This window comes from Lactuca serriola, chromosome 5, assembly GCF_051521515.1.
Source record: "Lactuca serriola cultivar US96UC23 chromosome 5, Lser_US96UC23_V15, whole genome shotgun sequence".
NCBI classification, from domain to species: Eukaryota; Viridiplantae; Streptophyta; class Magnoliopsida; order Asterales; family Asteraceae; genus Lactuca; species Lactuca serriola.
The window spans coordinates 311,676,969-311,749,057 of record NC_136412.1 but is presented as its reverse complement, the minus strand read 5'-3'; the positions used below and the strand labels follow the sequence as shown (position 1 = coordinate 311,749,057).

Here is a 72,089-nt window from a genome sequence, read left to right as displayed (position 1 = left end):
AGGTGTCTAAGCCCATACCTATAATTGGTATGTACTTGACCCGAGAGTAGCATGATCCATTTGGGTTGCATATCACCAGGACAATTTAATATGATGGACTTTTGAGAAGAGGTTATTTATGATTTGTTAATATATTATAAGTTGTAATATATTAATAGGAAATCATATTATTTAATTAGTATTGATCAAGAATTAATTTGGAATTAATCTTGTGATCAAGTGAGACTAATTAAATATATGGGGATTAATTTGGTAAATCATTCATTCTTATGGTGTGGGCCAATGATCCATGATTCCTTAGATTGGGCTAAACCCATGGATGATCCATGAAGGTTTAAAACCATGGAGCCTAAGGAATATGGAAGGTCATTCACATTAGGGTTTACATGGTGTAACCCTAATCTTGCCACACTATAGAAGAAGCCCCTTAGCATCAAAATTTGGCACTAGACACACTAGTGTTCTAGGAGTTCATTGAGTCGATTTTGGTGCATGAAATACTCTCTCAAAAGTATCCATTGTCCTAGGTGTGTTGTGATTCCATTTAAGGTGCAACACTTGGGGCACTAAGTTCTTAAAGGCCAAACTCAAGAAGTTCTACAAGCTACAACAAAAAGGTAACTTTATAACTCAATTTTATGTTGTTTACATCAATAATATGTTAGTTGTAGGCTTAAACCTTTGGAAACAATATTGCATGTATAATTAGAGAAAACATATATCCAAAGCTTTTAGGGTTGTATGTGCACCATAAGATGTTGTATTATACCAAAACCCATCAGAATCCCCACAACAGCAAAAGATGTGGTAGCTGCAACAACAACATCACTGAGCTTTGGAATAGAGCTCCAGACAGCAACAACTACCTCGGTAGCAATCAACTTATGAATGTCATCATTCGTCAGTCTCGACTTGTCCTAGCCACTAGCTCCCGAACCAGAACCTCTCGTAATCACCATACTGAAAAATAAATCAAGATATACATCAGAAAGGCCACAATTCATACTGCTATAACCACCATGACAAGACTAACTCTCGGGGTTTGTGACTTCCTTGCTACATGTATGGGTCATGTGCTTTTAGTAGTATGGGCCCATACTACCTTCCACACCTACTCGTATTTGTCTCAATGGATCATCACAAACTACCCAAAAACAAACCCAAAACTAGAATGCTCATGAATCTCCTTACTCTCTCGAGAATGGGAATTCTTAACTCAATTAGCCTGCTATACTCGGATACTCACTTATGACACTTCAACCAACCTTGTAGCCACCCGTGCATGCTAATCATACATAATGATGGATCCTAAAGCTAGCAGAATACTTGATTCTACCCTAATCCCTTAATCAGACAAGAACATGAAATAAGGCTAAATCAAACATTCTTAGGATATAGAATCTTAGTTATGTATAACGATGATGCACACACTAAGCAACTACAGTAATGATGCCAATTTCATCTAACACACAAGAAGTCCTCCTAGGTTATCATGCATTATACATCAGGAAATTTTATCATGCAATCCCCGAAGATCCCTAGCCTATTACTAGCATGCAGTGTATCATAATCATCAATAAACAAATAACAATATAGGTAACTTCGGGTATACTTTCTTATTCTGGCTGATCGTACACATCTCGTCCTTCCTTGGTTATTTTTTAAAATCATTTGAAAGCTTTTACAGATCCTTAGTTTGAGTCTAGATTCGCATGAATGCTCATTAATTACATGACTCAATTGTTTTATAAGTTTCAATTTATAGACTCTTAATACATGATGTGATGATCACATTTGATGGTATTAAAGGAGTTAAGAGAAAGAAAGGCTTGAATAAGGAGAACTAAATCTGATCATGAGAAATGGACATTGGTCACATGGTTCGATGATCAGAATTTGGAGTTACTAATAAAGAGTTTGGATAATTTAATTGATTGCTATTACTCTTCAGAGATATCTAGAAACATGGTTTTTATTTTATGTGTTGTAAGAACAAGTCCAAAATTTGTTTATTTTCAGTAGAGTGAAATTTTGGTTTATTTGGTTGCCTTGTTTATATTTCCTTGCAATGGTAATTATGAAAGTGTTTGTTACATTTCTAATATTAGCAATATTAACTGTGGATTTGATTCTTATGATATCGCTCATGGTATTGTCATAATTGACCGAGTGAAAAGAAATCTTATCTCCCACTAGACAGATACCTGGTGTTGTACAATTCGTATTGTATAGTGTATGCAAATTTTGTTCATTGGAAAATTATGACTAATCCACTAATCACATGTTTATGTGAGTCAAGTAAAGGACTAATGGATCTAGTACATGTTGATATGGACTATTCAGATCCACTGTAAAGGGCGACAACTCTATTCGTCATGATTTACTGATGTTTCAGTAAATATGGTTGTGTTTATAAGATTAAGCATAACTCTGATACATTGAAAAGATTTAAAGAGTAGCAGAACGAATAACAAGAATCAATTAGACAGAAATATAAAAGATTCTCTAATCCGAGAAGAAAGGAGAATACTTTAGTTTCATGTTTTATGATCATCTTAGTGATTGTGGATTTATGTCATAATTGATCCTCAAAGAACATATTGGTGCACTTGTATGACTAAGAAGAGGAATCGGATTTTGTTGAAAAATAGTTCAATCAAGAAATGAGTCATACTTCATTCCAAATTAAGTTGTGGAGCCATGATCTAGTAACTACAAATCGTATCTTGAAAGTATCTTCAAACTAAGAAGGTTAAAAATACCTCGAAATATGCAAAGTAAATTTTTTTCTTACTCTAGCACATATATAATTGGAGTTGTGATGTTTTCCTTAATCGCGAAACAAAGGCTAAACTGAGATCTATTCTGTGAAGTGTTTTCTTTTCGGGAATCCACACAAACTTTTGAATATTAGTTTTAGTTCTTCAATGAGTGTTCCTTGGGAGAAAACTCATATTTCAAGAATTTAGCGGGAGTCATATTGATCTTGAGTCTTTCAAGAGTCAATCGACAATAAACCTTTTAGTTATCACTAACACAGGACTTGAGGTTGATAACATATCGTGTTTAGTTGACACATTCTTATTTTTGTGCACTTTTAGTTTAGTTGGCAATGCTTATAAGTTCTATGTTATTCATTTAACTACAACAGCAAAAAGCGCGTTGGTCAGTGAAAGTACATTGATAAATATGGGTGAGCTCCTAACAACATGGAAGCATTGGTAGGCCCGTGAGCTACTAGAGGGCAAGAAATTTAGAATTGTGAAGTTCAGTCCATGAAGGAAAGCTAAATTCGAATTTGTTTTTTTCCTAAACCTTATCTTATGATTGTAGGTTGCAAATGATAGATTCATATGGATGGGAACGTATGTACCTTGAAATCTATGTGGTAAAGATTTACCCTAATTCATGAAAATGATTATGAGGAATCACTTTTGCTGGTAGATTTTAAAGATCTGATAAAGATCAATATGGATATTAGCTATGTTAATTGCATTCTCAAATTCATAATATGATTATGACATACCTTTTCTTATTTGAAATTGTGAGGAATGGCAAGTAAATGTTTGAACTTTCATGACATACATATATAAGTTATGGAAGGGTTTAAACACACACATATGCTATCCAAATAATATGCATATGCTTAAGAAGTCTGGTTGGAGACTTATCGAAGCATCGCATAACAAAAATCTATACTTCAGTAAGAAAGTCAAGAGTATTGATTTCTTGAAGTGTAGTTAATTTTTGGGTACATATCAAAGCTAGCGGGAGCATAATTGTTATGCTAGTATTGTATGTTGACAACATTGTTCACAGGGAACAAAGTTTTCAATTTACAAATTGCAAAGTTTGGTAATTGTTTCGCTATAGTAGACTTAAAGGAGACGGCACTATTACTTCTTTTTGAATATAAAGGTTTAAACTGTATAGTTTAATAGAATTTAGTCATATACATACATGAATATCGTGTTGAAATGGTTCAAAATAGGATATTTCATATATGGAAATATTATAGCAAGAGACTGAACAGATATTAGATCCTTATATAAGATATAATGAGTCGGGTCCAATATGCTTCGGATATAAGATCAATTACATATGCTATAATATTCACTTATTCTAATTTTTTCAAATGCTCAAAGCAATGTGAGAGAAAAGAACTAGAATTTTGTGTGACAAAAGTTATTAAATAACTGTCAAGAACGTTCTAAGGTTATACCAAAAGACCGGATGCTTGTGAACAGTTAAGAAGTATGATATTAATTTGGACGGACCATAGTGACATAATTTTGGATTGAGATGGTTCTTGATCATAATTGATGGTTTTATGGAAATGTTTCCATAATGGGAGATACTTGGAAAAATCTATATGTGAGTTGGAAACTTAAATGCAAGAGAAGTATTCAAGGAGTCTACCTTAAATTAGAACCTTCATTACCATGGAACTGTTTCTAGTAACAAAGTTCCAATGGTATATTCTGTAATATCAAAGACTCAGTCTTTGAGACTTTGGAATATTGATATCATAGGAGATTAATGCATTTTAAGTCAGAATTCCATCAAATATTGGATAGTGATAAAAATTTGGAATTATGAAATGAACATCATTGGAATAATGTCCAGTTGATATGTTCACAAAGGAAAGGACCATAAAGAGGCATAGTATGCATGTTCATAACATGGCATGACTGATGTTTAATTCAAGTGGTTAGTTGATTACTTGAAAGTTGAAACATTATACAATGAATAAAGTTGTAATTATTATGGTAATTAAATAATAGAGATTATTTATGTTAAATAGTTTTGAGGCCATAATTAATTAGTTTATTATTGTGTTTCACTTTCCATGTTTTACTTCCTGAATAATCGTATTATTCGAAGCTCCATAGTCATTCATATTTTAGGAAGTAAGTAGTGAATGGAGACTGTCATGAATTGGATTGTAGATTGTCTAAGGAGTTTAGACATAACAATCTCTGCTAAGAAATTAGCAGATATCTATGTGCGAGAGGTGGTGGTCAAGCACGGAGTGCCGGTATCCGAGGTCTCGGAATGCGATGTCCGATTAACCTCTGGGTTTTTGGAGGAAGTTTCATGAATAATTGGACACCCAGTTACATTTCAGCATCGGTTACAACCCTCAGACGGATGACCAGAGTGAGCGGACGATCCAGACGCACGAGGATCTGCTACGGGCATGCGTATTGGATTTTGGAGGGAGTTAGGATACATACCTCCCACTAGTAGAGTTTTCATAAAACAATGGTTTCATGCTAGTATCGACCGACCCCCGTTTGAGATGTTGTATGGTCCGAGGTGCAGGACTCCCATATGTTGGGGAGGTTGGGCACCGAGTCATGGGAAGCATCGAGGTGGTGCTCAAAGCTACCGAGTTGATCCAACAGGTGCACGACAGGCTGCAGGTTGCGCAGAGTCGTCAGAAAAGTTATGTTGATCGGCGTCGGTCAGATCTTGAGTTCAGGTGAGAGATTTCGTGTTGCTGAAAGTGTCACCATGGAAGGGTGTCATTAGGTTTCGGAAGAGGGGCAAGCTAGGGCCCCGATTTATTGGCCTGTTCAGGAGTTCTGCCTAGGTGGGCAAAGTAGCCTATCGATTCGATCTACCGGTCGAGCTTAGTTAGATCCAAAACACCTTTCATGTGTCTCAGCTTCGGAAGTGTGTCACTGATGAGGCCACAATCATTTCCTTGGATGATATACAGATTGATGAGAGCCTGAATTACGTGGAGAAACCATTAGCGATTTTAGACCAGAAGACCAAAGCCCTACGAAAAAGGAAGTGAAGCTCGTGAAGGTGCAATGGCAACATCAAAGAGGCTCTGAATGGAATTGGGAGCCAGAGGAGGAGATGAGGAAGCATTATCCAGAATTTTTTGCATCAGCAGACTTTGAGGATGAAGTCTAGTTCAAGTGGGGGAGATTTGTAATGTTTGGTCAAGGTATGAATGAATTCTAATTATTTTTAAATATTGGAAGGAACTCGACGAGTTGGGAGGCTCCAACTCGACGAGTAGAAAGCTTTCCATCCGCGTAGATTGAAGGACCTAATCGACGAGTTGGGAGCCCCAATTCGACGAGTTGACGCTGGAAATAAGAACCCTAATTTTCGAGCATTGCACCCTATATAAAGAACATTAACTCCTAGGGATGGCCTCCTTACCAGCCACCTTTCCCAGAGAAAACCCTAGAATCGCTTTCCTTCTTGTTCATTGAGTTTTGTGAGTGTTTGAGTGATTGTTTGAAATCTTTGAAGGAGGTTTTGAAGAGAGAAGTATCAAGCTTGGAGGAGTGAACTTGGATCCAGAAACTCTACATCAAAGGTTGCATCTTGGAGGTATAAAGTCACAACTTTGACATGCAGCTTATTAGATCTCATCTTTTGTAGTTTAGGGCTTGGTTTTGGGACTTTGGCTTGGATGTCCAAAGAAAAGAGGTTTCTAAAGGTTAAGAGTGTAGATCTGGCCTCTATAAGACCTCTAGAGGATTAAAGATGCAAACTTTAATAGCTTCCATGTCCTATTCATGTAATATGTTTACTATGAAGCCTAAAATAGACCTTGGAGAGTATTTCAAGCATGCATGGACGTAAAGTTAGAAACTTTACGTGATTTGTCCACATTTTGACATCAAATTTGTGTTTTGCGTTGATGTGATGAGAGTTTAAGGGCTTAATGAGTCAAGACCTTCCTTAAAGGAACTAGGGTTTAAGTTTAGAGCTTATTGGATGATCCTTGGGGGTAAAGTTGGAAACTTTACCCTTCTAAACATCTCTAGGGACGGAGATCTGAAGTTTGGAACCTTTGGATTTAAGAAAAAGGGCTTAATGCATTAAGTGGGTTGACAGACTGAAGAACTCGACGAGTTCACAGGGGAACTCGACAAGTTGGGTTGGGGTTACCCCAATTCTGTTAGGACACGTAGAAACTCGATGAGTTATATCGTGATTCTGACTTTGGGGTGAACTTGACGAGTTAGGTCAGCTCAGAGCGTTGACTTTGACTTTGACCTGGACCATGATTGACTTCTAAGGGTTTGAAGGATTGAGTTGTATCTAAGGAGTTGTTTATGATTAGGGAGGTGGCAGAGCTGATACTCGGAGTTTGGACCTACTCAGCTACAATTTGCATTTGAGGTGAGTCTCCTCACCATGCCAATGGGTCGAAGGCACCAAAGCCGGCCCATTTAGTTAATTGTGATGATTATTGTGGAATCATTATGGATATGTCCAGTATGTATGTATGTATGTAAATGTGTTAGTACCTTATTGGTTAGATATACAAAGACTCCGGGGGGAGCCTGTGGCAGCTGGATGTCAGACCATGTGGGGGAGCTCATGACATTCCAGTTAAAGACCATATGGGGGAGCCCATGGAACATAGGTATAAAACCCTAAGGGGAGCCTAGGACATCTTGGAGTAAGACCCCAGAGGGAGTCCACGACATCCTTATATGTTTGTATGCATGGCTTATGTAGTATGTATGCGGTTTATATGGTTATGTGATTATGTGGTTTATGTGAGGTATGTTATGAGGAAATCACTAAGCATTAGCTTATAGTTTGTTGGTTGTTTTAGGTACTTTAGGATCTAAGGGTAAGGGCCCGACATGATGGCGCAGCGTGCGCTTTCTGGCATTTTAGTTGGGACACTCTGATGTTTTGAATAATTTATATGATGTCTTGGATTTTTGAAAACAAATGTGATTGAAATGCTATATTTTATGAGAATGATTTTGTTACTAAAAATGTAAAAGTTTATAGGAAATTTGGGCTGTTAAAAAATGCATGCTAGTTTGATATGCTAGTCTGTTAGATCTGTAGGACTACCTGTGATACTATCAAATTATCTATATGTGTATTTATCTGTTACATGTCGACATGTTGTGTGGGTTGGGTTGAGGTTGTACTACTCCGTGCTGTAGCCAACAAACCCTGGATTATGCCAGATATGAGCCAAAGGCCATGGAGGGCATGCCAGACTCATACTAAGGACTCATGAGCATTCCAGATACGAGCTAAGGGTCGGGCAGAGCATTCCAGACTCGTACTGTGGGCTAATCTTTTGTATTCCAGTCTAAGGACTGAAGGAGTAAGCCAAAAATAAGTTGTGGGCCCAAGAGGCAAGCCAAACTTATGATGTGGGCTCGGGAGCAATCTAGACATGAGCTGTGGGCCCGATAGGCAAGCCAGACTCATGTTGTGGGCTCAGGGGTAATTTAGTTTGTTAAGCTGTGGACCTATTACATGTTATTATTATGTGTACTATTTGTTATGTATCGGTATTTTGGGGGAAATCACTAAGCTTTGGGCTTACAGTTGTGGATTTTGTTTTAGGTACTTCAGATGATCATGGGAAGGTGAAGGCTTGATCGTGCACCTCCTCGTTTTTCATGTTGTGATTTCTGGGAAAACTCTAATACTGGATTATTTTGAAAACAATTTGTAAACAATGAATGGTTTTGGAATGCTTAAAAAGTTTAAATTTTTCATGAATTTTATGTATGTTACAAATTCTGAGACGATAATATCTTATATTCTTGAATGGAGATATATGAGTTGTAATTTACAAGTTGGTTATGCATTGGTGTTACGTAAATGCATCAGTAACATGATGTTATAAAACGTAGTATCATACATGATTTGGTGAATAAAAGATACAAGAATATGAGTTGAAATTTATCTGTTCCTTTTGCCCTAATGGGAAAAGCAAGATCTTTGGGCCCCTCGATGATTTGATTTCGACATCTGAAGTGCTTGGTTGAGTCCGAACTGAATTAATGTGTTTAATTAGCAGTTTGAATTCAGTCCTCATAGATCGGGAAATCGAGAAACTTAATTTTGGACAATAAGATTAATTTCAATCCATGTCTCATGTCCATATTATATCTAGAAGAACAAATGAATATTTGATCACTCATCTAAAGGACAAATATATGAGTGGATCAGAGTTCGACAATTGCTTTGGAAAGCACCCATTGCTGTTCAATTTAGAAGTTATACCTATAATTTAGTATTAGACTTATCCAAGTGGGAGACTATTGGATTAAGTGTCTAAGCTAATAACTAAATTAGTACAATCTTGAATTATTTGCAAAATCTTTTTGGGTTGCCCTCAAACCTAGTAATTGACTGGAATGTTTTTTGGAGAGAGTGAGAGAGACTGATTTATTAATTTATTACATGATTAATAAATTAACTAGAAATAAAAAATAAATGATTTATTAATATATTATGAGAATAATATATTAATTAGAAATTATATATTTTTAATTAAAAATTATTCATAAATTAAGTAGAATCAATTTTGGGATTAATTAGATTAATTAATAGTGGAAGGACTAATGGAGACAATGTTCAAAAGTTAAGCATTAACCAATTCTAGAACCTCCCATAGAAGGGACGTTTTTAGAGGAGTTTTAGAGGGTTTTTAGAGCTTTTCTTGGGCTCTAAGGGAACTTCGATGCCTTGGGGGAAAGCAAAAAGATTATGGTTATCTAAAAGGAAAAAGATTATGCCTTGGGGGGAAAGCAAAAAGATTATGGTTATCTAAAAGGAAACTGTCTTATCCTTAGCCTCTCTATCACCTATATAAACCCCTTTGGGTTATGATTTTAAAAATTCACCTCATTCCAAAGAGAAATTTGAAAATTCCATTCCTTTTCCTCTCTCTTCTTTAGCCTCTAATTTGCCAGGGTTTGAGTGTGAGCCATTAGAGGCACGAGAGTTCTGATGCTTGCTTTCTAAAGACCACGAAGGAAGAATTACTAGTTTATTTGCTATAATAAACTAAGGTATGAATTTTCTAATAACCCTTTACTAATTTCAAAAATAGAAACATACTTTTAGGTTTCTCGATATTCAATAGTTGTTTGCAAATCATAGTGAGAACATAAATCATTTAGAGTGCATGTGAACTTAGAGTTTATGTTTTTCCGCCAAAATAGGTTTTTTGTAAACTATAAAACGCATCATTTTTTATGTATTACGTATTTATATATATTTTTACATATTTATATATATTTTTTAAGTTTTTATATAGATATTTATATATTTTAAATGTGAAAATGTATTTTTTTTACATATTTATATGTGTTTTTAAGTATTTTACATATATTTTAATATACTTTTATGTATTACGTATTCATATGTATTTTTACGTATCTATGTATTTTTTGAAGTTTTTTTATATAGATGTTTATGTATTTTTATGTATTTTAAAGTATAACCATATTGTTTTTACGTATTTATGTATTTTTTTTTATTTCAAGTCGTTTTCACAATTTCATCCAATTTTCACAGCTTCTTCGAGTATGTCTAGATGGTTTTCCTATATATCTACATATTTTAAGCTTTTTCTCATTCATTTATCTTGAAATTAAATGTCAAATTAAAAAACAAAAGAATTATTTATGCACATACGAAAACTTCATCGGATCATATGGTCTCAAGGAACACCAAGTCTCATGTGTAGAAGATGAAGATGTGTGTGGTGGAAATATTTTATTCCTTATGTGATTACGTGACTTTAAATCTAAAAATTAATAGAACAAAACATTTAACAATTTCATATTAACTCATTGTATTATTCAACCTTATTTAAGAACGTTGTTGCATATTTTGTATAAGGAAAAACATTATTGTATATTTATATTATTCGGATTAAACTTATATTTATTATTTTTTGAATAATTTTCGTAATAACTAATGGTCATCGATTAATCTCCTTATTAATCCACGCCTAACCGATTAGTACATTAATCTCAGTCCACCGATGTTTTTTTTTTGGAAAGGGAACTTCCCTAACGAGGGTTTCCGGGCCAGCTTACGCGCACTGACTAATCCCCGCTGCAAACATGAGACTTTGCCTCATGCCCTGGAGTCACTGCAGGCAAACCTCCATGGCCACAAGGGCCGAGTAGTGCCAGGATTTGAACATGGGTCAATAGGTTATCCACCATATCTTCCACATGTCTTACCAAGTCACCACAACCCAAGTGGTTACAACCCTGGTATTAGGTAAAGAACCTTACAAAAACTATTACATACTTAAATTCCTTTCGATAAATTCGGAATTTGTAAGGGATACATCTTTTGTTCATGGTTGATAAAACCATCTATAATTCTAACATCTCTAAGACGGCCGCGTTGTTCCTCCTGAAGGCATAAATTATTATTATGTGTTTTTAATTTGATGTTTAATTTCATGATAAACGAATGAGAAAAGTGTTGGTGATTTTAGTGGCACCACGTCATTTTATGTAATTGGAACTAACATGCGAGCTAATGAACTTCATAAGTTGTACTCTAATATATGCACGAGTTTTGTGCGGAGTGCAGACATGTATAAGATCGAATTAGAAGTCGGTTCGACAATAAGTCGGGGGTCCGGGGGCAACGCCCCTAAGTCTGGGGTTTCCAAAGGGGAAGCATCCCTTTGACGGGGTCTAGGGCAGTACCCCTAGCGGGGTCCAAAGGGCAGATGGGGAAACTACATATGGGAGCATAATGGGAAATTCAGATTCTTGAGGGTGATTATGGTAAAACTAACGAAATTCGTTAGTTTTGGAAACCCTAAATCCTCATTAAAAATATGGATTTCCCTGACTTGTTTCAAAAGCAACCCATGACTACCAACCCTAAGAGAAACCCTAATCTCTTTTATTATATAAACGACTCTTCTCTTTGAGAAGAGATACACGTAAACTATTAGCTCACCTTTTCTTCAAACGAACAATAATCCTTCTAGCAATTTGGCTTACGTTTTTCGTGCCTAGATTCGTAAGTGTCCTCTTGGACTGTCCTAGGCTAAATTTCTTGCAACCCAGACATATGGCAAAAATATCAGTTCGAAAAGTGTTCACTCAATCCATGGGGTATCCAGATCTCCAACGCAATCCCTATTTCCTCTAACAAAAAGCTTAAAATATACGAGTATGTAGGAAAACCATGTAGACATACTCGAAGAAGCTATGAGAGTTGGATGAAATGGTGAAGATGACTTGAAGTAAAAGTACATAAATACATAAAAACAATACGGTTATACATTTAAAATACATAAAATACATAAACATGTATATAAAAAACTTTTCAAAAAAATACATAAATACGTAAAAATACATATAAATATGTAATATATATAAAAAAAAACACAATGTAAAGTACTTAAAATCCATATAAATATGTAAAAATTATGTTTATACATTTAAAATACATAAACATCTATATAAAAAATTAAAAAAAAATACACAAATAAGTAAATATACACATAAATACGTAATATTTAAAGAACACATACAAATACATAAAAACTATGCAAAATACTTAAAAATACATAAACAAATATGTTTATACATTTAAAATACATAAACATCTATATAAAAAACTTAAAAAAATACATAAATATATAAAAATATATATAAATATGTAATACATAAAAAAAATAACACATAAAACTACATAAAAGTATGTAAAATATTTAAAAATACATATAAATATAAAAAAAATATGTTTATACATCTAAAATACATACAAATATTTAAACATATACATATAAAAACTTAAAAAAATACATAAAAATGTAAAAATATATAACTACTTAAAAAATATGTTTATACATTATAAACAAATTTTAACGAAATCTACAGAAAATTCTCATTGTTTTGAAAAAATTAACGATTTAATCCCATAACCTATTGAACATGTAAAATTACTAAAGTAAATAAATTAATCGGTTTTTTGAGCTTTTTTATTAAAAAATTAAATAATCAGTACTTTTTGTTAAAAAAATTAATTTAAAAAGATTAATTTAAAACTTTAACAATTTTTTTTTTCAAAATATTTGAGACTTGTTGAAGATTTAAAAATATATATATATATAAATAAACCTCGTATATTGATATTTTTGTTATATAAATAAAAAATATTGAATAAACCTATCTATCTAATTATTATCCGTTCTTACCACTACACGGCCACTTCGATATCGTACGCCCACCTCCTCCCCCACCCCTGAAGTGCAAAGAGGAGCAAAATCGCTGGCTGGCTGGCTGATTTCTTAGATTAGACTTCATCAAACATTTCTGCCCCAACTCACTCGCTCACACTCTCTCTGTCAACTGAACATAGTGGAGGTAATCTCTCGATTCTTAGATCTTCTTGTCTTCCACCTCAAATCTGGGTTTAAAAAGAACGTCTCCATGTTTTCTTTTCCATTTCCTTTTATGTATTAACACTACAGATCACCTCCTCGCAGTTTATTCCAGATCTTGCTATGTTAGATATTGTGTTTCTAATCTTTACTTTTGCGTTTATATATGTTAATTTGTTAGTTCCTGTCTAGGGTTTTAACCTTTTTTCTAGGGTTTTTTTTTTTTTTTTTTTTTTCTTCATGTATCGTTAGGTTAAATTTCTTTACCTCACCAAAACCTAGATTCTAATTGTTCTCTAAACCCGAATGTCTCCTTGCATGTTTCAGGAGGAGAGTTTGCAACTGAAATTTGTGGTCTGAGTTTGCACCTTTTTGGGATAAAAATGGTGGCGTCGTGGGTGTAAGGGTTTAATTTCGGTCTTTTTCGAATGTCTTCTCTTTTTATGGTTTGATAGCTGTGGTTTTGTTCGGGAGATTTCGAAATTTGAAAAAGGGGCGTCTGTGTGATTGAGATTGATGGAAGACAGTTTAGGTTCAGATTCAGTTCCTTCTGGTCCCATTGACAAAAACAAGGTTTTCTCCATTAAGCCATTAAGATGTCTTGTTCCAATCTTCCCTTCACAAGGGGGTTCTGGTCCATCTTCAACACAACAATCTCCATTTGCATTCGTTTCTCCAACTGGTCCATTTCCCCCTGGAGCTGCACAATTTTTCCCCTTCGTTTCTCCAACTCCAAATGAGTCTCCTATTCAGAGACAAACAGCCAGTGTACCTGATAATGGTAAATCCTACGCAATCCCATCTCCAGTTCCTCTAAATTCCTTCAGGACACCCATCTCAGCACCACCTCCTGACAATGGTGCCAAAGGCACAACAACAACAATGACAACAACAGCACCAACAGCAACAAGAAGAAGCTCCAAGAATGTCATCCCATATGATGAAGGATACACTCAAAGCGATGGATATGAAAACGGGTTCACAATCGATACAGAAGACAGCGGTGATGCCATTAAAAGAAAGCGAAAAATCCGGAAAACCGTGAAAGGATCACAAGCAGTAGCTGTATCTAGCTCTGAAGTCGACATTGATCCATTAGTTAATCATATTTTGAAATCTTTTCGCCTTGTTGAAATCGATACAATTCTTCAAGCTGATAGTAATCATGAATTAGTCCAACGTGTGGTTTTGGTTTACAATCTGCTAAGAAGAAAAATCACACAGCTCGATGATGCAAAAGGGGTAATCCCGGGAATTTCAAGACGGGCAGATTTACGGTCAGGTACAATCTTGATGAACAAAGGTGCCCGGGTGAATACAAAAAGACGGGTCGGACCCGTACCCGGTGTCGATATTGGTGATGTTTTCTTTTTCAGAATGGAGCTCTGTTTGGTGGGATTACATGCTCCAATCATGGCAGGGATAGATTACTTAAGTTTTAAAGTCAGTGGTGATGAAGAACCGATTGCAGTAAGTATCGTTTCAGCAGGAGGATATGAAGATGAAGAAGACGATGGAGAGGTGATAATTTACAGTGGTCAAGGTGGTGTTCAAAGAAGCGATAAATTACTCATGGATCAAAAACTCGAAAGGGGTAATCTTGCTTTAGAAAAGAGCTTACATAGAGGGAATGAAGTAAGAGTTGTTAGAGGTCTTAAAGATGGAACAAGTGCAACTGGAAAAGTATATGTTTATGATGGGTTATACAAAATCCACGAATCTTGGATCGAAAAAGGAAAATCCGGTTGCAATGTTTTCAAGTATAAACTCATTCGGGTTTCCGGGCAGCCCGAGGGGTTTATGTTGTGGAAATCAATTCAACAATGGAGAGACGGGGTGACTGCCCGAGTCGGGGTTATCCTGCCCGATCTTACTTCTGGTGCGGAAAATTTACCCATTTGTTTAGTTAACGATGTGGATAGCGAAAAGGGCCCTGCGTATTTTACGTATTTGCCCTCTTTGAAATACGCGAAACCATACGGAACTTCAAAATCTTTAAGCTGTAGATGCTCAAACGGATGTCAACCCGCGTCTCCTTGCCCTTGTGTGGAAAAAAACAACGGGTATCTTCCGTATTCATCAACGGGTATTTTATTAAGTCATAACTTAATTGTTCATGAATGTGGGCCTTCATGTTTATGTCCTCCAAGTTGTAGAAACCGGGTGTCACAAACGGGGTTGAAACTCCGTTTAGAGGTTTTCAGAACTAAAAATAAAGGTTGGGGACTTAGGTCGTGGGACCCGATAAGGGCTGGAGCTTTTATATGCGAGTATGCGGGTGAAGTGATTACTGAAAGTGGGATTGATAGTGATGATAATTATGTATTTGATGCGGGTCGGGTTTTTGACCCGTTGGAGCTTGTGCCTACTGATGAGCCTGTTAAGATTCCGTTTCCGTTGGTTGTTAGTGCGAAAAATAAGGGGAATGTGGGCCGGTTTATGAACCATAGTTGTTCGCCTAATGTTTATTGGCAACCGATTATGAGGGAAAATGAAGAGGAGTCGTATTTACATGTTGGGTTATATGCGATTAAGCATATTGGACCTTTGCAGGAGTTAACGTTTAATTATGGGGTACCACGGGTTGAGAAAAAAGGGATTGTTAAAAAAAAGTGCTTGTGTGGATCTTCGAATTGCAAAGGCTTTTTTTACTAGTGATGGAGAGGGAGTGAAGATGAAGATGAAGATGAATCATGAATCATGAAATATGAATGTTGTCTCTCTTGTAAAAGGTTAGTTTTGTCTTTTTTTTTTTTTTTTTTTTTTACTGAGTGTAGTGTAGTAAGTTGTTTTAGTGGGGGATGTTTTTGTGTTGTTTATGTTTTTTCGTGTTGTAATTGTAGGTTGGTTTATTTGAATTTGAAACATAATGTGATTGGTAACTAGTTATGGTTCTTTTTCATTTCTAGAGTTGAAATCATCAGATTTGTCTTTAATGCTGAGATTCGTAAAGATCCACATCTGAAGTCTGAATGGACTGGGGCCGTTTTGGATATGTTGTTGGGTTTTATTAACTGAAGAATGACTTGTTTAGTTATGCCTTCTTTTTTATGAGTTGGCATTAAATTGTAGGGTCCTTTGTCCACATTTACTATCGAGTATGGACACAAAATGGCACAGGAGAAGAGAGGCAGCTTGCACCTATTGGCCCTGCCCTTAATTTGCTGAAAAGTAATAATTGTTTATACTTTTGTCATATGTGCAATGTGGATGGATTTCAATTTTAAAAAAGTTACAAAATATTTATAACTTTTTCTCATAGGATCTAATGATGAGATCTATGAAAGCAAGTGCCGATACTGGAGCACGCCGATATATATATATATATATATATATATATATATATATATATATATATACACACACACATATGGATGTTCTTTTCAGACTATGTTAATTTTGTGAGACATAAGGACGTGGCCATAGCCATTCATTTTGGAGATTAAAAGAAATATATTATAAATTGCAAAATAAAACTAAAAATCCAAAAACTCTTTTTTTAAATATTATTATTTTTATTTAATTTATCCAAAAATTAATTTTTTTTTTTCGAAATATGAGTGAAATAATAGAATATTATGCTGTAAATAATCAATCGAATTTTTAAAATATTAGAATATTTTAATATTCTATTAAAATTGATAGATATGTTAAAATCTTTTAATATTCTATTTGAATTTCTAAATTTGTTAGAATATACCAGTGTTGTAGAAATCGGCATTGGCGACCGATTAATCGCTTGGCGGTCTTGAACCGATTACAATTAGGATGCTTGACGGAAATTAGTCAAAGTCGACCTTGGTGGTCCTTGGCGGCCTTGACGGTCTCGGCGGTCATAGACAAGAATTTTTTTAAAAATTCAAAAAAATTTAATTTTCAAATACTACACATAAATTTTAAATTTTCAAAATTTTAAGCTTTCAAATTTTAAAATATTAAACTAAAATTTTCAAAATTTTAAATTTTCAAATACTTAGTTTTCTAGGGAATATTAATTTTTTAAATAATTTTATTAATAATTAAGGGTTCCCGATTAATCATCGCCTAGTCCGATTAATCCCTTATCGTGGACCGCCGAGTTACCGCCGAACGATTTTTACAACATTAGAATATACTAATATTTTCTATTAATTTTTTTTTTTGAATATTTATAGTTTAAGTATTTTAGTAGAATATTTTAATATTCTAAAAATCCGATTTGAATATTTACAGTATAATATTATATTAAAATATTTCACGTATATTTTGAAAAAAAATAGTAATTTTTTTGGATAAATTAAATGATGAAAATAATATTATTATTTTTTTTTTTGAAAATTTTCATTTATTTTGTTTTTAAAAATATATTTTTTTGATCTCCAAAATGAATGACTATGATTATGTCCTATGTCTCACAAAATATGATCTCACATTAATCTAACCCTATATATATATATATATATATATATATATATATATATATATATATATATATATATATATATATTCAAATGATAACCATAGATTTTTTTTTTCTGGATGTAATTTTTCAGAAAAAACCAACACTAACATAAGCATAGGCTAGCGTTTAGAGGATTCGCTTGCATGGGCGGGTGCATGCGCGCCTTCTCAACTTCCAACTAATTCTAGGTTTATTTACCTGTGTGATCGGGGAAGTGTTGTTTCTAATGGTAGAAACAGGGCCGGTCCAGACGGTGGTCAATCCGGGCGACCGCCCAGGGCCCACGAATCCAGGGGGCCCAAATTTTTGGGCTATGTAGTGAATATATATAAAAAAATTATTACCAAAATGATTTTTAGGGCCTAAAGTTAGTTCAAACTCAAAATAGCTCAAAAATAAACAATTTGACTTATTTGTTATTTTTAATTGAACGCGTTTATAGTGAGAATAAATGATAATTTTTTTTAATCTTTATTATATTTGTCTTTAAGGGGCCATTTTTTTCTTTTCGCCCTGGGCCCATATACGTTTGGACCGGCCCTGGGTAGAAAGATTTCAAATGTATATATTAGAGGTGATGGAGTAGTTGTATTAATTTGTTGGTTGTATGTGAAGTTAATGGGACTCTACATTATTTAATAATTTGGGTTTGAATTTGATGTAATGTGATGATTTTTAAGCACAAGTGTAAGATGGGTGAGTTTAGGTAGGTCAAAAACAACATGTTGATATTATGAAAGAGATGTCAAGTTTCAATTTAAAGATAACTAGTATTTAAGTTATTTTGCGCATTGTGGCGGAGAACTCGTTTGAAGTTAATAAAAATGAAAACTATAAAAATAAACTATATAAGGGATTAAAATGTAACTTTAATACGCATGATAGATCCTTTGCAATCAGTATGTACAATTTAATTTAAAAATGTCAAAATCCATATATATAACATGATAACCACTATACCAAATCAAGTGGACCACAAAAGTATTAAAATAAAGTTTCGATTGAAACAACTATTTATAAAGTAGCTGGACGAAAATAATGCTTGAAAATGTCTTCTGAAAATTAGTAAAACGAAAACTATAAAATAAATTATGTAAGGGCCAAAATGTAGCTTTAATGCGCAACAGTAACTCATATGAAATTTATATATAAAATGTGATTTATCGATGTCAACAATTTATATATAGTACATCGAAATTGTATCATATCAAATAGACCGCAAAAATATCAAAATAAAGTTTTGATTCAAATGATTATGTATAGCGGAAGCGGACGAAAATAAAGTTTGAAAATATATCTTAAAAAAATTAAAAGAGGAAAAATTATAAAAAGAAATTATATAAAGGACCAACAATATAATTTTAAAATAAAATAAAAGACTAACATCTGTAACTTAAAAAATAAAAATAATTTAATTTTCAAATTATAAAGGATGAAAACTATTTGACCAAAAGTTTTCAAGATAGAAAAAATATAAATATGAAATTTTGTTATCTCGTAAACATATTCTCTATTTTCAAAAGTATATTTGGAATGTTGTATCATATGCTGTAATAGTTGTAATTTGATATCGGTTTAGTAACTTTCATTTTGGAAATAGTAAACGAAATGAAAAATAATTCTTACTTACAAACTTTATATATATATATATATATATATATATATATATATATATATATATATATATATATATAGATATATAAGGTTATGTTCATGTGAGACGGCCTAATTTTGTGAGACCGTGAGACGCATTTTTTTATTTATTTTTATTTTTTTTAGTTAATTAAAGTTCCGTAAATAATATTTAAAAAAAGAAATTTTGGATTTTTCCATTTATTTTGCATTTTAAAATTATTTTTTAGAATATGTACAGTGTAATATTCTATTAGAATATTTCACGTATTTTTCAAAAAAAATGAGATTTTTTTTTAATTTTTTTTAGTTAATTCAAGTTCCGAAAATAATATTTAAAAAAAGAATTTTTAGATTTTTTCATTTATTCTGTATTTTAAAAATATTTTTTTAGAATATGTCAATGTAATATTCTATTAGAATATTTCACGTATTTTAAAAAAAAACGGGATTTTTTTTATTTATTTATTTTTATTTTTTTAGTTAATTCAAGTTCCGAAAATAATATTCAAAAATAGAATTTTTGGATTTTTCCATTTATTTTGCATTTTAAAATTATTTTTAGATTTTGGTCTCACAAAATTATAATGGTCTCAAATGAAAATGAACCTATATATATATATATATATATATATATATATATATATATATATATATATATATATATATATATATATTTATTTATTTATATATAGATTAATTTTCATTTGAGACCATTATAATTTGGTGAGACCGTGAGACCAAATCTAAAAATAATTTTAAAATGCAAAATAAATGGAAAAATCCAAAAATTCTTTTTTTAAATATTATTTTCGGAACTTGAATTAACTAAAAAAAATAAAAAAATCCCATTTTTTTTTTTGAAAAGTACGTGAAATATTCTAATAGAATATTACACTGTACATATTCTAAAAAATAATTTTAAAATGCAAAATAAATGGAAAAATCTAAAAATTCTTTTTTTAAATATTATTTTCGGAACTTGAATTAACTAAAAAAAATAAAATAAAATCCCTTTTTTTTTGAAAAATACGTGAAATATTCTAATAGAGTATTACACTGTACATATTCTAAAAAATAATTTTAAAATGCAAAATAAATGGAAAAATCCAAAAATTCTTTTTTTAAATATTATTTTCGGAACTTGAATTAAATAAAAAAAATAAAAAAATGCGTCTCACGGTCTCACAAAATTAGGCCGTCTCACATGAACCTAACCCTATATATATATATATATATATATATATATATATATATAGAGAGAGAGAGAGAGAGAGAGAGAGAGGTCAAGTGTTTAAAATATTTATTGTGTTATTGTATTAATAAATGTGAACCAATCAAAATTAAATAAAAAATTAAATAAATAAATAAATAAGGGTAATTTAGTAATTTGTTTAGTAACTTTCAAAAATAATTGCTATAATCATGGGATAATCGCTGGTCTTCCTCACCTTAAAACCTTAATAAATAAACTGGTCTTTCTTTAAGTTTCTTCACTTTTCTTTGATTCTTAAAACATCAACATGTGACCCAGTCACATCATGTATCAAGAATCTCATAATAGAAACTTAGCAGAGTTATATACTGGACTTTACCTGAAGTAGAGTCAAACTTATTGACTTTAACATCCTTAGGTAAAATTTGGCAACTTCGCAACTAATGCCCCTTCCTTTGGCAATATAAACATATGGAGCCTTTGGTAATGGTACCAGTACTATCACAAACTTAGCTTTTTCTCTTTACCATTTGGTCAACCGAGTTGACTATGACCGATCCCTTTCCATTGGGAAGAGAATGCTTTTTTTGGCTTTCCAGTGTCATCATTGTCAATGTCCATAAAGTTTTAGAAAGTTGATCTTAGCAAATAGATAAGATCATTAAGAGTCTTGTCATAGTCTATTTCATAAGGGTCCCAAAGGAACTCACTATGTGACTTAGAAAGTGATTGAACATCCAACTTTCTCAAGACTTTGACACCTAACTCTCCTGGATTGTCAATATGTGACTTCATCTCCAAGATGTGATCACACCTAGACCTTGCCTTGCCAATATGGCTTGAGTGACCTTGAACTTGTGGGTTAGGGAGAATAATTGGAGGAGGTGGAGAAAGTGAAGTTCCAAGAGATTTGGGAAGATCATAGATGTCTGAACTAGACATCTTTTGAGAGATATTCAAGATAGTTGATCTAAAGTCCTTAATATAACACCCAACATGAAATATTAACGCTAGGAACCAACACAATATTTTATAACTCGGAAGAGGGATGCCGTAATCCAAGCTATAAAATATTTGAAGGTAGGTGAATGACGATTCACCAATTTCCACCATGAAAAACGAAATAATTATTAGGTTTTTAATTGGATTTGAAACTCCTAGATTTTTTTGAGATTCATTGAATTGTTCAATGACATGTTTCAATCTCGAGTGTGCCCTTCAGGTATTGTGACTGGGATGCCGAGGATCACAAAACAAGGTGTGAATAACCATGCAAATATACTTGGTACCCTTAATATTTACCCCTCAATCGATGTGCCGGTTAACCACACACGCTCCATCGATACTATGATAAATATTAAGTTACCCTTTGCCTACCTTGTTAAATACGAGTTAGTGTGTCGGTTAACCACACACGCTCCACTAACCGACTTAAACAAAGTGTAATTTCATGGATTAGCACCTTATTCACATTTTCCTAAAGTAACTAAGATTGGGAATTATAAAAAACATTTAGTTACTTTATATTTATCATTATTACTTTTAATGAAGGAGAATTATAGTCCTTGTCCTACCCGTTCGGCTAACGACCCTCCACCGGTCAAGGAAGCGGTGGGTGAGAGTGGACACCCATTAAACTGCCATTTTATAGGCAGTAACCTTATACCCCCTTATAGACTGACTTCGTGAATGAGGCCTACTAACGGTAAAACTGACTTGCTCTTATACATATATAAATATTATTAACTTATAATATTATAATGTATAAGGGTTGAATTTTAACTCTTTAAAGTTGTAAGGGCTTAACTTGGAATTAAAGTATTCATAAAAGAAAACTTTTCAAATTCCAAAACTTGAGGGAAAATTTTGAAACTATTCAAAACTCTTGGATTTTCATAACTTATGAGTTTTAATTAAAGCTTTAAAACTTTTAATGAAGAGACTCTTGGACATCCATAACTTGAGGACAAGTTATGGAGCCATAAAAACTATTTATAAGGAAAGACTCTTCATTTTTTTATAACCTAAGACATTTTTATGAGTTTTTAAGATTCATATATATGACTTTTCATATAACTTGAGGACAAGTTACAAAAACACATTTTATGAACAACTTTTAGATTAATTTGGATTGAAAACTACCAACACATATTTTTCATTAATCTAAAAAATAACTCATAAAACAAGGTAACACAAAAAAAAAACTTTTGGATTCCATAACTTATGGAGTTTAATGTTTCTTTTATGATGAAACTTTTCATGTTCCATAACTTAAGAACAAGTTATGGAATTCCTTAAAACATTAAGACCAAGTTTTGTAACTACATGAAAAACTTTGAATCATTTTTTTTTAAAACATTTTCATATCCATAACTTATGGAGGTTTCAAAAAACTCTTTAGATCAAACTTTTAAAACTAATAAAATAATCATATAATTTTATCTTTTACTAAATTTGACCTAATTCAACTCATATAGCAAATGATTCAAATTTTACAAATAATTAGTTTTTCACAAAAACAAGTAATTATCTTAAAATTTGACAAACGTCATGTTTTTTTTCCTTTTTTTTCAACTTTGAAAATAAAACATTTGCATTAATATAACAGAAAACAACCAATGGCTCTGATACCACTGTTGGATTTTGAGCATTATAACACTCCTAAGTGTACATGCAACCCTAAATACCTTGGATCTATGTTTTCTCTATTATACATGCAAATATGAATATTCCAAGGTATTACCCTAACTAGCATACAATCTTTTGATACTTGAATAATAAACTAGATAGAAATACATACCTTGTTGATGTAGCTTAACTCCATGAAGCTTGAGAGCCTAGTGCCTCAAGTGTGACACCTCAAATGGTTCACACAACATCATCAACACTTGGAATAACCATGAAAAGAAGACACTTCATGCTCAAATTGGCTAGCCCTCATATAAGTATCACTAGTGCCAATTTCTTGAGCTAAAGGGGTCTTTATATAGTGTGGCTATTAGGGTTACACCATGTAACTCATGACTTTACCCATTCCTTATGCTCCATGGGTTTTAACCTCCATGGAGTATCTATGGGTCACCACATGGGTTAAACCCAGCATAAGGAATCTTGGATCATAAGCCCACATATATAAGAATTAACGATTTTCACAATCAATCCCCATATATTTAATTAGTCTCTTTTGATCACTAAATTAAGTCCAAATTAATTCTTGATCAATACTAATTAAATAACATGATTTCATATTAATATATTAGAACTTATAATATATTAATATGTCACAAATGTCCTCTTCTCACAAACGGTCTATCCAAATGTTCCGATGCCATGCAACCCAAATGGACCATGCCGAGTCGGGTCAAGTACATACCAATTATAGTTATGGACTTAGACACTAATGCAACACAAACCCTAATCACGGATGATCCGAAACAGGATGTTACATGGATAGAGGTGGAATTTCAAGGAAGTAGGGGAGAAATATAGAAGGGTGGGCCCCTCATATTTACTTATTAATTTCCTCTAATAATAAAGACATGATTAATAAAAATGATAGAAAAATATTATAAAGGGTAAAATAGTCATTTTACATCTGGTAGGGACCAGGTGTGCAACAAAAACATATACTAAGGACTATTCGACTTAAAAAAGAAGTTAGAGACCAAATGTTCAGATTAATCCAAACCATAGGGACCATCTATGTAATTTACCCTATATATAATGTTTGAGAGATGTGTCAAGTTTCAATTTAAAGCATACAAGTACTGACGCTACCCATCAACCCTGATATATGCAAGTAATATAAATCAATAATACGGATCAACAAACAAACCATACAAGGGGGCGATGCTACCCATCAATCCTGTTGTGTAGCCTTACAAGGGGGCGATGCTACCCATCAATCCTGTTGTGTAGACTTCAACCTTAATACCATCCTATATGAGATAATCTCCTTGGAAAGACAGAGTTCCTCTATTTCTAGCCTTGCAATATATTCTCATTTTTTATATTGATTTTTAAAATTTAAGTTTGTAGTGATTTTTGTGGTTGTTTAACGGTTTAACAAAGAAAAAAAATTAATGATTTATATTAAAACACCTTGAAAATAAAAAGAAAAAAAAGTTTTCAAAAATCATGATTCTAAATTCAAAAGAAATGACCGGTTTGTTGAAATAAGTCTCCAACCACACCTTTGGGGTTAGAAGAGACTGTATTGATTTGACCCACTCGTCTCCAGGGGCGGTGATAGATAATGTGGTTTCATAGTAGCATAAAACTCCATTATTAAAATGTTTTCACATTAATATACTATGAAACCACATCATCTAACATATTGTTTTGAGTAGGAATGGCAATGGGGCGGGTTCGGGGCGGGGCATGGATTCCCAAACCCGCCCCGATAACTTTCGGGTATCTTATCGGGGCGCCCCATTGGGTTTCGGGTTTCCCCGTCGGGTTTCGGGTATCTTATCGGGTTTACAACAATTGATAACGAAATCTTTATTCTCTTTTAGGGTACCCCAATGTCTTATAAAATATACATGTTCTAGCAACTCTTTTAAATTAAAAACATGATGCATCACTTTAATAAAATAAACTGGACGTTATATTAAAAATTATTTGATTTAAGTTTTGTTTAATACGTCAAAACACATAAAAATGATCATTAACACCAGATTGTTAATAACTAAAAAAATTGTCCACAATAAGTATTTTATATTTGAACGCGTACAATTAACAGCAAAAATTTTTCAACATTATATATATATATATATATATATATATATATATATATATATATATATATATATATATAATCGGGGCGGGGCGGGTCGGGGCGAGGATAACCCACTCCCTGCCCCGAACCCGATAAAAAACCCGATAACGACCCGTTACCCGACCCGAAATGATCGGGTTTCGGGTTTCCCCATCGGGTTCGGGCTTTTTTGCCATCCCTATTTTGAGGCGGTTTCTATAAAACCGCATTAAAAGCCATTTATTGGTGCGTTTACTTCAAAAGCGCATTATTAAACATTCACTTACCTATTCCCTCCTAATATTTGGTTCTTGGCAGTGCTTCCCTTTCAATTTTTTCATTCTCGGCGCCATGTGTTTCCTACCAATATTTAATTCTTCATCTCTCACCCAAACGACAGACGACACAATAGATGTCGTCGACTTCCTCCTCCTCTTGCTCCGGTACAAAATCTGAAAACCCTAGCTTTTGATTTTTCTGATTTTCTATTCATAAATTGCTAAATGTTTTGATTTTTCGTGTCTTCACTGATTTCGCTTTGGTTCGTCCTCAGCACGCCTCAAAGACCCTTCCCCTGTACGCTTTCTTCTCCTACCGGTGTATTACCCCGACAATCTCATCGATTTCTACCCACCTACAGTAAGGTAGCCTCCACACCGACACAACAACCCCTTCGAATGGCGTAGCTTCATCTAAGTCTAAAATTTCTGATCTTAAGCGGTTCAAAGAATGGTGAGTAATAAAAAGCCTCTTATTCTTTCTTTTAATTATCTGCATGTAGCGTATGATTGTGTGAATGTGATTGTTTCAATTGATTAGTTTTGGTGGAAACTGAGACATGTATAAATAAGATAGGGTATTAGGAATTTAGGGTTTATCCATTGCACTCGACCTGTTTGTTTAAATGCCTAAGTCATCTCCGAACAATAACAAGCAGTTAAACTTTCTTAGATGTGGCCTTTTACATCCCTTGATGCTTTTTTTTTAATAAAACAACTCCCCTTTTTATATACGGGTACCACAAGATGTTGTGTCAACAGGTGGGCAGATGTTTTGTTTGGGTCATAGGTACGTAGTTATATCTTTATGTTAAGCTTTCATTCTAACATCATTAAGTTGATTTAATATAAGAATTCTCACCTGTGTGTACCATTAAAGGCTCAATTAAACGCCATGAATGAAGAAAAGTCAAAAGAGAAGGAAGTTGTCAAAATAGATAGAGGTTGTACAACTTTGATGCATATGTGAAGAGGATCCATTTCTTGATAGGATGCTAGGGAGAAAGCGATAAAAAACAAAGTATATAAAGCTGTTATTCCTGCCATAGATATGATGTTTTAATCCTTAAGGTTTGCATTTGAGTTACTTTCTTAGGTTTTATTCGTTTATCATTTATAAAGTTAAAATCTAGTTTACAAACACTAGTGAAATCAAAGTTTTGGAAATCTAGCAAATGTTTTTTTTAATGATTTAATGGTGTGTTGTGTAGTCACTATATCCAATTAAATAGATACAGTGATGAACTGGTTAGAAAAGAAGCAATAATAACTCTACAAACTTGTATTCAAGAAAATCGTTTGACTGTAGATTTACTTTTGATGAGGATGAGGAGGGCAATTTGTGTCTTTTAACCAGACAAGGGATTAGGAGAATATTTTGTATCCAAGCTCTTTACCTTCGGTTTGTGTCTAATCTCTTTACTATTGTTCTTATGAAAGAGAATAATTTTTCCCTATATGTTTCACATAGGGATGTAAACCGTTCCGAAACCAAAAACCAAAAATGATGGATTGAGAGATTTGGGAACCCGACCGAATACCACTAATCGGTTCCAGTTTTGTTCCGTTTCACGAATGTTTGTTATACCATATGATAATATAAACTAATTCCATGAATTTTCATGCATGGTTTTGTGTTCTATTTATAGGCTATGCTCAGCTAGAATCAAGTTGAATTAAATTTACCAAATTGGAACAAGACTACAAGAGTTGCAAGGAGATAGGGCTCAAATGATTATATATTTCTCTGTTTTCTACAATTAAATGCAACTTATTTGTTAAATAATTTGAATGTCCTCACTGCATGTATTATGCCATTATATCTTATAAAATTTATGGGTTGATTTTTGTTATTTTGTTTCAGAATTATAAAATTTATGGGTTTTGTCTATGTTGGAAAAAACTTTTTAGATGCTGCTATTGTTTATCTTGGAAATGCTGCAATACTTTTTTGGTGCGATTCTATTTTTATTTAAAAGGGCGGTTGTATCATTTAATGAGGCGGTTCTAATCTTCATGTATGGAAAACCCCATTGGTTTTTTAGTGCGGTTTCGTCATTTTTTTGGTGCGGTTTTAGAACCGCCTTATTCAATAGGAGTATTTTTTGATGCTATATTTTTTGGTGTGGTTTAGTACCCGCATCAATTAATTATTTTAACCCCATCAAAAAAAGTTTTATGTACAAGTGGCCCATGATACACCTCAATTTTTCCCGTCAAAATGTAAATTTAATGAGTTTTTCGAAAATCCATAACAAATTCGTTGGAAATCCATCACAAAGTCTGATAATTATGAATTTAAATTCATCCGATTAGTGACGATTTTTTGACAGAAACTTCCTTTGGGTACAAGGTTTTTTTTTCCTAGCAGTACAACCAATCCTAAAAATTTTTGTACAACCCATGATTTTTTCTTTTTGAATCCGTCACTAGTCGTAGGGGTGTAAACGAGCCAAGCTATTCGCGAGCTACTCGAGATCGGATCGTTAAAAGCTCGAATCGAAATCGATTTTAAACGAGCCTGAGTCGAGCTCGAACTTAATATTAAACTCGTTTATTAAACGAGCTCGAGCTTTAGCCTATGTCAGTAAGCTCGATTAGGCTCGCGAGCCTAAACGAGTCTAAACGAGCCTTTATATAATATACTTTATTGTTATTTATATATATTAAAATAAAAACATATTAGGAGAATTATGGATTTAGGGTATTAGTAAACGAGCTTCTTAACGAGCTTGAGCTGAGCTTAAGCTTATTTAGGCACGTCAGATAAAAAACGAGTCGAGCCCGAGCCCGAACCGAACTTGTATAATTATTTACGAGCTCGAGCTGAGCTCAGTACAAGAAAACTCGAATCGAGCCGAGCTCGAGCTCGAGCCTCATATAACTTAAAAGAGCCCGAGCTGAGCCTGGCTAGGCTCGGGCTCAGCTCGGCTCGTTTGCATTTCTCTCGCAAAATGTATTCAGCTCATTTAGTTGCTAAGTTTTGACTCAAGGCATTAATATAACTATTATATATATATATATATATATATATATATATATATATATATATATATATATATATATATATATATATATATTAAAGTTGGACAATTCTTAAGAACAGTAAAATTCATAAGGTTTTGTCATATTTGATCCCTTATTTTTTCTGTTTTAGACATTGGCCACAATAATTTTTGGGCTTGACATTTTAGCTCTTATAATTTCATTTTTTTTTATTCTTCATCCCTCCACCGCCTGATCCCAGCCTGATCCCTCTTTATATATTTTCAATTGTTGACTGATACATGTCTCGCATTTAATTTGTTTCTTCTGGACACCGCTATTATCTTCCATTCAGTTTCTTACACATAGCGCTATGTCTCCCACCGCCTTTCTCTCATCTATACCTCATCCTATCCATTATACCTCCTCCTATCCATTGCCGACTCCTTCTTCCCTGTCTTCTACTCGACGTGTTCTCTTTAGAAATTGATTCACCAAATCTCGTGCTTGCTTTCATTCACCAAACTCCATCTCAGATATCATTACTAAAAACCGTGAAATCACTTCCAACCCTAGAAACTCCAGCCGGTTATGAAGTAATCGGTTCTAGGGTGTTATTCGATTCGTCGTTTTTACGTCTTCCCTAAAAGGGTTCCACCTCTATACCACCGCCGGTTTCAGTTGATATCGTCTGCCTCGCCGAACACAACTCCTAGCTATTCAATATATACTGTTTTAGATGGCGTCTTGATCGACAACTTTGTCCCTGCTCTCACCGATAAACCTTCCTGATCCTTCCATCATCACTAACCATCCCACCCCCATTGATGTAAGGAGCTTTATCCACTAATCTTTCTTTCACTTTCTTCTTTGATTATTTTTCGTCTTCCTCCTCTATATGAACCCACACACTGGCGAAATTGTTCCAGGTATGCATTTATAAGGGTATCATCAAATTTTCTTTGTCTGATTTCTTGCGTTTCTTATACACTTAGGGTTTCTCAAATTAGTTACAGTAGATTAAGCATTTCAGCATATCTTTTTATGTCAAGTAAAAAGAATTCCTTTACTTTGTAAAGTATATAATCTATACATTTTCCTTACTGTAACAGCTTTTGAAGAATTGCATGCTTAATCGGACTTTCACCTTGATACATGTTGTCTAAGTTACTGTTTTTGGATTCTATATCTTCATCTACATTTATATAATTGACATAATCATTAAAATCTGGAAGGCAGGAGATTGGTTTGGAAGAAATACTCAGTTATTTGAGAAGCTTCGTGTTGGATTTCAGAATGAGGACCTAGAAAATGTAGACTAGCCATTGACTTTTCTGAAAGTCTAATGTGAAGTACTTATGCGTTTTCACCTCCTTACTATAACAGCAAGCCGGCAGTCACTAATTAGTAAATTATAAGTAAAGAACTTTATTTTATGATTGTAAGCATACTATAATAAAGAAGTATGGTTTCTATTGTTTGTTTATATAAATTATTTTTGCATAATGTCATACTATTGACATCTTTTGCATTCAGAGTTGCATATGATGTTAGCCTCTCTGATGATGGCTGGTCTCCTGAGATATTCAGCATTATCTCAAGGAACACTTCAACCTCTTGGGAAAAGCTTGATGTGTATGTATCATATTCTAATAATTTGATTTGATAATCTCCTCCTCTTGAATTCAACAATCTCGTATAATACATGTTATATTGTCAGTGGTTCTCCTCTATGACACTCATTTGAGATAGAATCCAGAACAAATTCTGCCTTTTACAGCACACCTACTATTATTACATTCTATGTCCCCACAAAGGCTCCACTACAGGTTAGAGTCACAGAAATATGAAGTTATTTAGTGTTATAAGAATAGTATTGTTTTTAGTTTTACAATCTTTTTTACTGTTGCAGGAGGCGTATTCAATCCCACTTCTGCCCCTTGAAATCCTATCAGATAAGCCACGCAAAATTACACTTTGTCTTCTGTTACAACTATCTTCGTGTATGTTCAACCGGTATTGATTTTGCATTTGCAAATCCCTTACTTAATATTCACTTGAAGTGTTTCTCTTTCCCCTCTACATCAATATCAAATGTGTTTTCGTATCTCCATTTTCTCTGTTTTTTTCCTATGTATGGATTTGATTTTTTTTTCTGACTGGGGTTTGTAGAAAAAACAACAAAATGCTTATGATATATATGAGTTTTTCCGTATATATAGCAACAACAACGGTCCTTACCGTAAAAGAAGGTAACAAACTAAATGCATCTCCTCTCTTGAATCTTTTTTTTTCGTTTTGAACCAAGACATCTTTCACTTACATGGTTGTAAGTTGGCTTACCAAATGGTAAGGTATTTTTTTTTCAAAAAAGTATGATGTAAAGAAATGGTGGTTATAGGGATATTGGTCATCTCCTATGATGTACGCCATGAATGAAATTGTTGTGAATTAGTTTCTTGGGAATCAACGGAAATGAGTAAGTCAAGCAATGTCTAATGTGTGATGAGGTTTATTTTTATAATTGTTTTTTGTGTTATAGCCATTGAATGCTGCCACATTCATCTTTGACTTTTTTAGTTTTTGATTTAAAGATTATTATTTAAAATGATTCTTTTGTAACATTTAAAATGCCACTGACCAAAAACATTTGAAACAAGCATTGAAGCAACCCAAAAGGAGATTCAAAGTCCGACTGATGTGGAGGTTGAACTCAAGCGGAGACTCGGCCAGCTCGCCGACCATTTGATTCCGAAACAAGCACAGATCAGTGCAAAGTGCTTTTAGTTGTTGTTTTTTTATTAAAAAATGACTAGTGGTTTACCACAGGATCACCCATTAAAAATGTTAAATGCTGAATAAAATGATGTTCACGTTACTATTTGAATCGTTATGGTGAAATTGTTAGTTGTATTTATTTATTTACAGGAATAACTATCTTTTCAACTGTTTTCACTTTCTTTTTTTCATCACTCATTCTCAGTTGTGTACATATGTAGGATCTCGATCTTACAAAACCAGGCATTAATATGCCATCAACAAGATTAGAGTTTGAAGTATCAACACAAGAAGTTCTAAAAAAAGATGACTTCCGGGTAACCATTTTTTTCAGCTTTAAAAATTATTCATTTTCACTTAATGATTTTTTCATATGGTTGATGCAGAATGTGAGGTTTCTTGCTTACTTTATAACCAAGGCTGGAGTGGGTGGTCAATTGGTACCCACAATATGAATTCTACTATCCACACGACCACCCGCTTATGGAAGGCGGTGCTATTAAAATTGCTAATATGAATTACGGTGGAAAAGTGATATCGTCACGGATTAATTAAAGAATATGTAAAGTCAAGATATAGCAATATACTTTTTCTGTTAACTCTGTTGAAATTTACTGTGTGTTGTATACTATTTTGGAGAACTTCACATAGCAATATACTTTTTCTATCAATAACGAACACGAAGTGGCAAAAATGATTGGAGTTGTCTAAGTCTATCCCCGCAACGCGGGGCTTCTCATCTAGTTTAAAATAAAGATATGCAGGCGCTAAAATCGGATAAAACGCTACAAAAAAGTGCATAAAGAAGTTCACAAGATGACAAAAAACGAAAGTGACATAAAAAAGCCAAAGAGCTGAAGACAAATTTACGAACCTAATAATTGAAGTAAGGAAAAGATATTTATTTAAATAAATGGAAAGTAGTTTTATTAATTATTTCTGAAACAGCTAATGTTAATTAAATAATGAAATTAATTTACATAAAATTAAGAAAAGGAGGAGATCTATACATAAATATCACTCTCTTACTAAGACTCTGGTTATAATTCAGGACTTTAGTGTGTACTCTGGTAGGTACGATGAAGGCATGTCTCACAAATTTGTATTAACCGGTTTACTTCTAGTGTAATGAAAACGCCTTTTTTTGTAAATGAAAATATTATTCTTCCATAATGGTTACATAGTGTAAAAATAATTATACCTTTAAATAATTATATGTTTCATCCGAAATTATAAAGTAGTGTTTGTGACTCTCAAACTATACCAATTATAGTTTAATATGATTGTTTTGTTAAGCATATTTATATAATTATTTATATAAATACGTAATAGTTATCTTGTCTAGATGTTTTTTTAAAAGATTATGTCATATAAACTTACATCTAACACAAATATGAGAAATTGGTATGAAAAAGTCTATTTCTAGCTTTTGCCCATTTTTAATGATATTTACCGGTGCCAAAACAAATATAACATGATAAAACTTACTTTTACCCTTCTTAGGGTTTTTACTCAAGTCAATTTTATATGTTTTTAAAACCATATTTTTCTAGTTAAAATCCACAAATTGATGTCATCAACTTGTTATGACCATTTTTGTTTAAAAATCCATTTTTTTTACTTGAAATATTAGATTTTTGAGTTTTCTTTTTGTGTAGCTAACTGTAACGCCCTCGTTTTCTACTTGACATAATTATAAAATATGTATTTACGACGGCCAGTGATTGTAACATTTTATGAATAAGTGAAAGGAATTATTCAAGTATATGTGACGAAATTGGACAAATATTATGTGTATATAATATTCGTGTAAAAAAATTATTTTAAAAACTTAATAAATATGGCTAAATAAACGTTTTAAAAAACAAAGAATTTTTAGGATAAATAACATAAACGAAGTCGTAGAAACCATAATTACGAGTCTGTCGATATAAAGAAGAGAAATAAATATATATTTTATATATTTTCGAGATATAACTCCCGAAAATAATTGTCTAAATATATTTTACGACGTTTGATTTGCATAGGACGCAAAGTGACGTTTGTTACGTATTTGATAATACGTTGAATTCATTGGGAATTCTATTGACATATGTCTTATAAGTTATATAGAATTTATTATTTTGATGACTTCTTTACTCCCTACAAAAATAAATAAATAAATAAATAAATAAATAAATAAATAAATAAAGTATATATGTACATATAGGTATTATATATAAAGTGAAATATAAAACAAACTAAAGGTTGGATTGAAAGGGAAGAACAATCAATCGATTTGGTCTTAAATTTATTAATAGAATTAAATTGTCCATATACATATGATAAAAGAAATTAGATGAGGTTTCTTATAAACGAAGTCTTTTGACCATAAATGAACTTATCCATTAACTTTGACTTCATAATTACAAAATGTACTGACATTCTATTGTTTTAAGGTGTATATATTTTAAGTAATACAAATTCGTGAATGACTTTGTTAAAAGACACGTTGCACTACAACCTAAGATATTTTGAATGTTAAGGATGATACCTCCACTATAAATAGCAATATAAGCCATGAATTAAACATAATTTTAGAAAGAAGGAATATCTAGTAAGGGAAAAATCTCAGTTAATAAGAAATCTAGGAGTTGCTGCGATTTGAAGCTTACATCCGTCATATCAGGTGAGTGTGTAGTCACTTTCTTCTTACACATAAATATGAAGTATTTTCTATAAAATACGTGCTATGTGTAATTATATTGTTAGTTTTATTTGAGATGATGTTGAATAGATGTTTTATACAAGTTTTAAACTGTATATATATATATATATATATATATATATATATATATATATATATATATATATATATATATATATATATATATATATTTTTTTTTTTTTCTACAAATATGTTGGGTAAAACATGAGTAGATGAAATAGTTGATGTGTGTTAAAATGATGAAAGGCCTCGATGTCGATATTGTTGTTGTTGTTGTTGTCATCTAACGGAGTATAGATGACGACCACAAATCTTTCTAGACAGTCCAGTGGAATGCTAGCAAGCTCGCAACCTGTAGGTGTTTGTGAACTTAGTGTTCAATACTATAATCCATCCCCCACATGGTTGCCTTATTTGACATAAATTGCTGAGGAATCCCCTAAAGCAGTTTCGTCACCCCGTTGAAAATCCTTAGGTTAGGTCCCTTATGAAAGGTGTTTAGGGACGTCAAGTGAGGATAACGGGAACGGATAATCAGGGTTATTGATGTTTGATGAAATTAATAAATTTATTATTGGTTGATGAAATTAATAAATTTATTATTATTTGTGGGTTGAAAACCCTATATGCTTACCTGGCTCCCAAGCCTGACCCATTCAACTTTTTATATTACAGGTAGTGGACCCAGAGCATAATTTGAAGGTTAAAGAGGGATTTTTGGATTATAGGCCAGTAGATGTAAATATCTATTGTAAGGCTTATAATGTACTATTTATGCTTTTGGTCTGTATCGGAACATGACATCTCGAGGTTTTGATGTATAATGAAAACAAATATTTCTTTAAGAAATGTTTTGATAAATTTTCATCACGTTTTGTTTTGAGGACAAATTCCGCAACATCTTTTAAAAAGATTACTCTGATTTTATTTTAAAAGCATAAACTAAATCGGTCTTTTCTAGCCGAGAAAAATTGGGGATGTCACAGTTGGTATCAGAGCATTAGTTTAAGCGAACTGGGAATTTATAGGATTTCTAGACTTAAACTTAGAATGCTAAGTGATGATCGTGAGATGAGTGTCTACCGTATTTTAGACACGAGCACTAGTATATTTTAGGAGAGATGCCTAAAATGCTTTTATGTGCTAAATGCTATATGCTATATGTTTACCATATATGCCTTTATTTGTTCGAATCTATGGTCTGTTGCCGACCGGATCTGGAAACCTTATGTTTTAGGATTCTAAGCGTACGGCTACGATATTAGAACTAGCATATAAACGTTTCGGAGTAATAAAGAGAATTTAAATGTCTATCGTGAATAAAGATCTAAATTCGCCTAATTTGGTGTATAAGATAAAATGGCGAGAACCCGAAGTGGAGCTGGAAATGCAAATAGAAACCAACAACCTCAACCCAAGTGGTGGAACAGGTGCCGATAGCAGGAGCTGCACCAGAACCCATCACCATGGATAGAGTACAAGCCATGATTCACGCAATGATGGCTGAACAAAGGGAGGAAATGAGGCAAATATTGCTGAGCAACAAGAGTGAACCTTCAATGCCTGTTGAGCAACCTGAATTAAATGACGATCAGTCGGAGGAAGGAAACTACAGTAGATCTGTTGGTCAAGATGAACCACTTGTGGTTAGGAGAAACAATCAAGAGGATGGAGTTGAGAAAAATGGATGCAAGTATAAAGACTTTATGACTTGCAAGCCATCAACTTTTAATGGAAAAGAAGATCCTGTCGGAGTAATGGATTGGATCTCGGAAATAGAATTGGCCTTCATGACATGTGGTTGTCAAGGCAAGTTACAAACCATATTTGCAGTGCGTCAGGCACTAACTGTGGAGGCAGCTATCTGGGCTGCCAAGTCTGTTGAAGATATGATTAAGGGGAGAGCCGTCAACAAGGTGGAAGTTGGCGAAAAGAGAAAGTTTGAAGGAACTTCAGGTTCGAACAAGAAAAGTAAGTTCTCGAAGTCTAGTTCGAGAAAATTCGGAGGAGGAGTCGAAGCAAAATGGTGTGATAAATGTAAGAAGAAACATGTTGGGAAATGCGACGTAGAGGTCACTTGTTTTAAATGTGGAAATGGAAACCAAACATCAACATATCTTGAAAGAACATTAAGACCAAAACTAATAATCGGCTGAGAGAAAAATAGAAAAACAATGACCAAACAACAAAATTATCATCACAAGTAGAAGAAAAAAAAGATAAAGTTTAATCATCAAAAAGAAAAAATTAAAAATAAAGATCAAAAAATAATGTTATAAACTTTAATGTTTTTTATTTTTTATTTTACAAGTAGCAAAATAATAAGTTACAATAAACAAATTAGTAGAGTAACAATTTTCAATAAACCAAATACGAATAATGCTTAATATATACATTATTTTGAAAAAAATATTATATATATATATATATATATATATATATATATATATATATATACATAGAGAGAGAGAGCGCTAGGTTCAAATATTTCTAGCAAATATTGTGTGCCTAAATGCACCAATCAGAATTTAGGAAAAAAGAAATCATTAATTAAATAATAAAGGGTAATTTAGTCATTATGTATGTACAATTAATTATATTCCAGAATTATAATCCCTAAAATAATGGGTCAATTTCCCTTTAATAGCATTTAATCAAGATAATTAGTTTATAAACCCTTAAAAAATCATCGTTCGTTTCATCATCGTCACCATAAAATGCCGACTTCCACCCAAGCAAAAAATCCTTCATCCTAGGGTATTGTGTTCTTCCCTTTTCGATCCTGGTAAACACCCTCTTCACCGACGACCCTCCACCTGCAGCCACCAATCCCTTCGTTTTTCCGGTGTTGGTCCCTTGCACTGGCGATGATGGTGTCGCAACATATGAGGTGAAATCGAATATGTAAACTCGATCTCTACAATCGGCGGTAAATTTCCTCCTGCTAATTTCTGATTTTACAATCGACCATCTTCCATCTCCTTCTTCGATTAAAACAGTTCCTTTTTGAAATCAGAATTGACGGTAAAATAGTTTCCATGGGGCTTCATTCTTGCTCTATGGGCTTTTTATCCATCGCCACTGAAGACCCTCACTTCCGATGCACCGTTTCCACAGAGAAAGATCGAGTGGGAGAGAGGTAAAAAGTCAACACTGCCACCACCCTGCTATGTACATCCAATTACCTTTACTACACTGGTCGATCATTGAAGCCTCGATAGCCTCTATTTCCCATTTGTTTATCCCATCTTTATGTTGTTTATGCAAATCTTAATTTACATGTTGTTTCAGTGGCTTACAAGTTGTCCAAGTGTGATAATAAAACATGCCTTCCAAGTGTTTGATATAATGTCAAAAAGAAATTTTTTTTGTGTAAAAGAGGCAAGTTTGATATGTTTTTTCATATCGATTATTCTGTTAGAATATTCAAAAAAGAATGTTAAGAATATTATGCAACAAGTATATTATCCTGTTAGAATATTCAACAAAGAATATTTATATATCTTTATGTTGTTTATGGAAATCTCAATTTTCATGTTGTTTCAGTGGCTTACAAGCTGTCCAAGAGGAAAGTTGATGAGAACTTGCATTTACTGCATACCATCCTTTTAGGAAAACGAACAAAGGTATAAATCAACAAATTAAGCAATCTTTTTATCTTTTTTATATATGAAAGCTAAACTTTTGTGGCTTCTGAATATTATGCAACAAGTATATTATTCTGTTAGAATATTCAACAAATAATGTTAAAAATATTATGCAACAAGTATATTATTCTGTTAGAATATTCAATAAATAATGTTATTTTTTTAGTCACATTTTGTGTTAACATGATCTTTTCATGTATTTATATTTCAAATGTTTTGTTCGTTGGATATATTCTTGATAATACAAATTCTTTAAGAATATTCAAAACCATTTTGCAAGAATAGTTTATTCTGTAAAGAATATTATTGATGTATTTTGATAAAATTGTAGTTAATTATTTATATGTTTAATGTGCAGTTGTTACAAGTGTATCACTACAAAATTTTTGACAATGAATTTGTGATAGAAATGGCTTGAAGACTTGATGGGAAAGGCTTGAAGAATGAATTAAAGAATGATCACACTCATTGTTTAAGAATGTTGTTATTTTTTAAGAATTACTTGTTATTCTTTCAGAATGATGTTATTATCAAGAAAATGTTTATTCTTGATAATATGTTGTATAATTCTTTAAGTATGTTTAATATAAAAAGTATATTGAATGAAATAATATTCTACAAGAATAAAACCGTAAATATATTTACTAGTTTACTGTTGACTTTTTGTCATTCTGACAGAATAAAAATCGGTTATTATTAAAAATAATATAAAAAATTGATTTTTAAAAAATAAGGGAATTAATGATTCCTTAAAATCCGAAAATTTCATTTTTTAAAATAGGTTAATTGACCAACATACCATTTTGCTGAAACTTGTGTGATTATATGATACATGCTACCCTATGATAATATCATAGACTCTCAGATCATGACTGTTGATTCTATTCATCCAGTGGTCCAGATCTGTGCATTCTGGCACACAATAGTTAGTAGAAACAATATAACCTAACCATATATATATATATATATATATATATATATATATATATATATATATAATATTAAGCATATTGAATATTTCTTTACAAATTTAAGAGGTACAATCTTTACAACAACAAGTACCATAATCTAATTCAAATACCACTAATCTTTATTTGGAGAAAATTAAACTATTAATCCTTACCAGATACAACAGACACCATGAATAGAGGAGATGATTATGGAAATCAATTCTAAAAAATAAATATTAAGCTTTGTATACAACTCAACTACACATAAATAGACCACTAATTAGTCCTTACTAAAAACCGGATATCATGAATTGGAGGTAATTATGGAGATTAATTATGAAATTTTGAATCTATTTTTTAGATCCCAAATTTCCCCTGCATTCTCATATAAATCATAGGCTCCATCTGTGACCTAATCAAAATCAAGCAATTAAGCAATACATCAATGAAACTTTGTTTCAGGTTTATCATCTCCTCTACCATTAACTACGTTCTCCTTCGTATATCTAGCTCGTATATAATCAAGCACTACAATGTCACAAGACTACAACATCATTGCAAACAACAAGTAGAAACAAAAAATGAGGTGGTATACACATTCGAAATTTAATTATCATTACTAACCAACTGTTTTATTCTAAATATTTCAATACTCTTTCCTATATGAAGCTCAGGTAGAGTTCAAAATTTCATCTTTCAATGTTTCGATGGAATAAAAAAATTGTTTTACAAAATCCAAAATCGCATTGGTGGTTCTAAAGAGTTCTTGTTTTTCACCTTTATTTAATAATGTTTGTATATTAATCATAGCCATGTCCTTGTGTTAACAAGAGTATTTTGCTTTTAATAAAAATATTTGGTAACTAAAAAAGGAAAAAAAAATATTTGTTAATTATTAATTGTAATTTTTTACAAAAGAAAATGTATACCTTTTCTCATTTGAAATTCAATATTTTGTTGTACATTAGGTTGCATATGTTCTAATTATAATTCCAGCTTATGTTTTTTATTCCACAAAAATTTGCTTGTTTACATATAGTTACAAAGTATGAATAAATGGTCAAAGGAGACTGGTTTATAAAGTAGAGGTTGTTGTGATGAATAAAACTTTGTATTGTTGGTTATAAAATCAAAATCTTTTGTGGTTAGTGGTTTGATTATAATTTATTGAATGACATTTTGCATTTGTAAGTGAAAGTAAACATATATTTAGATTGTCAGATTAAAAAAACAATTTGTAAGATTAAATAAAAAACAAACTGCAACAAAAAAATTGAAAAATTAAAACCAAAACAAAAAAACCAGTATAAATATTAACTATTTAATTGTTTTTTATTGCTTTTGTAAGACGATGCAAAAATCACACCATCTAATTATTTTATTATTTTTATATAATAAAACTTTTGCACAAAATTTGTAATTATTTTGCAAAAATAATTTGTGATTGTGGTAGAATTTATAAAACACAAATACCGAGTACTTTTGTATGTAACTAATTAAGTTGATTCACATATAAACTTCATATGTATGTGTTCTTGTGTGTTGTATTTTGGTTGCATATTATCTATCTTTGTACATATAGATGAGTATGAGTTTATATATTTATTGTCGTTGCCACATTGAAACATTAATATTAATATATTTTTATCACTTTTTTTAATTCTCAGATTGATGTTTTGTCACACTAAAGAATAAATGTGAGAATAACAACAATGTTTAACTTAAATGACAAAGGTGGACAAAACATATTTTCTTTAATTCTCGGCTTGATTACTCCGTCACTAATTGCTACAAATTGTTATCATAATTAAGTTCACATTTTATTTGGTGATGGAATTCGTTATATATACATAAATATGAATAATATATATTATTTTATTGATCAAATGTGGAGACAGAAGAAAATGAAAACACATGCTCATGACTACGTCTATATTTTTAAGTTTTTTGGTTTTAAAAATGATCCAAACAAAAAACCTAATCTAACTATTTTGTTTTTAACTCGAACCAAAATGAAAAAAACTATATAGAAAAATAAAAAACAAATCATAGTGAAGAACCAACTTTAAAAACAAAACAAAAACCAAGCTCTACATTTCGTTTTGAACAAAAACGAAACTTAAACGTTGTAAGTTCATTCTTAACAATTTGTGTCCCGCTACATTGTGCGGGTACACAACTAGTATATATATAACATAATATTTTATTTATAGAGATTATCATATTTTAACATGTTATATTACTTGGTATAAAGAATTTATATATCCTAATAAACAAAACCTAAATTTGTGACATCTTTTTCTAGCATTCCTTTTTCACATGTGACATTGTTATATGATTTATACAATTTCCTGCTTTTTTTTGGTACCAAATCAACTTGACAGGGAGTGGGGAGTTTCGATGGGCCATAGGAGTGATAGATTCAAATCTCTTGATCCGGGTGTGGCTAATTCTTTAGATTCAATTTTTTCCAGTGAATAGATCAAGAGTGCGGTCTGAGATTGTGGGTGGGATTGTGGGCTGGACCGGGCATCGGGTCCGGATGGATTTTCTTTTCGGTTTCTCATACACTTTTAGGAAATATTGGGTGATGATGTTGTGGCTTTTGTCCAGGAATTTTGTGTCAATCCTAGGTTTCCTGATGGGTGTAATTCTTCTTTTATCACATTGATTCCGAAGATTGACAATCCTATTCGTATTAATGATTATCGTCTTATTAGCCTCATTGGCATGAAATTTAAGATTATTGCTAAACTGTTGGCTAATAGGTTAGCACCGGTTCTGCATGATGTTATTAGCTTGGAGCAATCTGCTTTTCTTAAATCTAGGCAAATTCTAGATGGCCCTCTTTTAGTGAATGACATGGTTCGGTGGTTCAAGCAGAGGAAGAAGAAACTGATGATTTTTAAAGTTGACTTTGAGAAAGCGTATGATTCGATTAGTTGGGGTTATCAGGACAGGATTATGATGTTTCTCGGTTTTGGTGAGAGATGGAGAGCTTGGATTAGGGGGATGTTTTCTAATGCTAGATCTTCGGTGCTTTTGAATGGATGCCCTACGGATGAGTTTCAGTTGCTTAGGGGTTGAGACAAGGAGACCCTTTGTCTCCTTTTCTCTTCATTCTTACCATGGAGGGCCTTCATATTGCTATGGATGATGCGGTGTCGGAAGGTGTGTTTAGGGAGGCCCAGTTAGAGTCGGATGATTTAGCTATTTCTCACTTGTTTTATGCAGATGATGCTATTTTTCTGGGCTGCTCGACCGACTCTTTTCTGTTTGTGTGTCTCGGTATTCCAGTTGGCGAGTCTATGGTGCGTGTTAAAGGATGACAAATTATTATATATCGGTTCAAGAAGAGGTTGGCGTCTTGGAAAACTAGATTGTTATCTATTGGTGGCCGTTTGACTCTTGTTAAGTCAGTCCTAGGTAGTCTTGGTATTTATTATCTCTCTATTTTTCGGACTTCTGTTGCTGTTTTGCAGGTTTTGGAGAATATGAGGGCTTGATTTTTTTGAGGTATGGAGGAGGGGAAAAAACGTATCCATCAGGTTTAGTGGAACTTGGCTCTAAACTCTCTTGATCAGGGTGTCTTGGGTATCGGTAGTTTAGTTTAATTTGGGTCTCCTCTATAAATGGAAATGGAGAGTTTTTAATGAGCCGGAGGTTCTATGGGTGAAAGTGTTAAAGTTTTTTCATAGAGATGGGGGAGGTTTTTTAGGGGGGTCCAGAATTCTAAGTGGTGGAGGTGTTTGAAAAAAAATTGTTGGGTCTATTAATCACCTCCATGCGAGTGGCTTGGTGTTTCCAAATGCTATGTCTAGAGTGATCAGGAATGGAGCTACTATTCGGTTTTGGCATGATGTTTGGTGCTTGGATGTTCCTATTATGGTGTAATTTGGTAGATTGTTTGCTCTAGCTTCTAATCAGAACTCTTTGGTTAGGAGTATTGGTCTTCGTCGGGTTGGGATTTTGCTTGGTGTCGGGATATTAGAGGAGGGGTTGAGCAGGAAGAACTTGCGGGTTTGGTGATTTTGTTGGAAGGCGTTCGACTTGGCATGGAGTCAGATGGGTGTGGGCCCTTGATAATTCGGGGTGCTTTTCGTTTAAATCGACTAGGAATTGGATTGATGATTCGAGACTTCCGTTGGGTAACTTTCCCAATCGATGGAACCGTCTAGTTCCTATTAAAATTAATGTGTTTCTTTGGCGTGTATGTAGGCTCTCTGTTAGGTCGAAGCTGGTGGAGAGAGGGGTGGAGGTTGAGTCGGTGTTGTGTCCTTTGTGTCACAATGCTCTATAAGACGTGTTGCGTTTGTTTATTCAATGCACAATTACAACTCAAGTTTGGAGGCGGGTTAGTCTTTGGCTTGATTTGGATATCCCTGTTTTCCCTTCTATGAGAGACATGATGGACTGGAATGATGCGAGGCCGAATGTTTAGACAACAACGGACAATTGTAGACTCGGTGATTTCTATGGTGATTTGGATGCTTTGGACGTCCCGTAACGATGTTTTGTTTAGTAGCAATAAGCCTAGGAAAGATAGGATCTTTGATTCTATTGTCGATATTTCTTTTCGTTGGTTTTCGTCTCGTAATTCTAAGGCTAGGACTAATTGGAGTTTGGCTTTTTAAATATGTTTTGCTGCCGTTCAAAAAAAATATCAACTTGAATTCAAGTTTTGAAAATACAAAATCCTATCTTAATAATATTTTTCGAAATATATAGTATTTATCTTTTAAAATCATATTAAATCTCTTAGATTTTAATGTATCCCAAACAAATCATGGATACATTATCCTAATTTTCCTTTTTGCCTAAGCCTCTATTTAAAGTTCATATGAAATACACAACAAACCCTTGCTTTCAATTCATAATATCTTTTTTGTCTATATAATAATTTTTAACAACTTGTCTGTGGTTTTCACGGGCTATAACCTAATACCAGAATAATGTTATCTTTAATGAGGCTCAAAGGAAACATTATTAAACTCTATTGCTGCTAACTCATATATTCAATTTTGAATATGTGTAAAACGTTTACTTCCGGTCTATATGAGTGACTTAAAAACCCTCATGTTATATGATGTAACTTAAAAATCCTCACATGATATAGTGTAATTGTAAAAACCCTCACATGATATAATGTAACTGTAAAATATATGTGGAGTCACTTACTAACTAAAAAAAGCCATTGTGAAGAGAAATGAGACTCCAACATATATATATATATATATATATATATATATATATATATATATATATATATATATAGACATAAATGACTACTTCACCAGGCCCGACCCTAAAGGGGGTGCGGGGTGTGTAGCCGCACAGGGCCCCGAAAAAAATAGGGCCTAATTTTTCTCAAATTATATAGTTAATATTTAATATATATAATATTTTACGTAAAATAGTTCCATAACCACTAGCAGTTCGGTTGGCCAAAAGACGCTATTGTATCCCGGCAACTAAGGGACAAAGGTTCGAGTCTTTATTCACTCTTTTTTTCTTCTTTTTTCTATTCATCAGTTTGATATTAATATATAAAACTATACTTATGCAAATTCAAATATGTTTGTTAGTTCAACCGGCTAAAGTCTCCGTATTATATATACATACTAATTTACAAGTGTATGATGAACAGGACTTGCTTCCTATTGGACTCTTTCTTATTTATTTAACTTTTTATCCCACCACCTCCAAATTTGCTGGCTAGGGTTTAAGAGAATGGGCTTACGTAATGTCTTCTGTTTTCCACCGCTTCCGCTTATTTACTTTAATTTTCAATGGTTTCAATTCTTGGCTCCCCATTAACTTATTTTTTAATTAATAAGTTTTTACAATCTTTTTTTATTTATTAATCATGTTTTCTTAATTAATCGTTTTCTTAATTAAATATGTTTTTTTTTCATCCTCACCCACCTTAATTGATTTACATAACCCACAAGTAGTATTAATGAATTTTGCATATATCTAAAAAAATTATACTTAGGGCCCAAATATTATTTGTGGAACAGGGCCCTCAAAATCAACGGACTGGCCAACACTTCACACAATATTAAATACACTAACACTCATTTTAAGAGACAGTGGCTTGATAAGGTCAAAGAAGGATGTATAAGCCACAACATACAAAATCCTATCTTAATAATATTTTTTGAAATATATAGTATTTATCTTTTAAAATCATATTAAATCTCTCAGATTTTAATGTATCCCAAACAAATCATAGATACATTATCCTAATTTTCCTTTTTCCACGAGCCTCTATTTAAAGTTCATATGAAATACACAACAAACCCTTGCTTTCAATTCATAATATCTTTTTTGTCTGTATAATAATTTTTAATAATTTGTCTGTGGTTTTTATGAGTTATAATCTAGTACCAGAATAATGTTATCTTTAATGAGGCTCAAAGGAAACATTATTAAACTCTATTGCTGCTAACTCATATCTTCGATTTTGAATATGCGTAAAACGTTTACTTCCGGTTTGTATGAGTGGCTTAAAAACCCTCATGTTGTATGACGTAACTTAAAAACCCTCACATGATATAATGTAATTGTAAAATATATGTGGAGCCACTTATTAACTAAAATAAAAAGCTATTGTGAAAAGAAATGAGACTCCAACATATATAAATCTCGACATAAAGACCGCTTCACACAATATTAAATACACTATCACTCATTTTTTAGAGACGGTGGCTCGATAAGGTCAAAGAAGGATGTATAAGCCACAACGTTCTCACACCATGTAAAATACATATGAAATCACATATTAACAGTTATGGAAAGAAAAAAAAAACTCAAACATTATGGAAAGAAAAAAAACTCAAACATATATAAAAACGCGACCACTTCGCACCATCTGATACACTAACAATAATTGTTTCATTTTGTCGGACTAGCTCTTTCTAGTCTCAGTAAAACTCGGTTGTTCAACAAAAATAAAAATGCTCTTTTCCACATAAATCTCATATTTAGCCCTCAGTTTCTACATAACTACCTGATTTACTCTCATTCTCTCTAAATCCTTTGTACATATTTACAACTTACGAATGCTAATAGTAGAAAAAGTTGGAATTATTGAGTTCTTAAAACAAATTTGTTCCAACCTTAACCGGCAACCCAACATTTTGATAAACCTTGATCTCACCACCCACTCCCGCAGTCACAATCACCAACCCCCACGCTGTAGACTGTGCAGTATTGTTATTACCACCATCTAACCGCGACGACGTATCACCGGAATCGCTAACCCCGATACTTGACTCATTACGAGAAGGTTGTTCTGAGTTGTCTACAGTGGAATTTGAGCCTTTTTCTGTACTGTTTTTAGGAACTGGTGGCAACTGTGATGATTTCTTAGCTTGTACGTTATCCTCTGACTTTTGAGGATCTGGAGCTGATCTTTTGGAGTGTCGAGTGGATTGTGGTTCATTGTCTAACCTTTGAAGTTTGCTGCTTCCAGACCATGGTACTACGACAGTAACTTCTGTACATGGGAAGTGTTCATAAGAAGTAGTGGTCACGTATTTGGATTTAGCACCACCACTACTTTTTGGTTTTTCATGCTTCCAAATGAATACTTGTGAGTCTTCACTAGCACAAATTATGTACTTCCCATCTGAACTATATTGAGCTAAAAACTGGCTACTAGTATTTCTGTAACCTGTAAATGAAACAATGCCTTTTTATGGATTTCGAAAGGAGGGTTTTTGTGAAAAATTTGAAAAGGAGGGAAAGGGATACCTATGAGTTTATTCACGACATGTGACCCTTCTAGAATTCTAATACGGGAGTCCGCAGAAGTAACCAATATTTCAGATGGGTTTGATGGAGAAAACTGGATGTCACAAGATTAATTAATTAGATGGCTTAAAGCATGTATATAACAAAAAAATGTTTTACTTATGTTAAGAACAAAGTTATTGTCACCTGAAAACCGGTTATCTTCTTTGGGTCGGCTTTTGCTTTGGTATGCAACTCAATTTGATCCTTTTGCTCGAGTTTGCAATCTAAAACACAATATTAGGGTAAACTTGTGTAGAACAAAAAATTGAATTTTTTTGGTATTTTATATGAAGAAATGAATATTATCCATACCAGCTGTACAATATGCCTTGCAATCCCCATTGTGTAATCCAACAACGGCTCCCTTTAATCGAACATAACAAGATTCATTACATGTAAGTTATAAAGATTTAACCATGACGAATTGTACGAGATCTTAGGGATCAATATCAATACCATATTAACTAGTAACTACTATTTTATAAACCAATTAGCATATAGGTTGTACCTGCCCATCAGGATAATAGCATACAGCAGTTATCATGTCATGAACATCACTCCAATCTACGACTTTTCGACTGGGTATGCTCCACATTCTAACCTTTGTATCTAATGAACCACTTATGAAGTAATTGTCATCTGCTGGATTGAAGTGTATGCAAGTCACTACAACAAAAAAGCTCCTTCATGAGATTCAAGAGACACTTTCTTGAAAATGCAATCATAAACTAAAAATTGTTTTGAATTTATTTGGGTACCATAATCGCTATGGGTAAATTGTTTCAGACACTTCTTGGTTGCCATATCCCAAAGTCTTACAGTTTTGTCCATGGAAGATGAAAGCAACAACTGCCAATTAATGATCACAGAAATCTTGATTTTATATTGACAATAATATACATAGCCATAGGAACATTAACAGAAATGGAAAACTGATCATCACCTGAGATTTTGACCAAGATAGATCCAAGACATCATCTTTGTGGCCTTCTAACGTACAAATGGGTATATCTGATAGCCCAAACATAGTTTCGGGGACCTTTGCGTAATCAGGAACCCCTTTCTTTTTACTGTTCTTGGATTTCTTTTTCTTATCTGCGGGCATGGGTGAACTATCTGGTAATGGTGGCCTATTATCAGGAGTAATTGAACCCTTGTCGACGTCTTCTAATCGCATTGACATAACATCGCATTCTTGCACTTCCCAAATATTGATAACTGTATCTTCCCCAGCGGTGGCTAGATATTGACCATCAGAACTGAATCTCATCGTCCAAATCGATCCATCATGAGCCAGCTGGATTTCTTGACATAGATGCAATGCTGAGAATTCCTTCACGGGTTTACCATGAGCTCTAGCTTTCACCCATTCTGAATTGGAATTCTTGTCAGTTGACGCTTTCTGTTCTACACAAGTACACTTCTTCTGTCCTCCCCCGGTTTTCTGTTCTCCGCTAGGTTTCGGCTGTCCTCCGCCTGTTTTCTCATGTTCTACGGTGGTTTTCTGCTGTTGATCTCCGCTTGTTTTCTGCAGCTCTCCACTGGTTTTCTGTTGTTCTCTGCTGGTTTTTAGTTCTCCACTGGTTTTCTGTTGTTCTCCGCTGGTTTTCTGTTGTTCTCCACTGGTTTTTGGCTGGCCACTGGTTTTTTGTTCTCCGCTTGTCTTAGAGGAAGATGAAGAAGTGTTATTTGTGGTGGTGGTGGTTGTCTTACTTGCTACGTTATCATCCTTTTCTTTCTCTACCTTCGATCCTTTCACCGAACTTTTTATGGTCTTCAATATTGCAGCCCCTTTCTTCTTGCTATTTCTAAAGCTCTTGCTAATTAAAGAATTGGTGGAGGCCAATTTTCCGGTGACGTTGCCGTTTTTCTTGCGGCTTGTTCTCCGCATTAATTCCTTCACCATAGGTGAATGCCCGACGGTTTTCTCAAACTCGTCCATTGTTAGTTGCTTCCCCGTTTGAAGATCACTCACCTTATTCCAGCCCTCCTCATTGGTTTCTTTAACTACAAATTCTTTCCCTGTATCCAGATTCTTGATCAAGAAGAAAGAATCCAATTGTGTGTTAGTGGTAGCACTGTTAGTGTTGTCCTTGTTCTTGGCTTTAGCAACCGAAGACTTTTTTGTTCGTCCTGGTGTGAAAACTCTAACAACGTTGGCATATTGACATGGTAATCCGACAGATGGTGTTACCAATTCAGATGATGTTCTTGTAAGGCGTTGCTTAGAAATTGATCCAATCAGTTCCTCTTTCCGTTGTTTCGTGTTGAAGGAACTTGTATCTATGTCACCATCTGATCTAGAACGGATTAACAGTACAGGCAAAGAGGAAGCTTGAGCTTGGGTCTGAACATGAGCCTGAGGCGCCGGCCGAGGTTGTGGTGGTTGTGGTTCAGGTTGAGGTTGGGAATGGTGCGCCTGTGAATGAAGTTTAGCCGGAGCTTGAGACTGAGGTGGAGGTTGAGGTTGAGTCACAGCCGATGGGAGAGACTCATGCTGCTTTTGTTCAACATGTTTCGATTCCTCTAAAGGCGGTGAAGATTTTTTTACATTTGAAACAACATTTGGTTTTTCGTCTGCTATTTTTGTGTCTAGCGAAGTGATAACAGGTTTTGTCGAAACCAATCTTTTCGTATATGCTTTGTTGAATTTGTTGGTGGTTAACCGAGTAAAATCTTTGTCGTTGTTCAACCCCATATCCTCAAGAAGCCGCCTTCGTCGGTCGGTGATTGACCCAGGTGCAACCATCCACATGTCATATTGAGAATTAACCATAAAGTTTTGATTTTCCTTGACTGAGTTGATCGATGAAAGTTTGTTGGATAAAGAAACGTTACTACCATCAAAATCTTGGTCGTTTTCATCATAATCGAATTCTGATAAAGGCATGTCAAGAGGGACAACCGCCGAGAGACGATTCGTGCTTTCAAAGAATTCATCGTCTTCATCAATGAAGTCATCTAACTGATCCCACTTAATCGTCACCGTTCTCCGCTGCATTTTCACACATTTCTTGAAGAACAACACAACAGGGTTTCGTCTCGTACCGATTTGAATTTCCAAAGTTGTTTTTCTTTTGTTTTCAGGGAAAAAAATTATGTTTTGTTCTTGAGAAATGAGAGGTTACGAGAGAGGGGCGAAGAGAAGTGGAAGAGAGAAAAGTAAGGGGGAGGGTCCGAGGGGGTGACTATCGTGATTGTATTTTAATGGATAACATACCCATATTTGGGAGTTATGGGGAAAACTAGTATATATGACAATATTCATGGTAATTTTTTTTTCCAATGTATCATGCAAAATGCAAACATAATACTGAATTTTATACTATTTATAATAGATTGATACATCAATTAAATTAAATAGCTATTCAATTTTATTTTTAGCACTATCAATCTATGAAATATCTATTCGATCATAATCATCATTTTTTTTTCTACCAATCCTATAAACTAAGGTGAATGGTGCTCACTTAACTAGTTGTGGGAAGAGAGGTAGAAGAGAAGGGATAGACTTTCAATGTTGAAGAGTTAATGATCATTCAATTCTTTCATCCTTTAAATTTTATTAAATTTTACCAACTAAGTTAATTATTTTTCTATATGTCAATAGTGCCTTTGAAAAAAAAATAGGCTATCCCTAAAAAAAATTGAGTTTTTCCTAACTTATAAACCCAACACAAAGTAGCCCAAAGTTTTTAGGTAGTCTAAATTTATTAACCCAAATTTAATGAAATAAAAAGCTAGAAGCTCATTCTATTTTGATGCTCAAAATAGGAAACAAGATCTTCTTTTGCAATTATGAAGGAAAGATTTATTGGAGTTGTCCCCATGATTGATACATATTCTTTAACTCTTCAAGCCGCCATCCATTTTGTATTTACAGACAACAACTTGAGTGTGACTAAGGTGAGAAATCATAAACTCTTTATTTCTTTATTACGATATTGAATCCTTTTTTTTATGTCTTAATCTTTTGTCAATTATTTGAAAAAAATAGGTGAGGGGGCAAGGTTACGATGGAGTAGGAGTGACAATTGGTGACATGACACGATAAAAATACACGACATGAAACAAAATTAGGATGAAACTGAAATTTGAATTTGTGTTTGTGTCGTGTTCGTATCAAGTGTAAAAAACTCAATGTCGTGTTCGTGTTTAAAATTCGACACGATTTAACATTTATTTGTCGTATTTGTCGTGTTTTTCGGTTATGTATGATTAAAAATTAAATAAATAAACTAACTGGTTATTTTATGTTATCTTTGGCGTGTCATGTCATTTCTGTTGTTTTTTAATTGGTTCGTTTTCATGTTAGTTAAAAAAAATGACATCTTGTTGTGTCGTGTCGTGTTGTGGCAGACTAAAACACATCACGATAACATGATTTTCCACCCCTACGATGGAGCAAGTAATATGAGTGGTACATTTCCTCTAGGTATCTTTGGAAGACAGGGAGTGTGACAAAGTACATGCTTCCCGTTACTCCATACCATATGGCGTTTTCATCAGTTTTAGGGTTTGGTGGCCTGAAATTGGCTTGGTTTCGCTAGAAGGCCTCATCTCTAAAAGCCTAGCTCACAAGTTGTCCTTTTCATAGTAAAGTTCCAAAGCTCATTGGTTTGAAATCTTTGATATTAAGAGATAATAGTTCCGTACATTATGTACATTGTTTACCACACCAAATTCAGTTAGTGGTTGTGACGCTAGCAAATAATCATGATGGTGCTCATGAATTCTTTAAGCAACTAGATTTGGTGGTTAATGTGGTTTGTGGTTCTTGTAAAAGAAAATTTATAATAAGAGAGATGTAGAAAGAAAGTGTTGAAGCCAAAATTGCTATTAATGTGTAACACTTGTATCTGCAGGCTTAATTCTTAAAGTTTAATTTTGCCATTTATGCATTTTGGGTGTCATACGTTGGGTGTAGGTAAAAGATTCCATGCGTAGGTTTAATGCCCTACGTTGGGCATAGAGAAATTAACGTTGATCATATGAGCACATCATCTAAACCCTAATTGAGGGGTTGTGACCCATATCTAAAGGCCCTAACTCCTTGCAGGCATTCCCATGCTCAACCTCCACCTTATATTTAGTGACCTCAAAACTATAGCCATCTTGTGAGAGTTTTGAAGCCTTGGTGTGGCTTTGTGTGTATTTTTGAAGAAGGAGTCCATCGAAGAAGCATTTTTGAGCTACAAGCTTTATAGATCTAGACTTTTCACTTCATCATCCAACTCTAAGAGGTATAAAGCTTGCATCTTGATGTTATTTTATGATAGATCTAGTTAGCATATGAGTGTTTATGCTTTTTGTCCCATAACCCTGGTCTTAATTTGTTTGATCTACCCATACCTTATGAGTATCATTTCTAGACGTTTCTGAGCTTGGAGAGTCATAAAAATGGGAGCTTAGTCGCTCCCATCAATCCATGTATGAGCTCTTGAGCATTAGAATGTTTTATAGACTTAGGGTTTGGCCTTGTGTTCTTTTTAGCCATGCAAAGGCATAAAATCAAATACTTTACCACTTAGGACTTTCATTAGATCCAGATATGAGGACTGGATGGTTGGTCTTTGTGTATTAAGAGCTTATTAGAAAGTCGGTAAATCAACATGTTATGTTGGGTGTAATCCGAGCTACGCTTAGCTTACCCTGGAAGTTCACCATTTTCCATTAGAGGTTCTACGCTGAGCGTAGAGCATGGTGTTATGTTGGGTGTAGCACCAGAAGGTTGACTTTTGGACAAAATGGAAATTAGGTTAAGTGGAGTGGGTTATAGTATTGGAAGGGTAAAATGGTCTTTTTGTAGGGTTTTGAGCATTCTAACACTCCTATGGTGTACATGCAACCCTAGAAACCTTGGATCTATGTTTTACTAAGATAAATGCAAATTTTCTTTTCTAAGGTTCTTAACCTAACTAGCATGGCATGGGGAGCTTTGAAACATAATAAGCTAGTAGAGTTACATACCTTTTAGTAGTGGTTGATTGCTTGGAGTTTGAGAGCATAGAACCAATAATGTGGATGCCTCAAATGGAAGTCACAAATCACCACAAACCTTGGAAACTTGAGAGAATAGAGAAAACTTCTTGAAATCGGCCCTCCTTAGTTCTCACACAAAAACTAGTGCCATTTCAAGTGCCAATGACTCATTTATATAGTGTGGTGGATTAGGGTTACATCCATGTAAACCCTAATACCCATGACCTTTTATTTCCATGAGATCCATGAGTTAAAGCTCCATGGAATATCCATGCAAGCCTAGCCCATTCTAAATAAGCATTAGCCCACACTATATAAATACAAGAGTCCATATTTAATTAGTCACACTTTTGATCACTAAATTAATTCTAAATTAATTTTAGATCAATACTAATTAAATAATATGATTTCATATTAATATATTAGAACTTATAGTATATTAATAAATCATAACTTATACTATTCTCAAAAGACTATCCATATAAATTGTTCGGGTGAAGTGCAACCCAAATGGACCATGCCGGGTCGGGTCAAGTACATCTCAAATATAGTTATGGACTTAGACACCTTATCCAACACTTTTACCCCAAGTAGAGCAACTAAGAACCAAGACCCTTGAGTATGGATTATTACCTTAATTTCTAATTCGAATCTTATTGTGTATATGATTAGTATGATGAGTTCCAGTATCAGCAGCTCAAGTGTGATATTTGTATGTCTTCAAATTAAGGTGAGTTTTCTCACTATACTGTGTATGATGCTAGTTGTATTTGAGACTCTTGTATTGATATGTTGGGCTGGGACCATTTCTTATGTTGGGCTAGGCCCATTTTATATGTTGGGTTGGGCCCGTTTTGTATGCTGGGCGGGGCCCGTTTGTAAGTTGGGCGGGGCTCGATATGATGGGTAGGGCTCAATATGATGGATGGGCCCCGATATGATGGATGGGGCTTGATATGAATGGAAGGGCCCAATATTATGTATGTTATGTGGTATTATGGAGAACTCACTAAGCTTTGTGCTTACGGTTTCGTGGTCTAACACTTTTAGGTACTTTCAGTTCTAAAGGGAAGGGCTCGACCTGATTGCACATCGTATCCCCTATGATTTTCCGCATTGACGAATTTTTTTATACTCTTATATTTGAGGTACATTTATATCTTGTTTGATTTTGGAACAAATGATGGATTAAAAATAAAAAAAAATTATCGATATTTTGGGATGTTACAAGTTGTTATCAGAGCCTTGATTTGAGGGATTCGGGCACACTCTCTGGTATGTCTGGAATCAAATTGAGGAATTGATAATATTTTAAAAAGAAAATAAGTTTTCTAAAAAGGATTTTACAAATAAAGGGGTGTGACGCGTGCAATCAGCTAAGCTCATGTAAGTTGTTCCCAAAATACCCATACATAAGTATTATGTTAGTATGCTAATATGTGAATTGCATGCTAGAGTAGGGCTAAGGATACCTTCAGGAATCGAATGCTAGAATTGCTTGATTTTGTGATGCCTTGTAGCCTAGGGGGATTGGATGCTATGTGTTACATGGGATTTATATTGACATGGTTAATTGATAAGTGTATGCTTTAAAACTATATACGATTAAAATCATATAACCACAGAATGACTGGTTTAGCCTTATTTCCTGTTCCTTGTCTGGCTATGGGCTTAGGGTAGAACCATTTATTCGACAGTATTTGTGATCCCGTTTTGTGTATAATTTGCATGCATAAGGCAACCGATAGTGTTGGTAGATGTTCCTTGTAGTGTAGGAGTAGGTGAGATGAGGATTTCTAGTAAAGCCTAGGGAGTGTGGTAGCAAGTTATTTATGATGTTTAATATAAGGGTTATGAGCATTACCATGGTTAACTTAAAGGATTCGAGATGGTTCTTGAGGAAAGTATATTGTGACATCCCCAAAATCACGGCCAGAAAAGACCGGTTTGTTTATGCTTTGTTTAAAAATCAGAGTTACATTTTAAATGAAAGTGTTGCGGAATTTGTCCCAAAACAAGATATGATAAAGATTTATCAAAAGCATTTCCATAGAAATGTATTTCATTAAAAGACTTGGGATGTCATGTTCGTACAGATCAAAAGCATAAACAGTACAATATAAGCCTTACTACATTATTTCATATCTACAGGCCTATATCCGTAATCCCTCGTCCAAAACATCACATTTATGCTCATGCGCCACTACCTGTAATACATAAAACTGAGTGGGTCAGGCTTGGGAGCCTGGTGAGCACATAGGGTTTTCAACCCACAATAAATAAGTTTATTAATTTCATCAATCAACAATAACCCGATTACCCGTTCCCGTTATCCTCACTTTACGTCCCTAAACACCTATCATAAGGGACCTAGCCTAAGGATCATCATCGGGACGGACACTACTACTAAGGGGATTCCTCAGCAATAAATGTCCTAAAGGCAACCATGTGGGGGATGGAGTACACCGGTGAACACATCGTTCACAAACACCTACAGGTTGCGAGCCTGCTAGTGTTCCACTGGACTGTCTAGAAGAGTCCGTGGTCGTCATCCATACTCCGCTAGATGACATAAACAACAACATCAACATCGAGGCCCCTCATCATTTTATCACACATCACCTATTACATCTACCCATGTTTTACCCCAACATTTTCGTAGATATAAAATACATATACAGTTTAAATCATTGAAAACATATATAACAACGTTCATCCAGCATAGATAGCAAGTAATCAGATAATATGCACACATAGCACGTAATTTATAAAATACTTCATATCTATGTGTAAGCTGAAAGTAACTATGCACTCACCTGAAAGGTGGTGACTCAGCACTCGGACAGCGCTTCGATACTCTCAAAACGATATTCCTTCGATAAAACCTAGTACCAACACCACTAGGGTTTAGTCTAACGATAACCGCGATTAATTAATAGTCTAGCTATTATTATTATTATATAAGCGTTAAACGATACTTATGTAACCCATAATAATAGCCCAAGTACTTATTATAAGGTCCTAATAACATTACTATATTAAAACGTAAGCTAAACTAAAGATAGGTTAGGCGTAGCTCACTTACAGCGAGTTTTCTCGAAAACGGGGCTTCGCTGGAGCAGCGTTCCCGAGCCGAAAGGCTCTTTTCTCGGGACTCCGGGAGCCTCGAGGCTTCCTTCGGGTGCTAGGGGGTTTACCTAGGCTTTAGGGGGCTTAAGGAGGCTTAGAGAGAGAGTGTAGAGAGAGAAAGAAGTGGGGAAAGGTGTGAGAAATGAGAGAACCCGGCACTTCTATTTATAGGGTGAAATCCTGACGGACTCGCCGAGTCGGTTCACTGACTCGCCGAGTCAGTGCCACGTGTCATCATCTGATGGCTTTCCTTGGGGAGAAAGCCTTGGCCCATATTCAGCCACGTCACCTGTTTTGCAGCAGCACTCTGCCAACTTCTAAACCCCGTAACTTTCGCATACGAGCTCCGTTTTCGACGTTCTTTTTTTCCACGCGTAGGTAAAAACAAGATCTACAACTTTCATTTAGACTCCGTTGGCTAATTCTCGACCGATCTCAAATTTAACAGTAAGAGGCGTTTAGACTGTTAAATGACCGCGAAGAATTCATAACTCCTTCATACGAACTCCGTTTTCGTCCATCTTTTTACCGTTGAGTTCCTATTAATGAGATCTTCAACTCTCATTTAGGTCGCGTAAGCCAAAAACCGCTCGAACAAAAATTCGAGTTTCGGGCCGTGCACTGCTAAGCCGAATCTTAGAAAAATCATAACTTCCTCATACGAAGTCAGATTTGGGCGTTCTTTTTATCGACGTTCTTAGTTTAACATATTCTACAACTTTCGTTTAGATTGATAAGGCTAAATCTCACTCTATCGTAAATTCACTATTTACGCTTCCCGGTGCCGTGCCGGTTTTACCGAAAAACTTCGACGGGTCATAACTTCTTCGTTATAACTCGGATTTCGGCATTCTTTATATGTACGGAAACCTTGAGACATATTCTACAACTTTATGTAGAGATATCGGGATTATCTTATACTTTAATTTTGACGCTTATTTTTATTCTTTATTAATTATACACTTATAATTAAATAATAAACACATAAACACACATAATTCACATAATACTCAAATATTTCATCTTTATTTATTCAAAAAGAGTTACAAGAGTTGACCTAGACTATTACATTGACAAAAATGCTTAACCCTGAAACCCGGGCGTTACATATATATATATGTTTGGAAGGTAGTATTAGGCCCGTACTACTAAAAGTACATGATCAGTACTCGAATCAAGAAAAATCACAGAGAATCTATTAATCTTGTAGTGTGATAGTTACCTCGAGTATATTCTGAACATTTATATGTTTGTATTTCAGTATGGTTGTGACTACTTGAGGTGGAGGTTCTAGTTCAGGTTGTGGCTTTGGTGCATAACCGATTGATGAGAGGATGCGTGAGTTCATCACTTTTGAGATCACTCGAGATATTATGGAGGTCACCCCTATGATGTTCAGTACCATCAAGGAGGGGATCATAAAGCTTTTGGATGAGAATCTCGGTCATTTTCGGGCTGAGATTACGACGGGACAGTTGGGGGTTCCATCTCTATCTTTTTGGGAGTTTAAGGCTTGTAGAGTCCCATAGTTCTTTGGGGGGAAGGACCCTATTGCTAGTCGAAGGTGGATCGCCAACATGGAGATGCTCAGCAAATGATTTTTTGCCCCCAGGGGTCGAAGGTGGGATTCACATCTTGCCTTCTGAGGGGCTGAGCTCGTGACTAGTGGGAGGAGATTGGTCATGCTTTGGGATCTCCGACTGTAGCAACCATGACTTGGGATGATTTCATGAGGAGGTTCTGAGCTGAGTTTGCACTGAATATCGTTGTGCAGCAGCTAGAGAGGGAGTTTCAAGACCTTCACCAGACTATAGAGACTGTGGCGAAGATCAACGCTAAGTTCCAAGAGAGAGCTCTACTGGTTCCACAGTATGCAGCGGATGAAGAGATGAAGAAGACGAGGTACGATGATATGTTGAGGGATGATATTCGAGAGTTTGTGATTTTTTCGGGTTGTAAGACCCTCAAGTCTGTGAGGGCTAGGAGAAGTGGCCCAAGACTGCTGGTTCGCGATCGAGAGGCCAACAGGGCCGAGGCCGTTGTGCCAAGTATGGGAGGTCTCACTAGGGGAGCTGTTGTGAGAAGGGAGGGAGCTGATTTAATTGCAGCCGGTCGGGCCATTTCACCAAGGATTGCACTCATGCAAAATTTATATGTTTCCACTGCAATCAGACCGACCACAAGAAGGCTAATTTCCTGAGATTGACAGTAGGAAAAGTGGCGGCACCTGAACCAACCACTTTGAGGATTACCGATGGCCACTACGGTATTGCGGCCAGTCGGGCCATTTCACCAGGGATTGCACTCATGGAGCATTTATATGTTTACACTGCAATCAGACGGGCCATAAGAAGGTTTATTTCCTAAGGTTGACATGAGGAAAAGTGGGGTCACCTGAACCAACCACTTTGAGGATTACCGATGGCCGCTACGACAAGAAGGCGAATCCTGTGGTGAAGAGCAGGGGATTCGAGTTGACAGCTTAGGAGGCATTAAAATCACCTGATATGGTTATCAATATGTATCTTTATCATATCTTTTACAATTTTCCTTGTTTATGCTTATGTTTTAATAGATTATGTATAGGGACGTTTTTAGCCAATAGTATGACTGCTCATGTTCAGTTCGATTTGGGTGCTACCTAATCTTTTGTGTCTCTTGTCCTTAGTAAGAAGTTTAGCAATGCTCTAGGGACTTTGGATTATTTGTTGGAAGTGGATATTGCCGATGATCTTTCAGTTAGTGATTCGAGGTTTCGTCGGGGTTGTGTTCTGAATATGTTCAGCAAGAGATATTCAATTGATTTGGTTTGGATTCCTATGCGAGGGTCGAAGGTTATTGTAAGTATGGAATGGTTAGGCCCTAATGGGGATATGATTGATTGTTAGCACCAACTGGTGAGAGTTCGAACCCCAAGTAGGGGAGAAATGATTATTTGCAACGAGGGTGCTCAGTATGGACCAACATTCATTCAGCTACGAGAGTTAGGAGGTATATTTAGCAGGGATGCTCTAGATTCCTATCCTATGTGGTGGATACACAAGAGAAGGGTAAGAAGACTATAGATGCCATACCCATTGTTCGGGAATTCCACAATGTTTTCTCGACGATCTATCGGGAGTGCCTCTTGAGAGATAGGTTGAGTTTCGAATTGATCTGATTCCGGGCGCAGTGCCGATTTCCATGGCACCCTACTATGTAGCTCCTCCGGGGATGCATGAGTTTTCTACACATGTTAGGGTGCAAATTTCTCCTTGGATGTGTCTTACCCTCTTGTATGTGTAAATGGGTTGAATCTTTTCCTATAATTAGGAAATGAGTGACTCCCATTATGTAATGTTCATTTGGAGAGATTAGTTTTTGAGAGAGAATTATTGCAAACCCAATTGTACTCTTTCTAACCAAACTAATAAGAGCTTAAAAGATTTATTTACTCCATGTGTTCATGTTTTTTAGGATGATTCACTAGATCTTTCATTTTCCGCACATGCCATCATAATCAACAACACTACAATTGATATCAGAGTGGGTGTTCTTGATTTGATAAGGAATTGATGCATGATGACATTCTAGATTTGGTGATTCTTCATTTTTGATCTTTGATTTTAGTTTTATATAGAGGTTGGATTCTAGAAATCGAATTCCTCATTGATTCTACTCATAATTCGATTTTCTTTACTAGAATTCAAGTGATTTTTTCTTTCTCTTTCTAGAAAATCCATTTCAAAATCACTTTCTCTCTCTACAAAAAACTCAAGATCTTATTGATTGATCAAATATGGTGTTCTTGGATTATGATTCTTGGGTTGTAATCATTGAAGGAGTGAAATACAAAGTCAACGAATATCAATTCTATGGATTATTGTTGAAAGGAGGTTTGATTTCATGGGATTCTATGGTTTCTTATGGAGGTTTGAAAGATGATCATGGAAGACTGATAATTCAACCCCTTTCGAAGATTGAATGCTTTTATGAACTTTCCATGCTCATGTTAGCTTATAGTGAAAATCGATAGGAAGGAGAAGAAAGAGATTTGCTTAATAAGAGATACACTTCTCTTAACCCAAGTGATCTTCATGCTCTTAAGTTTGTTGAAGATGTTCTTAATGTTCTTGAAGTTCATGATAAGAAGATTCAAGTTGATTCTCATGACGATGCAAAAGTTTTTTGCTCGATTGGAGTTCAAACCAATGATATTTTGTGTTCTTGTGATTCGTTTGAAGAAATGATTCCTTATTGAAAGCCGATAATTCAAGAAATTCACAAGCATCAAACTCCAAAAGATTTGATTCAAACTTGCAAAGTTGAAGTTGTCAAGAATGAAGGTGTTCTTGAAATCAAATCTTCAAGATGCAAAAAGATGAGAAAGAAAAAGAAGAAGAAGATTAAACGGAAGGACAAGCGGGTTTATTCACAAAAATCGTCAAATGTTATTGTGAAGCCGAAATTCGTAAAGCAAATTTGGGTTCCAAAGCAACAATCTCAAAGTGTTGCATTGAATTTGAAGTCAAAGCCCAAAAGTGCTGGTGGTTCTTATGAAGATGTTCTTGGATCATTGATGAACACGAAGAACACGAAGAACGAGTTGTACAACACGCATCGTGGGTCTACAATGTTCAAATTGGAGATTTTCTCGTTCCAAAAAAAGAACCAAGATCTTCTAAATTTGATTCGTTCGTTGAAAATGGAACTCGGATTGTCAAAAACATATCACAAATTCTCAAATGGATTCCAAAACGTCTATGATTTCGATTCAAATTTTGCGTTTTTCGTTTTTCATCGATTTGCGTCATTGGATCTAATCCGCTTCAACTAAATTGTTGATCCAATTATTTTTTATAGATCAAGCCCAAACTAAAACCAAAATCATATTTTTACAATTTTTTTTTTCCAAATCCGTTACTATTGATAAAATATATGTTTGTTTCAATATAAAAAGTTTCTAGTCCATTATTGTTCATGGACTTATTCGAAATTTGAGCCCAAACTTCTAATTCAATACTGTTCATCACATTTTACTCGAGCCCAATGTATATTTCTAAAATTGAATTTCTCATTTTCTTTTTTTATACTTCCGACGTTTTGATCAAACACAAAATCAATTTTGAGTATCAAAGGCTTATTTCTGTCAATTGATTTGTTCATTTATGCTTTTTCTTCAACTTAATCCTTGAGCGACTTCTCTTTTTGCTCAATATGTGTATATCGATTAATATATGTTCTTGAACTGATTTGAATTCGGCGTTGTTGGTGATGAACACTCAAGCACAAATCAAGAACATTATGAACATCGATGAAGAGCAATTCGAATATTGTGTTTGATCTGAAATTGTTCTGAAAAGATATCAATTTGTTTTTGTTGACTGATGAATTTCAGAGTCAAACAAAAAAAAATCAAAATTCGATTTCTTGGAAATCACGGGACTGAAGATGATGGTTTATCTGCTTATCGACTTGGTTGATTTAGTTGTATTTGGTTCGTTTTCGATCGATTGCTTAGTTTCCTTAGCAAGCGATTGATGATTTTGATTTCGAATGGGTTAATGATCGGAAGCTAATTTCAAAGGACTGAAGGTTTGGGAAGTGACTGGGAAATTGATAATCGCTATTTCGATGGTTTGGAATCAATGCCATAATTACGATTTCAAAATTGGTGGATTCAATTGGGAAGATGGTTTGACTGACTTACGAATGATTGAAATGTTGATGTCGATGAATTGGGAAGGTGCATGTTTCGAAGGCTATGAAATCAAAGGGATTATCAATTGATGTTTCGAAGCCTTGGTTGTATGGTCAATAGGAATCAATTTTGAAGGGTTGTGGTTGTGTTGCGAAGGGTTGATAACGAGTTGGGAGGGATTGATTGATTCGTTGTTTCATAAAGGTTGCGAAGGTTTGTCTGTGTAGACTTCGTTACTTGTCTAACGAATTGAAGTAAAAACCAAGCAAGTTTCGAATTGGACCCCTAATCTTTTCATGAATTGATACAATCAGTCCAAATTCGAAATGGTGACAAAAACTATGAAGAATGCAGAGGTTTCGAAGTAAGTCCCTGATGTTTCGAAATGTTGGAAAAAATAACCCAACTTCGAAATTGGGGTAAATATTCTGAGAAATGGTGGAATTTACATTTTAGGCCCCTATAGTTTGTGCGAATTTACACTTTCTACCTAGTTTCGCAATTGGGGGAATGTTTTGCATTTTAAGCTGTTTTTGGTGCAATGGGTCCCTGCAGAATTCAGAAAGTGACAGTTTTACCCGGATTTTAGAAAATTTTGCAACTCTCACCCAAGAGTCGAAAATTTTCACAAATTGGAAAATTTTCAAGGCTTTTTCGTGATTGTCTTTCCATGCAAGTTATTCGGTGTTTCATTTTTGGCACACATCAAGGGGGAGTTATGTGAAGATTAATCCTCGGGTGCTTCTCACCCTTAATGGGTTTTATAATCATTTTTTGATTATAAAAAGGGGGAGAATGAAGAGTGGTTATTCGAAGCTTCAGGTATTCATTTGCGGATTTGAAGACATGAGTTATTTCGAGGGGGAGTTTGGTCTTGATCGCGCGAGCTCGTTGGATATTGAACCCGGGACATCCAATCCTATCTTTGTGAGGGAGAATGTTAGTGTGCAAAGTTCTCCTTAGATGCGGCCTACCGTCTTGTATGTGTAAATGGGTTGAGTCATTTCCTATAATGTGTAAATGGGTTGAGTCATTTCCTTAGATGTGGCCTACCGTCTTGTATGTGTAAATGGGTTGAGTCATTTCCTATAATTAGGAAGTGAGTGACTCCTATTATGTAATGATTATTTGGAGAGATTAGTTTTAGAGAAAGAATTATTGCAAACCCATTTGTAATCTTTCTAACCAAATTAAGGAGAGTTTAAAAGATTTATTTACTCCATGTGTTCATGATTTGTATGATAATTCACTAGATCTTTCATATTCCGCACATGCCATCATAATCAACAACACTACAACACAACTGCAGGAACTGTTAGACATGGGATTCATTCGACTGAGTAGTTCAACGTGGGGCGCACCAATTCTACTTTTGAAAAAGAAGGATTCTTCACACCGAATGTATATTTATTACCGAGAGTTGAACAAGATGACGGTGAAGAACAGTTATCTACTCTCGAGGATAGATGACTTATTTGACCAACTTCAGGGTGCATCTTGGTTCTTCAAGATTGATTTGTGATCGGGCTATCACCAGATGAGGGTTAAAGATGAGGATGTGTAGAAGACAACTTTCAAGACTCGTTATGGACGTTATAAGTTTGTGGTGATGCCATTCGGGATCACTAACGCACAAGAAGCATTCATGGATCTCATGAACTAGGTATGTAGATCGATGCTGGATCGATCAGTGATTATGTTTATTGATGATATTTTGGTCTACTTTAAGACCAATGAGCAACACAAGGGGCACCAACGAAAGGTTTTGGAGACCTTGACGAAAGAGTGGATTTATGCAAAATTCTCCAAATGCGAGTTCTGGTCGTGGGAGGTGCAGTTTTTGGGGACATCGTCAACTATAAGGGCATATTGGTCTATCCAGCCAAATTTAAGTCAGTGATGTGGTAGGAAAATCAAAGGGCACCATATGAGATCCGAAGTTTCCTTGTTCTAGCGGGTTATTATCAGATATTTATTTAGGATTTGTCCAAGATTGTTGTACCTTTGACCTGCTTGGCGAAGAATAATGTTATTTTCTGGTGGGGGCCTGATCAATTGGAAGTTTTCGAGACTTTGGGGAAGAGGTTGTGCGAGGCTCCGACTCTCACTCTTCCTGAGGGTATGGATGTTTTGTATTTTATTGTGATGCATCAATTTCAGGATTAGGAGTAGTACTTATGTAGAGGAGTCAGGTGATTGCATATGCTTTGAGACAATTGAAGCCTCACGAGGCAAATTACCCGACATATGATTTGGAGTTGGGGTCTGTGGTTTTTACCCTCAAGATATGGAGGCATTATTTATATGGGGTCAGGTGCACTATTTATAATAATTACAAGAGTCTGAGGTATCTGATGGATCAGTCGAACTTGAATATGAGACACCGCAGATGGTTAGATGTGGCGAAGGACTATAATTGCGAGATTTTGTATCACCCGAAGAGGACCAATGTTGTGGTCGATGCCTTCACTCACAAGGAAGCAAGTACACCCATTAGGAATATGTGTTTGAGGTTGGTTATTGTTTCACCATTTTTGGATTTGATAAGAAATCTCAAGTGGAAGATCTGTGTAACACCCTGTTCTAGGTCATTCTGTGATTCAGGGTCATGGGTTGGAAGTTGATTTTGTAAAGGATATGGGTGTTAGGAGGAAAAGTTTATTCCTATAGGAAGGAGGTAATGATGGTTGAGAGATCTAACCTTTGAATTGTGTTTTAGGACGAATAGTTAAAAATAGAAAGTCATAGGCTGGGGCCTTGCATGAAATATGGATTTTTGTTCGAGAATTTTTTAGTTTAAGATATCAAGAGAATATTGTGGGGCTCTTCTATACCTTTCTGTGGATAGAAAGAACGCCAAAGTTGGAGTTGAAACGAAGAAGTTATAACAGTTTGAATCTGGTGTTGGAGGTAATAGTATGTTGGGTGTACTCAATGTACGGTGGGCATACTAAATGATCAGGTCATGTATTCAAGAGCATACATGATCAGATGCCAAACCCTAATTTGAGGTTTTTGATCCCTATTTAAGCTAATTAACTCCCTAAACCCTTGCCATTCTCAGCCTCCACCCCTTCAACATCCTCCTTTGAAACCCTAATCCTAGTTTGAACCTTGTGAGCCAAAAAAGGTGTTTTTGAGTGTTTTGGAGTGTGCTTGGTGCATCTTGGAGAAGAAGGAACTCATTGGAGAAGCGTTGATTGCATTGGAGCTTGTAGATCCATACTTTGTTCACCTTATTCTTTCTTTTGGAGGTATAAAAATTGAATCTTGATAATGCATTTGTTAGATCTAGCTAGCTTTGAGTATTATGAGCTTTTGGTCACTTTAGTGGATAAAGGTTAGATCTTGAAAGTTTGTGACCTTGTAATGGATAAAGTGGAAACTTTATCCATCTAAACATCATATTGATTTAGATTTAAAGGTTGGAGACTTGGACTTAATGGATTAAGTTGATAGAGATGCTCTTTTGGTCCCTTTGAGACTTAAAAACTCGATCTTGGTGGTTTGGTCCATTCTAATAAATAAATTTTGCAACTTTATCCATTTTGAGCTATTAGGCTCCATAAAAATGTGATATTTGTCCTTCTATTCCTTCCATTCAAGTGTTATGATGTCTTAACATATTAATAAGTTAAGGTTTCGGCTTTTGGACCTTTCCTAGACATGGAAAGTCATAAAGGTGGAAACTTTATGATTTGGAATGATGTTATGGGACTAGATCTGAGTGTTGGGTGAAAGGACTTAAGAGAATAAGCACTTAATGGAAAAGTGCCATATGACCGACTATGCTAGTAATACCTTTGAGTATGTTGCGTGTACTCATATGGGATCCTGACTTTGGATGGTGAGTTTGCCATGCGTACGAGCTGAGTGCGCTGAGCGTACTTTGCCTGAAGTTTGACCTTTGTTGACCGTTTACTTTTGACCAAGTTTGACCGTGGGTCAAACTTGAGGATTTTGGGCTATTAATTAAGATTTTATATGGTTCTGGTATTAGTGGATTTGTGGGTGCAAACAATGCATAAAAAGGATCGTATCGTAGTGTTTCAGAGTTATTTGATTCAGGTGAGTTTTCTCATTGTACTTGTGGGTCAAAGGCACCAATTCCGGCCCACTAACTTGTGTATTTAGGAGGCTTGTTATCTTTATGACTCTTGCGTGAGTGTCTGTATATATACGTGTTGACTAGTTGGGTCTTATTTTCTGTAATTATTATATGTGATATTGTGTATACTAAGACCTTGAGTAGTCTCCGGGGTTGGTGATAACCCACAGGGCGTACTGTTTGTCCACAAAGATTTCGGGTAGTCTCCAGGGTTGCTGATAACCCACAGGGCGTGTTGTTTTCCCATTGAGACTTCGTGTAGTCTCCAGGGTTGCTGATAACCCATACATGTTTATTTGTGAGGTGTTGTGTGTAGTATTTTGGGGAACTCACTAGGCTTTGTGCTTACTATTTGTGGTTTAAATGTTTTCAGGTTTTCTTATAATAATGGAGGTGCATGACTTGATTGCATCACATCAATGGGAGACTTGTGCACATGATAAGTTTTGACGATACTCTGATAAATGTTTTAAGATTAACCAATCCTATTTAAGATTTTTAGTTGTGATTTGAATAAACACTTCAATTTTAAATTGAACATTTTGGGTTGAAATTTGGGGTGTTACAAGTTGGTATTTGAGCCTTGGTTTGAGGGATTCAGGCATACTCTCGAGTGTGCCTGAACTCAAATTAAGGAATTGGTAAAATTTTCTAAAAGAGAATGATTTTTGAAAAAGGATTTTAAAATAAAAGGGGGTGCAATGCGTGCAATCAGCCAAGCTCAAGTAAGTATTTCCTAAAATACCCATATATGTTTTATGATTAATGTTTAATATGAATATATGAAAATTTCATGCAAGATTAGGGCTAAGGATCTGTTCAGTGTTGCATGGTAGGATGTCTGATTAGGAAAGATGCCTTATGCCTATTGTGTGAGCTGGTAGTGATGCATGCTAGTGACTAGAGATCTTCAGGAGCTTCTGAGGTAGGACTGCCTCTTCATGTAATGCTTTTAGTTCTAGATGCTCGAATGCTGCTTGATCTGTGCTTTATAGGACTCATATCGATGTAAGTTAGCTATCACATGAATATGTTAATTTACATGCAGTAAAGGTTAAATAATCTTAGAGTGGTTGACTTGGCCTTATTGCAGAACTCTCATTTGAGTCTAACCTTTGTACGCTTGGGTCTTTTAGTCGAAGGATTATCTAAGCTTTGTTTCATGTAATTATATTCGTAAAGTAGTTAGCTGACATTAGTAGAGGTCCTTCAGCAGCTGATGGCAGGGTGAGGTGGGAATCCTAGGAGAGCCTAGGAAGCACTTTAGTATGAATGGTGCGTTGTTTGTCATATTTTGGAGGGTATCATTATGAGGAAGTGACTTAGAGGATTCAGGATGATTATGAGGAAAGTACGGATAGGTGTGGAAGGTAGTATTGGGCACATACTACTAAAAGCACAGGATCCATACTAGAATCAAGGAAAGTCCTAGAAATTTTAAGGAGTTCGTGGAGGGCAGGAACATGGTTTTACTCCATGAATCCGTTGCAACATTTTGGTATTTATCAGCTTTTCAGTTATGGTTGTCCAGGAACAAGACAAATCTGGTGATTGTGGCTATTTCAGTTTGGGTGAATGGTTTAAACTTAATTGAGTAGTTGATTTCGAGGTCTTAGGGGCCTTGCTTGTGGTAGTGCCAGTCTGAGTCTTGGGACTCAAGGAAGGAGCGGTTGGGATGAGCGGCTTGAGGATTTCAACCTTGAGGTCAAGTGATCGGCCGATGGCTTATGATGTCATTTTCGATGTTGAGGATTCTGTCCTTCCGGTTTTTTGTATTGAGGGGAAGAGAGAGGGAGCATATGATTTCAGAAATTAGAAGGGTAACCAGTAGGGGAAACTAGATGGTTACGATATCTACGAAATGGAGGGAAATGCCCAAGAGGATTCTTGTGGTTTGATTTACTCGATATATTTCATATGTGGAAAGAGAGTCATTTTTGTAGATACTGTACAAGATGGGGACAAGGGTATGCCTTATGTTGGTTTAGTTAGAGCATGTTCTGGAAGGTTGTTCCAAATGACCAAGAGAAGTGAATCGGGAATGAAAACTTCCATTGTCTATGTTGTACCTTGATTTTGAAGATGATGCCTATTTTTTATGAGTGATTTCCCGTGATGATGCGATGGTTAAGGATTCAAAGGGGAAATGTGTGGTAACCTATTTGTTTTTGTATAGAGAATTTATGCTATGAATGGACTATCAAAGTTATTGCTTGTGCATCTGCCTGGGTTTCTTGATGAAAGAGGTGGTTATGACTGGGATGTTTCCATGGTCTCCATTTGTGATTCGGAATGTCTCTGAGTTGTTGGGGACCTTATATGGGATATTATGTTGTGTTGTGTTATACATTCCAAGAGTCAGGGATGGTATGTATCTGAATGAGTCTGTTTGAAGTGTGGTTTGTTTGCAACGTTAGTTAGTGATAGTTAGAACCCAAGCGGGGGAAATCTTAGCATGCTACTTGAAAGATCATCGATATGTTTGAGTTCATGGATCTAGAGGAATGGGTTTCATGGATTGGCAGTTCGGGTATGCGGGACTTTGGTTTGAGTCGAGGGTACAAAGCAAGTTGCCGCTGATTTATGTGCTCGGGAATACATGAGTTGTCTTTGCGACAGGAAGATATTGGTCAAGGAGTTCGTTGTAGCCAATGGTCCCTTTCGGGGATGCAGATGAACTGGTCAAGAGGTGGTTAAGTTTCTTGGGTTGAGTGTCAGTATTTAATGGATTCGTCATCTAAGGTATAGATTGCTACTATCGTTGGTCTATCAATCAACTTCAGAATTCGGTATGTGTAGTTCTACATGGGTTAGTTTATTATAAGATTGGATTATTCGATGGTTACTAGTGCATCCTCGATTGTTGAATGTTCTTGTTCATCGTCAATGGGTGGGGATACTTCGAACGTTTTGAGTTCTATAATTGGAGGTTAATGATTGTGACAACCTATCGGTAGGTTCTGTTATGGAAAATCTTTGCTTGTGGGTATGCTTGCCCTTAATTGTTGGACTGTAGGATTATTGCTTATGGTAGACTTGGGTTTGATTAGGTAGTAGGTAAAAAATTGAAGTGATTGTCTATATGTTCCAATTGTGGGTATTTAGAGTTCCTTGTTATCAGTTAAGATTGTAGAAGAATGTGGAATTGTATCATGGGGGGGGGGGGTACTTTAGATATGAAAATCTTTGTCGAGAGTAGTAAAGTGATTCATCTGGTTTGGGTGTGAGCACCCAATATCATTTGAACATGGGATCTTATTCCAATAAGCTCAGTGTGGTGGTGATTGGGTAGGAAGATTGTTGATGGACAATTAATCCAATGATTATGAGGTTATTAGAATGTAGATGAATCCAATTGAGGTATGGTCACTTGGAACCACTTGGGATAGTTCCAAGTGCGATCCATTTTAGAATTTGTACCCATGTCAGGGATTTGGATCAGTATATCTAGAGGGAGCGCCAGGGTTCCTTGAGGTTGGGAATAAACCAAGATAGGTCAGGATTGTGAGTGTGGAGCAGACTACCGTTGGTCAGTGGGGCCTTGAACGGGTAATCGGGTGGTGCAAATAAGATATTATTTGATTAGGGATTAACCGGTAAGGCCGGTTAGCATGGTAGCATCCTAAGACAACTAGAGATCCAGTTCTAGTTGCAAGGGGGTTCAGGGTTAATAAATGAATAGTGTTCTTTGGTTAGTGGTGAGCATTGGAGCAAATGATATGGACTCATGGCTAGGTTCAGGCCAAGGGTTGTGTTAGGACATCTATTCCTGTTCTTGTATGATGAAGGATTTGGGGTATGAAGCATGACCCAAACACCTGATAGAGTTCGGTAGGTGAGGTTTTGACTCGTTGTGTTTTTGGTTAGTGTGTAGTTGTGGGAGTGATTTAAGACTGCAGAGTAGCCGTAGCATTCACTAGGTTAGTGTGTGGTTGTGGAAGTGATATAAGACTGCAAAGCAGCCGTATCATGCACTAGGATAAGATGCGGTTGTGGAAGTGTTATAAGATTGGGGAGCATCCATAGCACTCACTAGGTTGGTAGGCGATGGTAATAGTGATGGAAGTCTATGACTTGGCTCGTAGCATTCTCTAGGATGATTTAGATCATCACAGGGTTGGGTGAAGGATTGTGAGTGGGCATCAACATCTGTAATACTTGCAAAATTGTAGGCTGGGTTGGGGCCAAATGTGATGTGAGAACTCGGTTCGGTTTGTTGTCATCACTAGGGTTAAGCGGACATGGTGATCGTTCGTGAATTGGTTGGTTGAGTTTTCCTTGATTGGGAGTGAATGGTTGATGGATTCGTGTTATTGGATAAACCAGGACCACCCGTACTTGTTCAGTTTTTGACTCTGGAGCTGATTTTGTTTTTGATGAGGATTTTTTTGGTACTGTTAAGCGGTTGGGGTGTATACGTTTCGGGTATCCGTAAAGTTGTTCAGGACGGATAGGTTTATGCATTTTAGGTTACGAAGTTGAGTCATTGTGGGAATGATTTGGGATGGTTATGTCTTCCTAGGAGTCATCAATCAGGGTATTTAGTTTCAGGTATAACGGTTGAACACTCGTGGGCATAGGGCAAAGTTGAGGTTCATTCTTTCTTAGGGCATGTGATTTCCGCTTTTTTGGGATCGACAATAATAAGGGTGGGTGGTTATTGGAGTGAGGTGACTTTCCCAGTCGTCTTTGGGATTCATGGAGTTCAGTCAGGATCGTTTGGTTCAGCAGAGGTGATAGTAAGGAATGATTTCGAGGACGAAATCTAATTTAAGTGGGGGAGAGTTGTGACATCCTGTTCTGGGTCATTATGTGATTCGGGGCCATAGCCCGAAAGTTGATTTTGTAAAGGCTTTGGGCCTTAGGAGGAAAATTTTAGTCCTCAAGGAATGAGGTAATGATGGTTGAGAGATCTAACCTTTGAATTGTGTTTTGGGCCGAAGAGTTGAAAAAGGAAAGTCAAAGGTCGGGGCCTTGCATGGAATATGGATTTTTTTGGAGAAGTTTTTAGTCCAATATATCTAGATAATATTATGGGGCTCGTCAATACCTTTCCGTGGATATAAAGAATGCCAAAATCGGAGTTGAAGCGAAGAAGTTATAGTAGTTTGAATATGGTGCTGGAGGTAGTAGTATGTTGGGCGTACTAACTGATCAGGTCGCGTATGCATGAGTGTACAATAGGCATACCATTTGGTATGCTGAACGTACACGATCAAATACTAAACCCTAATCTAAGGAGTTTGATCCCAATTTAAGCTCCTTAACCCCCCAAACCCATTCCATTCTTAGCCTTTACCCCTTTAACGTCCTCCCATGAAACCCTAACCCTAGTTTGGGCCTTGTAAGCTAAAGAAGATGTTTTTGAGTGCTTTGGAGTGTGCTTGGTGCATATTGGAGAAGAAGGAACTCATTGGAGAGGTGTTGGTTGCATTGGACCTTGTAGATCCAGACTTTGTTCACCTTGATTTTTCTTTTGGAGGTATAAAATTGTAATCTTGATAATGCATTTGTTAGATCTAGCTAGTTTTGAGTATTATTAGCTTGTGGTCACTTTAGTGGATACAAGTTAGATCTTGAAAGTTTGTGACCTTGTAATGGACAAAGTTGGAAACTTTCTCCATCTAAACATCATATTAATTTTGATCTAAAGGTTGGAGACTTGGACTTAATGGATTAAGTTGATATTGATGCTCTTTTGGTCCCTTTGAGACTTAAAAACTAGATCTTGGTGATTTGGGCCATTCTAATGGATAAAGTTGGAAACTTTATCCATTATGGATCTATTAGGATCCATAAAAATGTGATCTTGGTCCTTCTATTCCTTCCATACAAGTGTTATGATGTCTTAATGGATTAATAATTTAAGGTTTCGACTTTTGGACATTTTTTAGACATGGAAAGTCATAAAGGTTGAAAATTTATGACTCAGAATGATGTTATGGAACTAGATATAAGTGTTAGATGAAAGAACTTAAGAGAATAAGCACTTAATGAAAAAGTGACATATGACTGCGTACATCGGGCCTACCTTTGAGTATGCTGGGCATACTCAGCCTGATGTTTGACTTTCGTTGAATGTTGACTTTTGACCAAGTTTGACCGTGGGTCAAACTTGAGGATTTGGGCTATTAATTAAGATTTTATCTGGTTATGGAGTTAGTGGATTCGCGGGTGCAAGAAGTGCATAAAAGGGATTGTATCATAGTGTTTCAGTGTTCTTCGATTCAATGAGTTTTCTCATTGTGCTTGTGGGTCGAAGGCACTAATATTGGCCCACTAACTTGTGTATGTAGGATGCTTGCTGTCTTTTTGAATCTTGCATGATTGTCTATGTATATACTTGCTGACCAGCTGGATCTTATTTGTTGTTACTGTTATATGTGATATTGTGTATACAGATACCTTGAGTAGTCTCTAGAGTTGGTAATAACCCACAGGGCGTGTTGTTTGCACACTAAGACTTCGGGTCTCCAGGGTTACTGATAACCCACGGGGAATGATATTTTCCTACAGAGACTTCGTGTAGTTTCCAGGGTTGCTTAAACCATAGCTTTTTATTTGTGATGTACTGTGTGTGGTATTTTGGAGAACTTACTAAGCTTTGGGCTTACGATTTGTGGTTTAAATATTTTTAGGTTTTCTTATAGTAAAGGAGGGGCATGAATTGATTGCATCGAAGTAATGGGAGACTTGTGCACGTGATAACTTTAGATGATACCTTGATAAATGTTTTAGGATTAAATAGACCTATTTAAGATTTTGTAGTTGTGATTTGAATAAACACTTAAATTTTAAATTGTAAAATTTGGGGCGTTATAGTCCGAAG

General features: G+C 34.8%; 2 protein-coding genes and 2 long non-coding RNA genes across 13 annotated transcripts; 3 read left to right on the top strand and 1 right to left on the bottom strand.

The window, feature by feature from the left end:
- The first annotated feature begins 12,975 nt into the window (after window positions 1–12,975).
- On the top strand, window positions 12,976–16,104 carry LOC145054944 (histone-lysine N-methyltransferase, H3 lysine-9 specific SUVH1-like). Its single transcript, XM_079003214.1, has 2 exons — window positions 12,976–13,151; window positions 13,496–16,104. Exon 2 carries the CDS (start codon window positions 13,685–13,687, stop codon window positions 15,821–15,823), a length of 2,139 nt encoding a protein of 712 aa, XP_078859340.1. The 5' UTR covers window positions 12,976–13,151; window positions 13,496–13,684; the 3' UTR covers window positions 15,824–16,104.
- Window positions 16,105–25,469: 9,365 nt separating this feature from the next.
- LOC145054943 (uncharacterized) lies at window positions 25,470–27,347 on the top strand. 2 transcript variants are annotated; one of them, XR_013685023.1, is made up of 4 exons: window positions 25,470–25,659; window positions 25,770–25,948; window positions 26,804–26,896; window positions 26,966–27,137. It is a non-coding gene; the product is annotated as an uncharacterized LOC145054943 (long non-coding RNA). The 2 variants fall into 2 exon arrangements; XR_013685022.1 differs by lacking the exons at window positions 26,804–26,896; window positions 26,966–27,137 and adding an exon at window positions 27,144–27,347 and having other exon boundaries at window positions 25,478–25,659.
- A 1,433-nt stretch (window positions 27,348–28,780) lies between these two features.
- Window positions 28,781–31,935, top strand: LOC145054942 (uncharacterized). Of its 9 annotated transcripts, none has more exons than XR_013685020.1 (5): window positions 28,782–29,408; window positions 30,016–30,114; window positions 30,200–30,308; window positions 30,392–31,574; window positions 31,644–31,935. It is a non-coding gene; the product is annotated as an uncharacterized LOC145054942 (long non-coding RNA). The 9 variants fall into 9 exon arrangements; XR_013685018.1 differs by having other exon boundaries at window positions 28,782–29,920; XR_013685016.1 differs by having other exon boundaries at window positions 28,781–29,408; window positions 29,715–30,308.
- A 13,491-nt stretch (window positions 31,936–45,426) lies between these two features.
- LOC145054940 (uncharacterized) lies at window positions 45,427–49,435 on the bottom strand. Its single transcript, XM_079003212.1, has 7 exons — window positions 47,305–49,435; window positions 47,120–47,210; window positions 46,870–47,027; window positions 46,674–46,725; window positions 46,506–46,585; window positions 46,320–46,413; window positions 45,427–46,239 (listed from the first exon to the last, which is right to left on the bottom strand). The coding sequence occupies exons 1-7, from the start codon at window positions 49,360–49,362 to the stop codon at window positions 45,662–45,664; spliced, it is 3,111 nt and encodes a 1,036-aa protein (XP_078859338.1). The 5' UTR covers window positions 49,363–49,435; the 3' UTR covers window positions 45,427–45,661.
- Window positions 49,436–72,089: the final 22,654 nt, after the last annotated feature.

What these genes read in the sequence shown, in the direction of transcription:
- LOC145054944 (XM_079003214.1), top strand. Translation starts at nt 13,685, where the DNA reads ATGGAAGACAGTTTAGGTTCAGATTCAGTTCCTTCTGGTCCCATTGAC.
- LOC145054940 (XM_079003212.1), bottom strand. Translation starts at nt 49,362, where the DNA reads ATGCAGCGGAGAACGGTGACGATTAAGTGGGATCAGTTAGATGACTTC. An exon ending in GCTATTATCCTGATGGGCAG is followed by an intron (nt 46,726 to 46,869) that starts GTACAACCTATA and finishes GTTCGATTAAAG; the next exon opens with GGAGCCGTTGTTGGATTACA. An exon ending in AGAAGATAACCGGTTTTCAG is followed by an intron (nt 46,414 to 46,505) that starts GTGACAATAACT and finishes TGTGACATCCAG; the next exon opens with TTTTCTCCATCAAACCCATC.